The 71,145-nt window shown below is 43.6% G+C and overlaps 1 protein-coding gene and 1 pseudogene across 1 annotated transcript; both read left to right on the plus strand.

The window, feature by feature from the left end:
* Positions 1 to 31,598: 31,598 nt before the first annotated feature.
* On the plus strand, positions 31,599 to 54,953 carry LOC135546674 (cholinesterase-like). Its single transcript, XM_064975287.1, has 9 exons — positions 31,599 to 31,666; positions 34,931 to 35,256; positions 41,204 to 41,462; positions 41,566 to 41,698; positions 41,790 to 42,128; positions 42,249 to 42,559; positions 47,549 to 47,758; positions 48,515 to 48,672; positions 54,497 to 54,953. The coding sequence occupies exons 2-9, from the start codon at positions 34,947 to 34,949 to the stop codon at positions 54,649 to 54,651; spliced, it is 1,875 nt and encodes a 624-aa protein (XP_064831359.1). The 5' UTR covers positions 31,599 to 31,666; positions 34,931 to 34,946; the 3' UTR covers positions 54,652 to 54,953.
* Positions 54,954 to 63,852: 8,899 nt separating this feature from the next.
* Positions 63,853 to 71,145, plus strand: part of LOC135545107 (trichohyalin-like) — a 19,965-nt pseudogene continuing 12,672 nt past the window's right edge.

The following is a 71,145-nucleotide window of genomic DNA, read 5'->3' on the forward strand; positions in this document are numbered from 1 at the left end:
GTTTACACTCTCCCTCCTTCTCCCCATCCCTCTATTTGGACCCCCCTTTGAGCACTACAAGCCATTAAATCAGGGGCGTTATTAGGTCTGGGCTTCTGGGGCTTCGCCCTGGATGGTTTTGACCCAGCCCCGAATCTTTCAATTGTCTCCTTTTTTGGGGGATTTCTGTCTAATATGAGTTTCCTTACCAGATATAACTTGGGCTATGCAGTATTTATAAAATCATTGCGCTAGGCAGTAGCAGGCACTGCAATAAACCCCGGGAGTGACGCGTTGATTGGTCGAGATGACATAACGTAGTAGCCCGATCACGTATCTTGACCCATCCCCCACCCCTACAGCACCGGTTAGATGACAGTAGGTGTTTCTCAATATGCATACTACCGTGTTCCACATTCTCATGCTCCAAGTGCATTCTCCGAGGAGGTTCTCTTGAGTCCATTCTTGTGAGGACAAGAGTGTGGAGAACACATTAAAGCACTCACACCACCCTTACTGTGTTACCTCACACGGCACATCACCATTCACTGAACCTTCTTCCAGCCAGGACAATGACGACAATGGGCCAAACAAGATATACACAAAGCAAACGTTTTACTTCATAATTATCAGCTAGATATATGTGAATCGTTGTAATCTAGCTTGACAGCAAAAATGACCTAAATTGAATGTTATGCAAGGTACAGTAGATGTCAATTCTTTATGAGTAGCTAACTAGCAACACTTCATGGCTAGCTAGCTATCCAGTCAGCCCTATTGACTTACTATGGACATCCCCATTCACTGAACCTTCCTTCTACTATCCAGGACAAAGGCAATAGAGGTGAAACAAGATATACACAAAGCAAATGTTTTACTATCAGTTAGCTATATGTGAATCGTAATAATGTTGCTAACCAGATAGTATAACAGGCATAAATGGCCTAAAACCAATGCTATCCAAGGTAGATGTCAAGCCCTTACTGGTGGTATATTTAGTGAATTGCAATCTAAGAATATTAATAGAAGTCATGATATTAAGAAAAGTGTTTATGTCCAGCTAGTGTATTTGATGGGTTTTGTTTATGTAGTTAGCTTGGCTGGCTAGCCACTTTGGTAGCTACTGGCTTAGATGGCTAGCCACTTTGTAGCTACTAGCTTGGCTGGCTAGCCACTTTGGTAGCTACTAGCTTGGCTGGCGAGCTGAGATTGAAGAGATGAGAGAACATTTTTCTAACCGAAGCAAATACTGTATTTTATGACAGTGACACAGAGCCCCCTGTGGACTGAAGCTGAACATTTTTTTACAACATTATATTTAACCTTATATAAAATGTGCAATACTGATGTGCTGGAACGGACACAATGGAATGAATCATAACCTATTCCATTGTACAGGTGAATATGCTTGTCTCATGTCTATTATTATCAAATGGCTGTGTAACTACTTGTAAAAAAACTTCCCATTATTAAATATATTTCATCGATCTTTAATGTGTATCTTTTTATTCACTTAGCAACATACTTTTTATCTTGTTGCATTGTCGAGAGGGCAACCTGAAGTAAGCATTTCATTGTACATTGTGTATATGACAAATAAACAGACTTGAAATTAAATTTAGAAGGGAAGGGGGAAAGATGGCCAGCTTTGTCGATAGATTGTTGGTGAAGAAAAACATTTAAAATACATAAGCCCTTAAGTTATGTATACCAAAATGTTCTGTAATCTAAATATCTCACATTAGCTTGTTTAACTCTGATCTACCCATCCCGGATCCGGGAGCGTAATCATAGCCTCAAACGAATTAGCATAACGGAACCGACATAACTCTTCCTACAAAATCTTCCTATCCATGAAAATCTCAAATGAAATATATTGAAACACATGCTTAGCCTTTTGTTAATCACACTGTCATCTCAGATTTTCAAAATATGCTATACAGCCAACGCTAGACAAGCATTTGTGTAAGTTTATCATGGCATAATGCTATGCTAGGCTCTGCTGGCAGCAGGCAACATTTTCACGAAAATAAGAAAAGCAATCAAATTAAATCATTTACCTTTGAAGAACTTCGGAGGTTTTCACTCAGGAGACTACCAGTTAGATAGCAAATGTTCCTTTTTTCCAAAAATAGTATTTTTGTAGGCGAAATAGCTCCCGTTTCTTCATCATGCTTGGCTGAGAAATCGACCGGAAAATGCTATCACTACAACGGCAAACTTTTTTCCAAATTAGCTCCATAATATCGACAGAAACACGGCAAACGTTGTTTAGGATCAATCCTCAAGGTGTTTTTAACATATATATTCAATAATATATCCGTCGAGGCAATTGTTTTCTCATAAGAAGCGATTGGAAAAATGGCTACCTCAGTATTTTACGCAAGATTTTCTGCGGGAGACCCCATGTGACCACTTGCTAAATATGGTCCCTTACGGCTATTCTTCAACAGAAATGCGTAAAAAGACGTCACAATGCTGTAGACACATTGGGGAATACGTAGAAAACGTAAGCTTATTCGTAGCTCATTCACAGCCATATAAGGAGTCATTGGCATGAGGCGGTTTCAAAAAATGCGGCACTTCCTAATTGGATGTTAATCTGGGTTTCGCCTGTAACATCAGTTCTGTTGCACTCACAGACAATATCTTTACAGTTTTGGAAACGTCAAAGTGTTTTCTATCCAAAGCTGTCAATTACATGCATAGTCGAGCATCTTTTCGTGACAAAATATCTTGTTTAAAACGGGAACGTTTTTCATCCAAAAATTAAAATATCGCCCCCCCCTAGTCACAAGACATTTTAATTCTGACTAAATGAAGTGAATCATAGAGGTCCTATAGCTTATTTAATTCTACAGGTAAAATTTGAGCTCATGTCTCTTTATATTCATATAGCCTAGGGCTTATGTAGCTTCTTATCTGTCATGTTTGGAGTTGTTTTGTGCTGTTATGAGGATACTTTAATTTGTCTTTACAAGTTATTTGCCCTGATCGTGTCAGTATACAGTAACAGTGAAGAGCAACTGTCCCTAAAAATATACTTATAATTTATTCTCCTGTCAAATCAGGAAGTGCAGTCGCCCCTTAAAACTGACTAAAGACATGTTGCACCTTTACCTTTCAGATTAGCCAAAGAGGAGGACAGATGAGAACAGCAGGCCAGAGGAGAATTTAGAACACCAGGCCAGTGGAGCATTTAGAACACCAGGCCAGTGGAGCATTTAGAACAGCAGGCCAGTGGAGCATTTCGAACACCAGGCCAGTGGAGCATTTACAACAGCAGGCAAGTGGAGCATTTAGAACACCAGGCCAGTGGAGCATTTAGAACAGCAGGCCAGTGGAGCATTTTCAACAGCAGGCCAGTGGAGCATTTAGAACAGCAAGCCAGTGGAGCATTTAGAACACCAGGCCAGTGGAGCATTTAGAACAGCAGGCCAGTGGAGCATTTAGAACAGCAGGCCAGTGGAGCATTTAGAACAGCAGGCCAGTGGAGCATTTAGAACAGCAGGCCAGTGGAGCATTTACAACAGCGGGCCAGTGGAGCATTTACAACAGCAGGCCAGTGGAGCATTTACAACAGCAGGCCAGTGGAGCATTTACAACAGCAGGCCAGTGGAGCATTTAGAACAGCAGGCCAGTGGAGCATTTAGAACAGCAGGCCAGTGGAGCATTTAGAACAGCAGGCCAGTGGAGCATTTAGAACAGCAGGCCAGTGGAGCATTTAGAACAGCAGGCCAGTGGAGCATTTAGAACAGCAGGCCAGTGGAGCATTTAGAACAGCAGGCCAGTGGAGCATTTAGAACAGCAGGCCAGTGGAGCATTTAGAACAGCAGGCCAGTGGAGCATTTAGAACAGCAGGCCAGTGGAGCATTTAGAACAGCAGGCCAGTGGAGCATATACAACAGCAGGCCAGTGGAGCATTTACAACAGCAGGCCAGTGGAGCATTTAGAACAGCAGCAGCCAAGGGAAAATGGTACGGAAGAGGATGATTTAGGTGACCCAGACACACGTTCCCCAGTATCCCCTTGACGGTTTTGGATTGCAAAACTAAAGAGACACACCAGACAAGACACAGTGACAGCAACATAAGAGGAGGTGATGGAGAGAGACACCAGACCAGACACAGAGACAGCAACGGAAGAATAGGATATGATGGAGAGAGACACCAGACAAGACACAGAGACAGCAACGGAAGAATAGGATATGATGGAGAGAGACACCAAAAGAACAGAACAGGCCATCACAGAAGATAATAGACAAAGGAGACAGTAATAGATAAGACACAGAAAAGTGACAGAAGAGGGCAGATGGAGAGAGAACAGGGGTGGATTGAACACACAGTCAACTGTATAACTTCAAGCTGCTCTATAGATTCTAATGAGTTTTATTTGCACAAATTATAAGAGGGGAAATAGATACAGTGAAAAGTAAAACATTGTTTACACAGAATTTGAATGTAACGTGAAAAAGCCTCTGAAATTATTATTAAAACAATTGTTTACTTTTACACTTTTTACAACCAGGACAGGATGAGCGAGGATGGAGGACAGCAACAGAAGAGGGTAGAGAATAGAGACAGCAACAGACGAGGGCAGACAAGAGAGACAGAAACAGAAGAGAGTAGACAAAAGAGACAGCAACAGAAGAGGGTAGAGAATAGAGACAGCAACAGATGAGGGCAGACAAGAGAGACAGAAACAGAAGAGAGTAGACAAGAGAGACAGCAACAGAAGAGAGTAGACAAGAGAGACAGCAACAGAAGAGGGTAGACAAGAGAGACAGCAACAGAAGAGGGCAGAATAGAGAGACAGCAACAGAAGAAGGCAGACAAGAGAGACAGCAACAGAAGAGGGCAGAATAGAGAGGCAGCAACAGAAGAGGGTAGTCAAGAGAGACAGCAACAGCAGAGGGTTGAGAATAGAGACAGCAGCAGTAGAGGGCAAACAAGAGAGACAGCAACAGAAGAGGGTAGACAAGAGAGACAGCAACATATAATACTGAGACAGTGTGTGTGTGTGTGTGTGTGTGTGTGTGTGTGTGTGTGTGTGTGTGTGTGTGTGTGTGTGTGTGTGTGTGTGTGTGTGTGTGTGTGTGTGTGTGTGTGTGTGTTTAACTATAGTCGTGGGGACCAGATGGGGATATTTTGTTAGGGTGAGGAGCTAGTTTTAGGGTTAGGTTTTTGGGTTAAGGGTAGGGTTAAGATTAGGGTTAGGTTTAGAGTACGGGTTAGGTTTTGGTATAGGGTTAGGGGTTGGGGAAAATTGGATTTTTTTAATGAGACTAAATTGTGCTAGTTACAAGACTGTGTGTGTGAGAGAGACAAAGCCATCAGAGAGGATTGTTGGACAGGTCAGAGTATATGTTTAGAGTCGTTGAGTAGTTTTTCGTAATACTAGATGTATTATACATGTTCCAGATTAGAGAGTGTTCCAGAATAGAGAGTGTTCCAGTGTAGAGAGTGTTCCAGAGTAGAGAGTGTTCCAGAGCAGAGAGTATTCCAGAATAGAGAGTGTTCCAGAGCAGAGAGTGTTCCAGGGTAGAGAGTGTTCGAAGAGTAGTGAGTGTTCCAGAGCAGAGAGTGTTCCAGAGTAGAGAGTGTTCCAGAGTAGATAGTGTTCCAGAGTAGAGAGTGTTCCAGAGTAGAGAGTGTTCCAGTGTAAAGAGTAGAGAGCATTCCAGAGTAGAGAGTGTTCCAGAGTAGCGAGTATTCCAGAGTAGAGAGTTTTCCAGAGTAGAGAGTGTTCCAGAGCAGAGAGTGTTCCAGGGTAGAGATTGTTCCAGAGTAGAGAGTGTTCCAGGGTAGAGAGTGTTCCAGAGTAGAGAGTGTTCCAGAGTAGAGACTGTAAGTGTAGAAAGTGTTCCAGAGTAGAGAGTGTTCCAGGGTAGAGAGTGTTCCAGTGCAGAGAGTGTTCCAGGGTAGAGAGTGTACCAGAGTAGAGAGTGTTCCAGAGTAGAGACTGTAAGTGTAGAAAGTGTTCCAGAGTAGAGAGTGTTCCAGAGCAGAGAGTGTTCCAGAGTAGAGAGTGTTCCAGAGCAGAGAGTGTTCCAGGGTAGAGAGTGTTCCAGAGTAGAGAGTGTTAAAGAGTAGAGAGTGTTTCAGAGTAGATAGTGTTCCAGAGTAGAGAGTGTTCCAGAGCAGAGAGTGTTACTGAGCAGAGAGTTTTCCAGAGTAGACAGTGTTCCACAGTAGAGAGTGTTCCAGAGTAGAGAGTGTTCAAGAGTAGAGTGTTCCAGAGTAGAGAGTGTTCCAGAGTAGAGAGTGTTCCAGAGTAGAGAGTGTAACTGAGCAGAGAGTGTTCCAGAGTAGAGAGTGTTCCAGAGTAGAAAGTAAAGTGTGTTCCAGAGTAGAGAGTGTTCCAGGGTAGAGAGTGTTCCAGAGCAGAGAGTGTTCCAGGGTAGAGAGTGTTCCAGATTAGAGAGTGTTCCAGAGTAGAGAGTGTTCCAGAGTAGAGAGAGTTCCAGAGCAGAGAGTGTTCCAGGGTAGAGAGTGTTCCAGAGTAGTGAGTGTTCCAGAACAGTGAGTGTTCCAGAGCAGAGAGTGTTCCAGAATAGAAAGTAAAGTGTGTTCCAGAGTAGAGAGTGTTCCAGGGTAGAGGGTGTTCCAGAGTAGAGAGTGTTCCAGAGCAGAGAGTGTTCCAGGGTAGAGAGTGTTCCAGAGTAGAGAGTATTCCAGAGCAGAGAGTGTTTCAGAGTAGATAATGTTCCAGAGTAGAGAGTGTTCCAGAGCAGAGAGTGTTACTGAGCAGAGAGTGTTCCAGAGTAGAGAGTGTTCCACAGTAGAGAGTGTTCCAGAGTAGAGAGTGTTCCTGAGTAGAGAGTGTTCCAGAGTAGAGAGTGTTCCACAGTAGAGAGTGTTCCAGAGTAGAGAGTGTTCCAGAGCAGAGAGTATTATAGAGTAGAGAGTGTTCCAGAGTAGAGAGTAGAAGTTCCAGAGCAGAGAGTGTTCCAGGGTTGAGAGTGTTCCAGATTAGACAGTGTTCCAGAGCAGAGAGTGTTCCAGAGTAGATAGTGTTCCAGTGTAGAGAGTGTTCCAGAGTAGATAGTGTTCCAGAGTAGAGAGTGTTCCAGAGTAGATAGTGTTCCAGAGTAGAGAGTGTTCCAGAGTAGAGAGTGTTCCAGAGCAGAGAGTATTCCAGGGTAGAGAGTGTTCCAGAGTAGTGAGTGTTCCAGAGCAGAGAGTGTTCCAGAGTAGATAGTGTTCCAGAGTAGAGAGTGTTCCAGAGAAGAGAGTGTTCCAGTGTAAAGAGTAGAGAGCATTCCAGAGTAGAGAGTGTTCCAGAGTAGAGAGTGTTCCAGAGTAGAGAGTGTTCCAGAGTAGTGAGCATTCCAGAGTAGAGATTGTTCCAGAGTAGAGAGTGTTCCAGAGTAGAGAGTGCTCCAGAGCAGAGAGTGTTCCAGGGTAGAGATTGTTCCAGAGTAGAGACTGTAACTGTAGAAAGGGTTCCAGAGTAGAGAGTGTTCCAGGGTAGAGAGTGTTCCAGAGCAGAGAGTGTTCCAGGGTAGAGAGTGTTCCAGAGTAGAGAGTGTTCCAGAGTAGAGAATGTAAGTGTAGAAAGTGTTCCAGAGTAGAGAGTTTTCCAGAGCAGAGAGTGTTCCAGAGTAGAGAGTGTTCCAGAGCAGAGAGTGTTACTGAGCAGAGAGTTTTCCAGAGTAGACAGTGTTCCACAGTAGAGAGTGTTCCAGAGTAGAGAGTGTTCAAGAGTAGAGTGTTCCAGAGTAGAGAGTGTTCCAGAGTAGAGTGTTCCAGAGTAGAGAGTGTAACTGAGCAGAGAGTGTTCCAGAGTAGAAAGTAAAGTGTGTTCCAGAGTAGAGAGTGTTCCAGGGTAGAGAGTGTTCCAGAGCAGAGAGTGTTCCAGAGCAGAGAGTGTTCCAGGGTAGAGAGTGTTCCAGAGTAGTGAGTGTTCCAGAACAGTGAGTGTTCCAGAGAGTAGCAGAGAGTGTTCCAGAATAGAAAGTAAAGTGTGTTCCAGAGTAGAGAGTGTTCCAGGGTAGAGGGTGTTTCCAGAGTAGAGAGTGTTCCAGAGCAGAGAGTGTTCCAGGGTAGAGAGTGTTCCAGAGTAGAGAGTATTCCAGAGCAGAGAGTGTTTCCAGAGTAGATAATGTTCCAGAGTAGAGAGTGTTCCAGAGCAGAGAGTGTTCCACAGAGAGTGAGCAGAGAGTGTTCCAGAGTAGAGAGTGTTCCAGAGCAGTAGAGAGTGTTCCAGAGTAGAGAGTGTTCCAGAGTAGAGAGTGTTCCAGAGTAGAGAGTGTTCCACAGTAGAGAGTGTTCCAGAGTAGAGAGTGTTCCAGAGCAGAGAGTATTCCATAGAGTAGAGAGTGTTCCAGAGTAGAGAGTGTTCCAGAGTAGAGTAGAGAGTGTTCCAGAGTAGAGAGTGTTCCAGAGAGAGTGTTCAGAGAGTATTATAGAGTAGAGAGTGTTCCAGAGTAGAGAGTGTTCCAGAGTAGAGAGTGTTCAGTAGAGAGTGTTCCAGAGTAGAGAGTGTTCCACAGTAGAGAGTGTTCCAGAGTAGAGAGTGTTCCAGAGCAGAGAGTATTATAGAGTAGAGAGTGTTCCAGAGTAGAGAGAGTTCCAGAGTAGATAGTGTTCCAGAGTAGAGAGTGTTCCAGAGTAGAGAGTGTTCCTGAGTAGAGAGTGTTCCAGAGTAGAGAGTGTTCCACAGTAGAGAGTGTTCCAGAGTAGAGAGTGTTCCAGAGCAGAGAGTATTATAGAGTAGAGAGTGTTCCAGAGTAGAGAGTGTTCCAGAGTAGATAGTGTTCCAGAGTAGAGAGTGTTCCAGAGTAGAGAGTGTTCCAGAGCAGAGAGTATTCCAGGGTAGAGAGTGTTCCAGAGTAGTGAGTGTTCCAGAGCAGAGAGTGTTCCAGAGTAGATAGTGTTCCAGAGTAGAGAGTGTTCCAGAGAAGAGAGTGTTCCAGTGTAAAGAGTAGAGAGCATTCCAGAGTAGAGAGTGTTCCAGAGTAGAGAGTGTTCCAGAGTAGAGAGTGTTCCAGAGTAGTGAGCATTCCAGAGTAGAGATTGTTCCAGAGTAGAGAGTGTTCCAGAGTAGAGAGTGCTCCAGAGCAGAGAGTGTTCCAGGGTAGAGATTGTTCCAGAGTAGAGACTGTAACTGTAGAAAGGGTTCCAGAGTAGAGAGTGTTCCAGGGTAGAGAGTGTTCCAGAGCAGAGAGTGTTCCAGGGTAGAGAGTGTTCCAGAGTAGAGAGTGTTCCAGAGTAGAGAATGTAAGTGTAGAAAGTGTTCCAGAGTAGAGAGTTTTCCAGAGCAGAGAGTGTTCCAGAGTAGAGAGTGTTCCAGAGCAGAGAGTGTTACTGAGCAGAGAGTTTTCCAGAGTAGACAGTGTTCCACAGTAGAGAGTGTTCCAGAGTAGAGAGTGTTCAAGAGTAGAGTGTTCCAGAGTAGAGAGTGTTCCAGAGTAGAGTGTTCCAGAGTAGAGAGTGTAACTGAGCAGAGAGTGTTCCAGAGTAGAAAGTAAAGTGTGTTCCAGAGTAGAGAGTGTTCCAGGGTAGAGAGTGTTCCAGAGCAGAGAGTGTTCCAGAGCAGAGAGTGTTCCAGGGTAGAGAGTGTTCCAGAGTAGTGAGTGTTCCAGAACAGTGAGTGTTCCAGAGCAGAGAGTGTTCCAGAATAGAAAGTAAAGTGTGTTCCAGAGTAGAGAGTGTTCCAGGGTAGAGGGTGTTCCAGAGTAGAGAGTGTTCCAGAGCAGAGAGTGTTCCAGGGTAGAGAGTGTTCCAGAGTAGAGAGTATTCCAGAGCAGAGAGTGTTTCAGAGAGTAGATAATGTTCCAGAGTAGAGAGTGTTCCAGAGCAGAGAGTGTTACTGAGCAGAGAGTGTTCCAGAGTAGAGAGTGTTCCACAGTAGAGAGTGTTCCAGAGTAGAGAGTGTTCCTGAGTAGAGAGTGTTCCAGAGTAGAGAGTGTTCCACAGTAGAGAGTGTTCCAGAGTAGAGAGTGTTCCAGAGCAGAGAGTATTATAGAGTAGAGAGTGTTCCAGAGTAGAGAGTGTTCCAGAGTAGAGAGTGTTCCTGAGTAGAGAGTGTTCCAGAGTAGAGAGTGTTCCAGTAGAGAGTGTGTTCCAGAGTAGAGAGTGTTCCAGAGCAGAGAGTATTATAGAGTAGAGAGTGTTCCAGAGTAGAGAGTGTTCCAGAGTAGAGAGTGTTCCTGAGTAGAGAGTGTTCCAGAGTAGAGAGTGTTCCACAGTAGAGAGTGTTCCAGAGTAGAGAGTGTTCCAGAGCAGAGAGTATTATAGAGTAGAGAGTGTTCCAGAGTAGAGAGTGTTCCAGAGCAGAGAGTGTTCCAGGGTAGAGAGTGTTCCAGAGTAGACAGTGTTCCAGAGCAGAGAGTGTTCCAGAGTAGATAGTGTTCCAGTGTAGAGAGTGTTCCAGAGTAGATAGTGTTCCAGAGTAGAGAGTGTTCCAGAGTAGAGAGTGTTCCACAGTAGAGAGTGTTCCAGAGTAGAGAGTGTTCCAGAGCAGAGAGTATTATAGAGTAGAGAGTGTTACAGAGTAGAGAGTGTTCCAGAGTAGAGAGTGTTCCTGAGTAGAGAGTGTTCCAGAGTAGAGAGTGTTCCACAGTAGAGAGTGTTCCAGAGTAGAGAGTGTTCCAGAGCAGAGAGTATTATAGAGTAGAGAGTGTTCCAGAGTAGAGAGTTCCAGAGCAGAGAGTGTTCCAGGGTTGAGAGTGTTCCAGATTAGACAGTGTTCCAGAGCAGAGAGTGTTCCAGAGTAGATAGTGTTCCAGTGTAGAGAGTGTTCCAGAGTAGATAGTGTTCCAGAGTAGAGAGTGTTCCAGAGTAGATAGTGTTCCAGAGTAGAGAGTGTTCCAGAGTAGAGAGTGTTCCAGAGCAGAGAGTATTCCAGAGTAGAGAGTATTCCAGAATAGAGAGTGTTCCAGAGAGAGAGTGTTCCAGAGCAGAGAGTGTTCCAGAGTGTTCCAGAGTAGAGAGTGTTCCAGAGTAGTGAGTGTTCCAGAGCAGAGAGTGTTCCAGAGTAGAGAGTGTTCCAGAGTAGATAGTGTTCCAGAGTAGAGAGTGTTCCAGAGTAGAGAGTGTTCCAGAGTAGAGAGTAGAGAGCATTCCAGAGTAGAGAGTGTTCCAGAGTAGAGAGTGTTCCAGAGTAGAGAGTTTTCCAGAGTAGAGAGTGTTCCAGAGCAGAGAGTGTTCCAGGGTAGAGATTGTTCCAGAGTAGAGAGTGTTCCAGGGTAGAGAGTGTTCCAGAGTAGAGAGTGTTCCAGAGTAGAGACTGTAAGTGTAGAAAGTGTTCCAGAGTAGAGAGTGTTCCAGAGTAGAGAGTGTTCCAGTGCAGAGAGTGTTCCAGGGTAGAGAGTGTACCAGAGTAGAGAGTGTTCCAGAGTAGAGACTGTAAGTGTAGAAAGTGTTCCAGAGTAGAGAGTGTTCCAGAGCAGAGAGTGTTCCAGAGTAGAGAGTGTTCCAGAGCAGAGAGTGTTCCAGGGTAGAGAGTGTTCCAGAGTAGAGAGTGTTAAAGAGTAGAGAGTGTTTCAGAGTAGATAGTGTTCCAGAGTAGAGAGTGTTCCAGAGCAGAGAGTGTTACTGAGCAGAGAGTTTTCCAGAGTAGACAGTGTTCCACAGTAGAGAGTGTTCCAGAGTAGAGAGTGTTCCACAGTAGAGAGTGTTCCAGAGTAGAGAGTGTTCCAGAGCAGAGAGTATTATAGAGTAGAGAGTGTTCCAGAGTAGAGAGAGTTCCAGAGCAGAGAGTGTTCCAGGGTTGAGAGTGTTCCAGATTAGACAGTGTTCCAGAGCAGAGAGTGTTCCAGAGTAGATAGTGTTCCAGTGTAGAGAGTGTTCCAGAGTAGATAGTGTTCCAGAGTAGAGAGTGTTCCAGAGTAGAGAGTGTTCCACAGTAGAGAGTGTTCCAGAGTAGAGAGTGTTCCAGAGCAGAGAGTATTATAGAGTAGAGAGTGTTCCACAGTAGAGAGTGTTCCAGAGTAGAGAGTGTTCCTGAGTAGAGAGTGTTCCAGAGTAGAGAGTGTTCCACAGTAGAGAGTGTTCCAGAGTAGAGAGTGTTCCAGAGCAGAGAGTATTATAGAGTAGAGAGTGTTCCAGAGTAGAGAGAGTTCCAGAGCAGAGAGTGTTCCAGGGTTGAGAGTGTTCCAGATTAGACAGTGTTCCAGAGCAGAGAGTGTTCCAGAGTAGATAGTGTTCCAGTGTAGAGAGTGTTCCAGAGTAGATAGTGTTCCAGAGTAGAGAGTGTTCCAGAGTAGATAGTGTTCCAGAGTAGAGAGTGTTCCAGAGTAGAGAGTGTTCCAGAGCAGAGAGTATTCCAGGGTAGAGAGTATTCCAGAATAGAGAGTGTTCCAGAGCAGAGAGTGTTCCAGGGTAGAGAGTGTTCGAAGAGTAGTGAGTGTTCCAGAGCAGAGAGTGTTCCAGAGTAGAGAGTGTTCCAGAGTAGATAGTGTTCCAGAGTAGAGAGTGTTCCAGAGTAGAGAGTGTTCCAGTGTAAAGAGTAGAGAGCATTCCAGAGTAGAGAGTGTTCCAGAGTAGCGAGTATTCCAGAGTAGAGAGTTTTCCAGAGTAGAGAGTGTTCCAGAGCAGAGAGTGTTCCAGGGTAGAGATTGTTCCAGAGTAGAGAGTGTTCCAGAGAAGAGAGTGTTCCAGAGTAGAGAGTGTTCCAGAGTAGAGACTGTAAGTGTAGAAAGTGTTCCAGAGTAGAGAGTGTTCCAGGGTAGAGAGTGTTCCAGTGCAGAGAGTGTTCCAGGGTAGAGAGTGTACCAGAGTAGAGAGTGTTCCAGAGTAGAGACTGTAAGTGTAGAAAGTGTTCCAGAGTAGAGAGTGTTCCAGAGCAGAGAGTGTTCCAGAGTAGAGAGTGTTCCAGAGCAGAGAGTGTTCCAGGGTAGAGAGTGTTCCAGAGTAGAGAGTGTTAAAGAGTAGAGAGTGTTTCAGAGTAGATAGTGTTCCAGAGTAGAGAGTGTTCCAGAGCAGAGAGTGTTACTGAGCAGAGAGTTTTCCAGAGTAGACAGTGTTCCACAGTAGAGAGTGTTCAAGAGTAGAGTGTTCCAGAGTAGAGAGTGTTCCAGAGTAGAGAGTGTTCCAGAGTAGAGAGTGTTCCAGAGTAGAGAGTGTAACTGAGCAGAGAGTGTTCCAGAGTAGAGAGTGTTCCAGAGTAGAAAGTAAAGTGTGTTCCAGAGTAGAGAGTGTTCCAGAGTAGAGAGAGTTCCAGAGCAGAGAGTGTTCCAGGGTAGAGAGTGTTCCAGATTAGAGAGTGTTTCAGAGTAGAGAGTATTCCAGAGTAGAGAGTGTTCCAGAGCAGAGAGTGTTCCAGGGTAGAGAGTGTTCCAGAGTAGTGAGTGTTCCAGAACAGTCAGTGTTCCAGAGCAGAGAGTGTTCCAGAATAGAAAGTAAAGTGTGTTCCAGAGTAGAGAGTGTTCCAGGGTAGAGGGTGTTCCAGAGTAGAGAGTGTTCCAGAGCAGAGAGTGTTCCAGGGTAGAGAGTGTTCCAGAGTAGAGAGTATTCCAGAGCAGAGAGTGTTTCAGAGTAGATAATGTTCCAGAGTAGAGAGTGTTCCAGAGCAGAGAGTGTTACTGAGCAGAGAGTGTTCCAGAGTAGAGTAGAGAGTGTTCCAGAGTAGAGAGTGTTCCAGAGTAGAGAGTGTTCCAGAGTAGAGAGTGTTCCACAGTAGAGAGTGTTCCAGAGTAGAGAGTGTTCCAGAGCAGAGAGTATTATAGAGTAGAGAGTGTTCCAGAGTAGAGAGAGTTCCAGAGCAGAGAGTGTTCCAGGGTTGAGAGTGTTCCAGATTAGACAGTGTTCCAGAGCAGAGAGTGTTCCAGAGTAGATAGTGTTCCAGTGTAGAGAGTGTTCCAGAGTAGATAGTGTTCCAGAGTAGAGAGTGTTCCAGAGTAGATAGTGTTCCAGAGTAGAGAGTGTTCCAGAGTAGAGAGTGTTCCAGAGCAGAGAGTATTCCAGGTAGAGAGTGTTCCAGAGTAGAGAGTGTTCCAGAGCAGAGAGTGTTCCAGAGTAGATAGTGTTCCAGAGTAGAGAGTGTTCCAGAGAAGAGAGTGTTCCAGTGTAAAGAGTAGAGAGCATTCCAGAGTAGAGAGTGTTCCAGAGTAGAGAGTGTTCCAGAGTAGAGAGTGTTCCAGAGTAGAGAGAATTCCAGAGTAGAGATTGTTCCAGAGTAGAGAGTGTTCCAGAGTAGAGAGTGCTCCAGAGCAGAGAGTGTTCCAGGGTAGAGATTGTTCCAGAGTAGAGACTGTTCCTGTAGAAAGGGTTCCAGAGTAGAGAGTGTTCCAGGGTAGAGAGTGTTCCAGAGCAGAGAGTGTTCCAGGGTAGAGAGTGTTCCAGAGTAGAGAGTGTTCCAGAGTAGAGAATGTAAGTGTAGAAAGTGTTCCAGAGTAGAGAGTTTTCCAGAGCAGAGAGTGTTCCAGAGTAGAGAGTGTTCCAGAGCAGAGAGTGTTACTGAGCAGAGAGTTTTCCAGAGTAGACAGTGTTCCACAGTAGAGAGTGTTCCAGAGTAGAGAGTGTTCAAGAGTAGAGTGTTCCAGAGTAGAGAGTGTTCCAGAGTAGAGTGTTCCAGAGTAGAGAGTGTAACTGAGCAGAGAGTGTTCCAGAGTAGAAAGTAAAGTGTGTTCCAGAGTAGAGAGTGTTCCAGGGTAGAGAGTGTTCCAGAGCAGAGAGTGTTCCAGAGCAGAGAGTGTTCCAGGGTAGAGAGTGTTCCAGAGTAGTGAGTGTTCCAGAACAGTGAGTGTTCCAGAGCAGAGAGTGTTCCAGAATAGAAAGTAAAGTGTGTTCCAGAGTAGAGAGTGTTCCAGGGTAGAGGGTGTTCCAGAGTAGAGAGTGTTCCAGAGCAGAGAGTGTTCCAGGGTAGAGAGTGTTCCAGAGTAGAGAGTATTCCAGAGCAGAGAGTGTTTCAGAGTAGATAATGTTCCAGAGTAGAGAGTGTTCCAGAGCAGAGAGTGTTACTGAGCAGAGAGTGTTCCAGAGTAGAGAGTGTTCCAGAGTAGAGAGTGTTCCAGAGTAGAGAGTGTTCCTGAGTAGAGAGTGTTCCAGAGTAGAGAGTGTTCCACAGTAGAGAGTGTTCCAGAGTAGAGAGTGTTCCAGAGCAGAGAGTATTATAGAGTAGAGAGTGTTCCAGAGTAGAGAGAGTTCCAGAGCAGAGAGTGTTCCAGGGTTGAGAGTGTTCCAGATTAGACAGTGTTCCAGAGCAGAGAGTGTTCCAGAGTAGATAGTGTTCCAGTGTAGAGAGTGTTCCAGAGTAGATAGTGTTCCAGAGTAGAGAGTGTTCCAGAGTAGATAGTGTTCCAGAGTAGAGAGTGTTCCAGAGTAGAGAGTGTTCCAGAGCAGAGAGTATTCCAGGGTAGAGAGTGTTCCAGAGTAGTGAGTGTTCCAGAGCAGAGAGTGTTCCAGAGTAGATAGTGTTCCAGAGTAGAGAGTGTTCCAGAGAAGAGAGTGTTCCAGTGTAAAGAGTAGAGAGCATTCCAGAGTAGAGAGTGTTCCAGAGTAGAGAGTGTTCCAGAGTAGAGAGTGTTCCAGAGTAGTGAGCATTCCAGAGTAGAGATTGTTCCAGAGTAGAGAGTGTTCCAGAGTAGAGAGTGCTCCAGAGCAGAGAGTGTTCCAGGGTAGAGATTGTTCCAGAGTAGAGACTGTAACTGTAGAAAGGGTTCCAGAGTAGAGAGTGTTCCAGGGTAGAGAGTGTTCCAGAGCAGAGAGTGTTCCAGGGTAGAGAGTGTTCCAGAGTAGAGAGTGTTCCAGAGTAGAGAATGTAAGTGTAGAAAGTGTTCCAGAGTAGAGAGTTTTCCAGAGCAGAGAGTGTTCCAGAGTAGAGAGTGTTCCAGAGCAGAGAGTGTTACTGAGCAGAGAGTTTTCCAGAGTAGACAGTGTTCCACAGTAGAGAGTGTTCCAGAGTAGAGAGTGTTCAAGAGTAGAGTGTTCCAGAGTAGAGAGTGTTCCAGAGTAGAGTGTTCCAGAGTAGAGAGTGTAACTGAGCAGAGAGTGTTCCAGAGTAGAAAGTAAAGTGTGTTCCAGAGTAGAGAGTGTTCCAGGGTAGAGAGTGTTCCAGAGCAGAGAGTGTTCCAGAGCAGAGAGTGTTCCAGGGTAGAGAGTGTTCCAGAGTAGTGAGTGTTCCAGAACAGTGAGTGTTCCAGAGCAGAGAGTGTTCCAGAATAGAAAGTAAAGTGTGTTCCAGAGTAGAGAGTGTTCCAGGGTAGAGGGTGTTCCAGAGTAGAGAGTGTTCCAGAGCAGAGAGTGTTCCAGGGTAGAGAGTGTTCCAGAGTAGAGAGTATTCCAGAGCAGAGAGTGTTTCAGAGTAGATAATGTTCCAGAGTAGAGAGTGTTCCAGAGCAGAGAGTGTTACTGAGCAGAGAGTGTTCCAGAGTAGAGAGTGTTCCACAGTAGAGAGTGTTCCAGAGTAGAGAGTGTTCCTGAGTAGAGAGTGTTCCAGAGTAGAGAGTGTTCCACAGTAGAGAGTGTTCCAGAGTAGAGAGTGTTCCAGAGCAGAGAGTATTATAGAGTAGAGAGTGTTCCAGAGTAGAGAGAGTTCCAGAGCAGAGAGTGTTCCAGGGTTGAGAGTGTTCCAGATTAGACAGTGTTCCAGAGCAGAGAGTGTTCCAGAGTAGATAGTGTTCCAGTGTAGAGAGTGTTCCAGAGTAGATAGTGTTCCAGAGTAGAGAGTGTTCCAGAGTAGATAGTGTTCCAGAGTAGAGAGTGTTCCAGAGTAGAGAGTGTTCCAGAGCAGAGAGTATTCCAGGGTAGAGAGTGTTCCAGAGTAGTGAGTGTTCCAGAGCAGAGAGTGTTCCAGAGTAGATAGTGTTCCAGAGTAGAGAGTGTTCCAGAGAAGAGAGTGTTCCAGTGTAAAGAGTAGAGAGCATTCCAGAGTAGAGAGTGTTCCAGAGTAGAGAGTGTTCCAGAGTAGAGAGTGTTCCAGAGTAGTGAGCATTCCAGAGTAGAGATTGTTCCAGAGTAGAGAGTGTTCCAGAGTAGAGAGTGCTCCAGAGCAGAGAGTGTTCCAGGGTAGAGATTGTTCCAGAGTAGAGACTGTAACTGTAGAAAGGGTTCCAGAGTAGAGAGTGTTCCAGGGTAGAGAGTGTTCCAGAGCAGAGAGTGTTCCAGGGTAGAGAGTGTTCCAGAGTAGAGAGTGTTCCAGAGTAGAGAATGTGTTCCAGTGTAGAAAGTGTTCCAGAGTAGAGAGTTTTCCAGAGCAGAGAGTGTTCCAGAGTAGAGAGTGTTCCAGAGTAGAGAGTGTTTCCAGGGTAGAGATTGTTCCAGAGTAGAGAGTGTTCCAGAGTAGAGAGCAGAGAGTGTTCCAGAGTAGATAGTGTTCCAGAGTAGAGAGTGTTCCAGAGTAGAGAGTGTTCCAGAGTAGAGAGTGTTCCAGAGTAGAGGGTGTTCCAGAGCAGAGAGTGTTCCAGAGTAGAGAGTGTTCCAGAGTAGAGAGTGTTACTGAGCAGAGAGTGTTCCAGAGTAGAGAGTGTTCCAGAGTAGAGAGTGTTCCAGAGTAGAGAGTGTTCCAGAGTAGAGAGTGTTCCAGAGAGAGTGTAGAGAGTGTTCCAGAGTAGAGAGTGTTCCAGAGCAGAGAGTGTTCCAGAGTAGAAAGTAAAGTGTGTTCCAGAGTAGAGAGTGTTCCACAGTAGAGAGTGTTCCACAGTAGAGAGTGTTCCAGAGTAGAGAGTGTTCAAGAGTAGAGAGTGTTCCAGAGTAGAGAGTGTTCCACTGAGAGTGTTCAGAGTAGTGTTCCAGAGTAGAGAGTGAGTACTGAGCAGAGAGTGTTCCAGAGTAGAGAGTGTTCCAGAGTAGAGAGTGTTCCAGAGCAGAGAGTGTTACTAGAGAGTGTTCCAGAGCAGAGAGAGTGTTCCAGAGTAGAGAGTGTTCCAGAGCAGAGAGTATTCCAGAGCAGAGAGTGTTCCAGAGTAGAGAGTGTTCCAGAGTAGAGTAAAGTGTGTTACCAGAGTAGAGAGTGTTCTAGGGAGAGAGTGTTACTGAGCCAGAGAGTGTTACTGAGCAGAGAGTGTTCCAGAGTAGAGTGTTCCAGAGAGTTATAGAGTGTTTCCAGAGTAGAGAGTGTTCCAGAGTAGAGAGTGTTCCAGAGCAGAGAGTGTTCCAGAGCAGAGAGTGTTCCAGAGTAGAGAGTGTTCCAGAGCAGAGAGTAGAGTTTCCAGAGCAGAGAGTGTTCCAGAGCAGAGAGTGTTCCAGGGTAGAGAGTGTTCCAGGGTAGAGAGTGTTCCAGAGTAGAGAGTGTTCCAGAGCTGAGAGTGTTCCAGAGTAGAGAGTGTTCCATAGCAGAGAGTGTTCCAGAGTAGACAGTGTTCCAGAGTAGAGAGTGTTCCAGAGTAGAGAGTGTTTCCAGAGTAGATAGTGTTTCCAGAGTTGAGAGTGTTCCAGAGCAGAGAGTGTTACTGTTCCAGAGTAGAGAGTGTTCCAGAGTAGAGAGTGTTCCACAGTAGAGAGTGTTCCAGAGTAGAGAGTGTTCCAGAGTAGAGAGTGTTCCAGAGCAGAGAGTGTTACTGAGCAGAGAGTTTTCCAGAGTAGAGAGTGTTCCACAGTAGAGAGTGTTCCAGAGTAGAGAGTGTTCAAGAGTAGAGTGTTCCAGAGTAGAGAGTGTTCCAGAGTAGAGAGTGTTCCAGAGTAGAGAGTGTAACTGAGCAGAGAGTGTTCCAGAGTAGAGAGTGTTCCAGAGTAGAGAGTGTTCCAGAGTAGAAAGTAAAGTGTGTTCCAGAGTAGAGAGTGTTCCAGGGTAGAGAGTGTTCCAGAGTAGAGAGTGTTCCAGGGTAGAGAGTTTTCCTGAGCAGAGAGTGTTACTGTGCAGACAGTGTTCCAGAGTAGAGAGTGTTCCAGAGTAGAGAGTGTTCCAGAGTAGAGAGTGTTCCTAAATAGAGAGTGTTCCAGAGTAGAGAGTGTTCCAGAGCAGAGAGTGTTCCAGGGTAGTAGAGTGTTCCAGAGTAGTTGTTCCAGAGCAGAGAGTAGAGTAGATTTTCCAGAGTAGAGAGTGTTCCAGAGAGAGTGTTCCAGAGTAGAGAGTGTTCCAGTAGAGAGTGTTCCAGAGTAGAGCAGAGTTCCAGAGTAGAGAGTGTTCCAGGAGATAGAGTGTGTTCCAGAGTAGAGAGTGTTCCAGAGCAGAGAGTAGAGAGTGTTCCAGAGTAGAGAGTTTCCAGAGCAGAGAGTGTTCCAGAGGTAGAGAGTGTTCCAGATTAGAGAGTGTTCCAGAGTAGAGAGTGTTCCAGAGTAGAGAGTAGTTCCAGAGCAGAGAGTGTTCCAGAGTAGAGTGTTCCAGAGTAGTGAGTGTTCCAGAACAGTCAGTGTTCCAGAGTAGAGAGTGTTCCAGAATAGAAAGTAAAGTGTGTTCCAGAGTAGAGAGTGTTCCAGGGTAGAGGTGTTCCAGAGTAGAGAGTGTTCCAGAGCAGAGAGTGTTCCAGGGTAGAGAGTGTTCCAGAGTAGAGAGTATTCCAGAGCAGAGAGTGTTTCAGAGTAGATAATGTTCCAGAGTAGAGAGTGTTCCAGAGCAGAGAGTGTTACTGAGCAGAGAGTGTTCCAGAGTAGAGAGTGTTCCACAGTAGAGAGTGTTCCAGAGTAGAGAGTGTTCCTGAGTAGAGAGTGTTCCAGAGTAGAGAGTGTTCCACAGTAGAGAGTGTTCCAGAGTAGAGATTGTTCCAGAGCAGAGAGTATTATAGAGTAGAGAGTGTTCCAGAGTAGAGAGTGTTCCAGAGCAGAGAGTGTTCCAGAGTTGAGAGTGTTCCAGATTAGACAGTGTTCCAGAGCAGAGAGTGTTCCAGAGTAGAGAGTGTTCCAGAGTAGAGAGTGTTCCAGAGTAGATAGTGTTCCAGAGTAGAGAGTGTTCCAGAGTAGAGAGTGTTCCAGAGCAGAGAGTATTCCAGGGTTCCAGAGAGTGTTCCAGAGTAGTGAGTGTTCCAGAGCAGAGAGTGTTCCAGAGTAGATAGTGTTCCAGAGTAGAGAGTGTTCCAGAGAAGAGAGTGTTCCAGTGTAAAGAGTAGAGAGCATTCCAGAGTAGAGAGTGTTCCAGAGTAGAGAGTGTTCCAGAGTAGAGAGTGTTCCAGAGTAGAGAGCATTCCAGAGTAGAGATTGTTCCAGAGTAGAGAGTGTTCCAGAGTAGAGAGTGCTCCAGAGCAGAGAGTGTTCCAGGGTAGAGATTGTTCCAGAGTAGAGACTGTAACTGTAGAAAGGGTTCCAGAGTAGAGAGTGTTCCAGGGTAGAGAGTGTTCCAGAGCAGAGAGTGTTCCAGGGTAGAGAGTGTTCCAGAGTAGAGAGTGTTCCAGAGTAGAGAATGTAAGTGTAGAAAGTGTTCCAGAGTAGAGAGTTTTCCAGAGCAGAGAGTGTTCCAGAGTAGAGAGTGTTCCAGAGCAGAGAGTTTTCCAGGGTAGAGATTGTTCCAGAGTAGAGAGTGTTCCAGAGTAGAGATTGTTTCAGAGTAGATAGTGTTCCAGAGTAGAGAGTGTTCCAGAGTAGAGAGTGTTCCAGAGTAGAGAGTGTTCCAAAGTAGAGAATGTTACTGAGCAGAGAGTGTTCCAGAGTAGAGAGTGTTCCAGAGTAGAGAGTGTTACTGAGCAGAGAGTTTTCCAGAGTAGAGAGTGTTACTGAGCAGAGAGTGTTCCAGAGTAGAGAGTGTTCCAGAGTAGAGAGTGTTCCAGAGTAGAGAGTGTTCCAGAGCAGAGAGTATTCCAGAGCAGAGAGTGTTCCAGAGTAGAAAGTAAAGTGTGTTCCAGAGTAGAGAGTGTTCCACAGTAGAGAGTGTTCCAGAGTAGAGAGTGTTCAAGAGTAGAGAGTGTTCCAGAGTAGAGAGTGTTCCAGAGTAGAGAGTGTTACTGAGCAGACAGTGTTCCAGAGTAGAGAGTGTACTGAGCAGAGAGTGTTCCAGAGTAGAGAGTGTTCCAGAGTAGAGAGTGTTCCAGAGTAGAGAGTGTTACCAGAGAGTGTTCCAGAGTAGAGAGTGTTCCAGAGCAGAGAGTGTTCCAGAGCAGAGAGTGTTCCAGAGTAGAGAGAGAGTGTTCCAGAGTAGAAAGTAAAGTGTGTTACAGAGTAGAGAGTGTTCCAGAGGAGAGAGAGTGTTACTGAGCAGAGAGTGTTACTGAGCAGAGTGTTCCAGAGTAGAGAGTGTTCCAGAGTAGAGAGTGTTCAGTGTTTCAGATTAGATAGTGTTCCAGAGTAGAGAGTGTTCCAGAGCAGAGAGTGTTACTGAGCAGAGAGTGTTCCAGAGCAGAGAGTGTTCCAGAGTAGAGAGTGTTCCAGAGAAGAGAGTGTTCCAGAGTGTTCCAGAGTAGAGAGTGTTCCAGAGAGTGTTCCAGAGAGTAGTTCCAGAGCAGAAAGTTTTGTTCCAGAGAGAGAGAGTGTTCCAGAGGTAGAGAGTGTTCCAGGGAGAGTAGAGAGAGAGTGTTCCAGAGTAGAGAGTGTTCCAGAGCTGAGAGTGTTCCAGGGTAGAGAGTGTTCCAGAGCAGAGAGTGTTCCAGGGTGTTCCAGAGAGAGAGTGTTCCAGAGTAGAGAATGTAGTGTTCCAGAGTAGAGAGTGTTCCAGATTAGAGAGTGTTTCAGAGTAGATAGTGTTTCCAGAGTTGAGAGTGTTCCAGAGCAGAGAGTGTTCCACTGAGCAGAGAGTGTTCCAGAGTAGAGAGTGTTCCAGAGTAGAGAGTGTTCCAGAGCAGAGAGTGTTCCAGAGCAGAGAGTGTTCCAGGGTAGAGAGTGTTCCAGAGTAGAGAGTGTTCCAGAGTAGAGAATGTTCCAAGTGTAGAAAGTGTTCCAGAGTAGAGAGTGTTCCAGAGTAGAGAGTGTTCCAGAGAGTGTTCCAGAGTAGAGAGTGTTCCAGAGCAGAGAGTGTTCCAGGGTAGAGATTGTTCCAGAGTAGAGAGTGTAACTGTAGAAAGGGTTCCAGAGTAGAGAGTGTTCCAGGGTAGAGAGTGTTCCAGAGCAGAGAGTGTTCCAGGGTAGAGAGTGTTCCAGAGTAGAGAGTGTTCCAGAGTAGAGAATGTAAGTGTAGAAAGTGTTCCAGAGTAGAGAGTGTTTCCAGAGTAGAGAGTGTTCCAGAGTAGAGAGTGTTCCAGAGAGAGAGTTTTCCAGGGTAGAGATTGTTCCAGAGTAGAGAGTGTTTCCAGAGTAGAGAGTTGTTGTTCAGAGTAGATAGAGTGTTCCAGAGTAGAGAGTGTTCCAGAGTAGAGAGTGTTCCAGATTAGAGAGTGTTTCCAGAGTAGATAGTGTTTCAGAGTAGAGAGTGTTCCAGAGTAGAGAGTGTTCCAGAGAGTTCCAGAGTAGAGAGTGTTCCAGAGTAGAGAGTGTTCAGAGAGCATTCCAGAGTAGAGAGTGTTCCAGAGTAGAGAGTGTTCCAGAGTAGAGAGTGTTCCAGAGCAGAGAGTGTTCCAGAGTAGAGAGTGTTCCAGAGTAGAGAGTGTTCCTGTAGAAAGGGTTCCAGAGAGAGAGTGTTCCAGAGGAGAGTGTTCCAGAGAGTGTTCCAGAGTAGAGAGTGTTCCAGAGTAGAGAGAGTAGAGAGTGTTCCAGAGTAGAGAGTTCCAGAGCAGAGAGTGTTCCAGAGTAGAGTGTTCCAGTGTTCCAGAGTAGAGAGTGTTCCAGAGCAGAGAGTGTTCCAGAGTAGAGAGTCCAGAGTAGAGAGTGTTCCAGAGGTAGAGAGAGTGTTCCAGAGTAGAGAGTGTTCCAGAGTAGAGAGTGTTCCAGAGTAGAGAGTGTTCCAGAGTAGAGAGTGTTCCAGAGAGATGTTACTGAGCAGAGAGTGTTCCAGAGTAGAGAGTGTTCCAGAGTAGAGAGTGTTCCTGAGCAGAGAGTGTTCCAGAGTAGAGAGTGTTCCAGCAGAGAGTGTTCCAGAGTAGAGAGTGTTCCAGAGTAGAGAGTGTTCCAGAGTAGAGAGTGTTCCAGAGCAGAGAGTGTTCCAGAGTAGAGAGTGTTCCAGAGTAGAAAGTAAAGTGTGTTCCAGAGTAGAGAGTGTTCCACAGTAGAGAGTGTTCCACAGTAGAGAGTGTTCCAGAGTAGAGAGTGTTCAAGAGTAGAGAGTGTTCCAGAGTAGAGAGTTTTCCAGAGTAGAGAGTGTTACTGAGCAGACAGTGTTCCAGAGTAGAGAGTGTACTGAGCAGAGAGTGTTCCAGAGTAGAGTGTTCCAGAGTAGAGAGTGTTCCAGAGTAGAGAGTGTTCCAGAGCAGAGAGTGTTACTGAGCAGAGAGTGTTCCAGAGTAGAGAGTGTTCCAGAGCAGAGAGTATTCCAGAGCAGAGAGTGTTCCAGAGTAGAGAGTGTTCCAGAGTAGAAAGTAAAGTGTGTTACAGAGTAGAGAGTGTTCTAGGGGAGAGAGTGTTACTGAGCAGAGAGTGTTACTGAGCAGAGAGTGTTCCAGAGTAGAGAGTGTTCCAGAGTAGAGAGTGTTTCAGATTAGATAGTGTTCCAGAGTAGAGAGTGTTCCAGAGCAGAGAGTGTTACTGAGCAGAGAGTGTTCCAGAGTAGAGAGTGTTCCACAGAAGAGAGTGTTCCACAGAAGAGAGTGTTCCAGAGTAGAGAGTGTTCCAGAGCAGAGAGTATTCCAGAGCAGAAAGTTTTCCAGAGCAGAGAGTGTTCCAGGGTAGAGAGTGTTCCAGGGTAGAGAGTGTTCCAGAGTAGAGAGTGTTCCAGAGCTGAGAGTGTTCCAGGGTAGAGAGTGTTCCATAGCAGAGAGTGTTCCAGGGTAGACAGTGTTCCAGAGTAGAGAGTGTTCCAGATTAGAGAGTGTTTCAGAGTAGATAGTGTTTCAGAGTTGAGAGTGTTCCAGAGCAGAGAGTGTTACTGAGCAGAGAGTGTTCCAGAGTAGAGAGTGTTCCAGAGTAGAGAGTGTTCCAGAGCAGAGAGTATTCCAGAGCAGAGAGTGTTCCAGGGTAGAGAGTGTTCCAGAGTAGAGAGTGTTCCAGAGTAGAGAATGTAAGTGTAGAAAGTGTTCCAGAGTAGAGAGTTTTCCAGAGCAGAGAGTGTTCCAGAGTAGAGAGTGTTCCAGAGCAGAGAGTTTTCCAGGGTAGAGATTGTTCCAGAGTAGAGAGTGTAACTGTAGAAAGGGTTCCAGAGTAGAGAGTGTTCCAGGGTAGAGAGTGTTCCAGAGCAGAGAGTGTTCCAGGGTAGAGAGTGTTCCAGAGTAGAGAGTGTTCCAGAGTAGAGAATGTAAGTGTAGAAAGTGTTCCAGAGTAGAGAGTTTTCCAGAGCAGAGAGTGTTCCAGAGTAGAGAGTGTTCCAGAGCAGAGAGTTTTCCAGGGTAGAGATTGTTCCAGAGTAGAGAGTGTTCCAGAGTAGAGATTGTTTCAGAGTAGATAGTGTTCCAGAGTAGAGAGAGTGTTCCAGAGTAGAGAGTGTTCCAGATTAGAGAGTGTTTCAGAGTAGATAGTGTTTCAGAGTTGAGAGTGTTCCAGAGCAGAGAGTGTTACTGAGCAGAGAGTGTTCCAGAGTAGAGAGTGTTCCACAGTAGAGAGTGTTCCAGAGTAGAGAGTGTTCCAGAGTAGAGAGTGTTCCAGAGCAGAGAGTATTCCAGAGCAGAGAGTGTTCCAGAGCAGAGAGTGTTCCAGGGTAGAGAGTGTTCCAGGGTAGAGAGTGTTCCAGAGTAGAGAGTGTTTCAGAGTAGATAGTGTTCCAGAGTAGAGAGTGTTCCAGAGCAGAGAGTGTTACTGAGCAGAGAGTGTTCCAGAGTAGAGAGTGTTCCACAGAAGAGAGTGTTCCACAGAAGAGAGTGTTCCAGAGTAGAGAGTGTTCCAGGGTAGAGAGTGTTCCAGAGTAGAGAGTGTTCCAGAGTAGATAATGTAAGTGTAGAAAGTGTTCCAGAGTAGAGAGTTTTCCAGAGTAGAGAGTGTTACTGAGCAGACAGTGTTCCAGAGTAGAGAGTGTACTGAGCAGAGAGTGTTCCAGAGTAGAGAGTGTTCCAGAGTAGAGAGTGTTCCAGAGCAGAGAGTGTTACTGAGCAGAGAGTGTTCCAGAGTAGAGAGTGTTCCAGAGCAGAGAGTATTCCAGAGCAGAGAGTGTTCCAGAGTAGAGAGTGTTCCAGAGTAGAAAGTAAAGTGTGTTACAGAGTAGAGAGTGTTCTAGGGGAGAGAGTGTTACTGAGCAGAGAGTGTTACTGAGCAGAGAGTGTTCCAGAGTAGAGAGTGTTCCAGAGTAGAGAGTGTTTCAGATTAGATAGTGTTCCAGAGTAGAGAGTGTTCCAGAGCAGAGAGTGTTACTGAGCAGAGAGTGTTCCAGAGTAGAGAGTGTTCCACAGAAGAGAGTGTTCCACAGAAGAGAGTGTTCCAGAGTAGAGAGTGTTCCAGAGCAGAGAGTATTCCAGAGCAGAAAGTTTTACAGAGCAGAGAGTGTTCCAGGGTAGAGAGTGTTCCAGGGTAGAGAGTGTTCCAGAGTAGAGAGTGTTCCAGAGCTGAGAGTGTTCCAGGGTAGAGAGTGTTCCATAGCAGAGAGTGTTCCAGGGTAGACAGTGTTCCAGAGTAGAGAGTGTTCCAGATTAGAGAGTGTTTCAGAGTAGATAGTGTTTCAGAGTTGAGAGTGTTCCAGAGTAGAGAGTGTTCCAGAGTAGAGAATGTAAGTGTAGAAAGTGTTCCAGAGTAGAGAGTTTTCCAGAGCAGAGAGTGTTCCAGAGTAGAGAGTGTTCCAGAGCAGAGAGTTTTCCAGGGTAGAGATTGTTCCAGAGTAGAGAGTGTAACTGTAGAAAGGGTTCCAGAGTAGAGAGTGTTCCAGGGTAGAGAGTGTTCCAGAGCAGAGAGTGTTCCAGGGTAGAGAGTGTTCCAGAGTAGAGAGTGTTCCAGAGTAGAGAATGTAAGTGTAGAAAGTGTTCCAGAGTAGAGAGTTTTCCAGAGCAGAGAGTGTTCCAGAGTAGAGAGTGTTCCAGAGCAGAGAGTTTTCCAGGGTAGAGATTGTTCCAGAGTAGAGAGTGTTCCAGAGTAGAGATTGTTTCAGAGTAGATAGTGTTCCAGAGTAGAGAGTGTTCCAGAGTAGAGAGTGTTCCAGATTAGAGAGTGTTTCAGAGTAGATATTGTTTCAGAGTTGAGAGTGTTCCAGAGCAGAGAGTGTTACTGAGCAGAGAGTGTTCCAGAGTAGAGAGTGTTCCACAGTAGAGAGTGTTCCAGAGTAGAGAGTGTTCCAGAGTAGAGAGTGTTCCAGAGCAGAGAGTATTCCAGAGCAGAGAGTGTTCCAGAGCAGAGAGTGTTCCAGGGTAGAGAGTGTTCCAGGGTAGAGAGTGTTCCAGAGTAGAGAGTGTTTCAGAGTAGATAGTGTTCCAGAGTAGAGAGTGTTCCAGAGCAGAGAGTGTTACTGAGCAGAGAGTGTTCCAGAGTAGAGAGTGTTCCAGAGTAGAGAGTGTTCCAGAGTAGAGAGTGTTCCAGAGCAGAGAGTATTCCAGAGCAGAGAGTGTTCCAGGGTAGAGAGTGTTCCAGAGTAGAGAGTGTTCCAGAGTAGAGAATGTAAGTGTAGAAAGTGTTCCAGAGTAGAGAGTTTTCCAGAGCAGAGAGTGGTCCAGAGTAGAGAGTGTTCCAGAGCAGAGAGTTTTCCATGGTAGAGATTGTTCCAGAGTAGAGAGTGTTCCAGAGTAGAGATTGTTTCAGAGTAGATAGTGTTCCAGAGTAGAGAGTATTCCAGAGCAGAGAGTGTTCCAGAGTAGAAAGTAAAGTGTGTTCCAGAGTAGAGAGTGTTCCACAGTAGAGAGTGTTCCAGAGCAGAGAGTATTCCAGAGCAGAGAGTGTTCCGGAGCAGAGAGTGTTCCAGTGTAGAGAGTGTTCAAGAGTAGAGAGTGTTCCAGAGTAGAGAGTGTTCCAGAGTAGTGAGTAGTGAGCATTCCAAAGTAGAGAGTTTTCCGGAGCAGAGAGTGTTCCAGAGTAGAGATTGTTCCAGAGAAGAGGGTGTTCCAGAGAAGAGTGTTCCAGAGTAGAGAGTAGTGAGCATTCCAGAGTAGAGAGTGTTCCAGGGTAGAGAGTGTTCCAGGGTAGAGATTGTTCCAGAGTAGAGAGTGTTCCAGAGCAGAGAGTATTCCAGAGCAGAGAGTGTTCCAGGTTAGAGAGTGTTCCAGAGTAGAGAGTGTTCCAGAGTAGAGAATGTAAGTGTAGAAAGTGTTCCAGAGTAGAGAGTTTTCCAGAGCAGAGAGTGGTCCAGAGTAGAGAGTGTTCCAGAGCAGAGAGTTTTCCAGGGTAGAGATTGTTCCAGAGTAGAGAGTGTTCCAGAGTAGAGATTGTTCCAGAGCAGAAAGTGTTCCAGAGTAGAGAGTTTTCCAGAGCAGAGAGTGTTCCAGAGTAGAGAGTGTTCCAGAGCAGAGAGTATTCCAGAGCAGAGAGTGTTCCAGAGTAGAGAGTGTTCCAGAGTAGTGAGTAGTGAGCATTCCAAAGTAGAGAGTTTTCCGGAGCAGAGAGTGTTCCAGAGTAGAGATTGTTCCAGAGAAGAGGGTGTTCCAGAGAAGAGTGTTCCAGAGTAGAGAGTAGTGAGCATTCCAGAGTAGAGAGTGTTCCAGGGTAGAGAGTGTTCCAGGGTAGAGATTGTTCCAGAGTAGAGAGTGTTCCAGAGTAGAGAGTGTTCCAGAGTAGAGAGTGTTCAGGGTACAGAGTGTTCCAAAGTAGAGAGTGTTCCAGAGTAGAGAGTGTTCCAGAGTAGAGAGTGTTCCAGAGCAGACAGTGTTCCAGAGTAGAGACTGTTCCAGATTAGAGAGTGTTCCAGAGTAGAGAGTGTTCCAGAGTAGAGAGTGTTCCAGAGTAGAGAGTGTTCCAGAGCAGACAGTGTTCCAGAGTAGAGCTTGTTCCAGAGTAGAGAATGTTCCATAGTAGAGAGTGTTCCAGGGTAGAGAGTGTTCAGGGTAGAGAGTGTTCCAGAGTAGAGAGTGTTCCAGAGTAAGTAGTGTTCCAGAGTCGAGAGTGTTCCAGAGTAGACAGTGTTCCAGAGTAGAGAGTGTTCCAGAGTAGAGAATGTTCCAGAGTAGAGAGTGTTCCAGAGTAGAGAGTGTTCCAGAGCAGAAAATGTTCCAAAGTAGAGAGTGTTCCAGAGTAGAGAGTGTTCCAGGGTAGATATTGTTCCAGAGCAGACAGTGTTCCAGAGTAGAGATTGTTCCAGAGTAGAGAGTGTTCAGGGTAGAGAGTGTCCCAGAGTAGAGAGTGTTCCAGAGTAGAGAGTGTTCCAGAGTAGAGAGTGTTCCAGAGTAGAGAGTGTTCCAGCGTAGAGAGATTTCCAGAGCATAGAGTGTTCCAGAGTAAAGAGTGTTCAGGGTAGAGAGTGTTCAGGGTAGAGAGTGTTCCAGAGTAGAGAGTGTTCCAGGGAAGAGAGACCCAAAGTAGCAACTGTAATTGAATACTGCTAGTGTCTGCTATGGCAAATGGCTGTGCACGTTAGCCAGCCTGGTCTCATAGACTAGACATATCATAGTCAATGTATGTCCTGGACCCTCAAATTAGTGTGATGTGTTATGTTTGGTATGGTTGCATAAAACAAATGACTTAAAGCAAAAACTAAAAAAGAGTAGTTGGTCGGGGGTGTTGCTAGTTCGAATCTCATCAAGGACAACTTAATCCTAAGCCTAACCTTAACTTTTCACCACTACCCCTAGCCTAGCTAACGTTAGCCAGCTAACTTTAGACACCTAGCTAGAATTCGTAACATATCATAGTTTAGAAAATTCGTAATATATATCACATTTATCAAATCCGTAACATATTGTACGTTTCTTAAACTGCTCTAAACAGCCTACCTTACTTCCCAACTTCCTCCATCCCTCCCTTACTACTTCCTGCCTGTATTACTAGTCTTCTCTTTTATTTAAGTGTAAATGAATGAGAGAGAGAGACAGACAGAGAGATCACATTGTTTCAATGACAGAGTGTGTCATGTCAGACAAGCCTGTCTCCTGCCTCAGAACAACATAAAGGGTCTGTACTCTTATTATCCACAGCGCTGACACACATACACACACACGCACACACACATACACACATACACACACACGCACACACACATACACACACACGTACACACGCATACACACACACTCATTCATCCATCCAACTGGTAATGGAATCCCTTAATTCTCCCCAAGCGCTTTCAAATGCTTGCATCACATCACCCATAAAGCTGTGTATCATCAATGCACACCAAACGCTATGACTGACCAAGTTATAGTCTGTCGTCTCCTTTCAGGGGGGAATAAATATACACAGTGAATATGAATAAATAAAGGCATTAAAAGAGATGATTGTGAAATGAGGCAGTTTGAAATACAGTCATTTCACGCATCATCTTGCAATCAGCTGTAAAGGGGCCGGAGTGAGCTGGAGACAGGAAGACACATCACAGCGTGATGAATCACCACTACTGACATGTCAATGTGGATAGAAAGGGGAAGACAGCAAGGAGAGAGAGGAGAGGAAAGGGAGGTAGGAGACACCCTAACCAGTTTACTTATTCAACTTGTTAAGAAACATAATAATACAACCTATAGCTATTAATAACCTGTTAAGGCTCGGGACAATACTTTGGATGAATTGCGTGCCCATAGTAAACTGAAGAAAGCTCTGTCCAAAATTGCTAATATATGCATTTAATAATTATTATTGAATAGAAAACACTCTAAAGCTTCTAAAACCGTTTCAATTATGTCTGTATGTATAGCAGAACTCACAGGGCAGCCAATCTCCCAAACTAGTTTTCTCATTCAGAAAGTTGGGCCAACTTTGACGTCGTCGCCCCCAGCCTTCCCAACCAGCTATGGATCTGGGAACAGTTTCTATATCTTCCGCGAGATGTCCTCTATCAGTGGAGCATGTAATTGTGCAAATCCCGCGAGTTTTGACCCTTTGGCAGGCAAAATTGTGAGTGCCGCGAGAAAATAGATGCGCAGTCATTCCTCCATTCCAGATTGTCTGAGAATAATTGCTTTTGTCTGTTTGAATCACCAATTGTTTTGTACGTTAATAACATCCTAAAGCTTGATTCTGCACTTAGTTTGACCAGTTTAGTCGACATACAATATGTAATTTTGAAGTTTTGATGCGCAACTGTTCGGGACCAGAAGTCATTTTGGATGCATTTCAGCTGGAACTTGAAGCATATGCTCATACAAAGACACACGACTTGAAACCAAACGATGTTTTGGGTAAGTATGACTCCTTCCACTACATTCTGATCGAAGACCATCAAAGGAAAGGGAATATTTATGTTGTAATTTTGTGTTTCTGTTGACACCAACATAGCGGAGAAATATTGCTTATGTCTGAGCGCCGTCTCAGATTATTGAATAGTGAACGATTTCTGTAACGCTAAAAAGAAATGTGACAAACTATTGCATTAATGTCTATTCCAGGATAGGCACAATTTAGATTTTAGTCACCAGATGACAGCAGTGTATGTGCAAAGTTTTAGAATTTACATTTAGATTTCTGTTCAAGATGTTGTATCAAGATTGCCCAAATGTGCAGAATTTGTTTATTAATACATTTTCAAGTTCATAACTGTGCACTCTTCTCAAACAATAGCATGGTATTTTTTCACTGTAATAGCTACTGTAAATTGGACAGTGCAGATAGATTAATATGAATGTATGCTTCCTGCCCATATGAGATATGTCTATGTCCTGAGAAATTGTATTTTTACTTACAAACTCATGCTAATCTCATTAGCCTTTATTAGTTCAACATTCCACGAGGGTGGAGGGGGGTCATAGCTTTCACTCGGAGTCACCTGGTCAGTCTATGTCATAGAAAGAGGAGGTGTCCTTAATGATTTGTATACTCAGTGTATATAGCCATCTTTAATCATTGTGCTATTATTCCTTGTGCTATTATTCCTTGTGCTATTATTCCTTGTGCATATTCCTTGTGCTATTATAAGTATTACTTGTGTTATTATTTGTCTATTTATTTGATTTTATAATTCTTTCTGCTAATCATCTAGTTTTTTTTATCTGCATTGTTGGGAAGGGCATATATAAGTAAACCTTTCACCCGTTCTTCACAAAGCATTGTGAGAAATACAATTTGATTTGAAGCTGATAGTATTTCATCCTCACAAAACAATCTGAACTGAAATCTTATCAGAACCATATTGGGTTGTTTTCACAGCTTACTATTTCCTTACAACAGGTCAAACTGATGTCATGTGGATATTTTTGCACATCATCTTTTTGTTTTGTAATTGCATTTTCTCCCCGTTACGCAAATGTCTTTCCTCCGCAAAAGAAGTGAAGATGACAGAAAACTTAACCAATGCCCACCGTCCTCTTAAACCACTTCCACTCTCACCATTTTCTGTCTGCACTCCAGCTCCCTCTGACCACATACACACCCACAACATGGTCAATACACGTTCAAACATAACCAAGAACACACAAACCTTGTAGAAACACAGATATTTCTCACAAAAAAACAAACAGACTTTCATGAGTAGACTAAAACAACTGACACACAACACACAACAAGGAGAGGAAGGTCATGTTTTCCGGGACGTTCTTCCACAGAGTCTTCATACACAACACTGCATCTTGGCAGCCCCTACACACACACACACACACACACACACACACACACAAAAACAAACCATTTCTTTATTTTAAAATATTTTAATAAAGTCAATTTGTTATTCTGTTTCCTGAAAAAAAAAGAGATAATAAAAATCCAGTCATTTTTCATTTTTGAAAAACCCCAGCAAAAACAAAATACGGACCATTTTCACTTTTCTGACGTTACTGTTTTACATTGGAAAACCATTGGCCACGATATACACCACGACCGCCTCAAATATCTCTCAGCAGGATCACTGAAGAGAGAAGAAATCAGAGAGGGTGAGTGTTGGTTTGTGCCGTGTAGCCTTCATTGTGTTGTTTTTAGTAACCTATGCTAAGTGTGTGTCTCTTGTACTTTTCAATTGGCCAAGTGTCCCTTTCAATCCACAAGTCCTCTGTCCTGCTACAGAGCCTTGCTGCATAGGAATGCATGTTTTGCCAACTTGCCAGATGAGAAGGTGCTTCTTATGAATAAGATGTATGCATGCAGCGCACAGATGCTTTTAATATCGCCGATTGTGTTAATATGCTTCAAGTGAAGTATTATTATAAGAGGCATAAAAGAGTGAAGTTAATAGGGAAGGAGACCAACAAACGGTGTGTTTTTATTGTGAAACAATGAATGGCTTGTCAGGGAGCTTTTGTTTGCTTTAAATCCAATCCCCATCTCTCTCAAACACCCCAAGGACCTCTTGTTCATTTTTTAAATAGTTCAAAGAGGGACTGACCAAACACTTTCTCAACAACAAAATTCTTACCACCGTTTTCTGCCTGTTGTTGTAACCTCTAGTGAGGTTGTCTTCCGTTCAACCAGTGGAGGTGTCAGTTGGACACAGCAGCACGAGGGAGAATCTCCGCCCACCATTTCTTGTGTTGTATCTTTCTCCTCAAACCACAGCACAGATAGGTTCTTCAAATGTCATTATTCACTGTAACAATGTGGCAGAATACCCCTGGGGTGTGTCTGACATTTAGCTAGATAGCTTGTTACATAGACTGTTTGTGTGTGTGTGTGTGTGTGTGTGTGTGTGTGCGTGAGTGAAAATTATAATTTGGGGGTTTCTTATATTTGCCTGTTACACACATGTGTGTAATGGAAGTGTTTATTGCATATTCCAACTCCCACCGAGGTACCAGCAGGCCAATTAGGGTTATGTGCTTTGCTCAAGGGCAAAGCGGCAGATTTTTCTCCTTGTCGGCTCCGGTATTCAAACCAGTGACCTTTTGGTTACTGTCCCAACACTCTAACCTCAGAGCTATGTGTGTGTGTGTGTGTGTGTGTGTGTGTGTGTGTGTGTGTGTGTGTGTGTGTGTGTGTGTGTGTGTGTGTGTGTGTGTGTGTGTGTGTGTGTGTGTGTGTGTGTGTGTGTGTGTGTGTGTGTGTGTGTGTGTGTGTGTGTGTGTGTGTGTGTGCGTGCGTGAGTGTGTGCAGCCTATGTGAGCGTGCCTGTCTGCTTGCATATGTCTATTTCTCTGTGTGCTACTTGGTAATGGTGAGATTTGGTCTCATGCATTAGCTATGATTGGCTGTTGTTGCAACCCATTCTTTCACCAGACACCGTCAGAAGTGTTTTGTCTTGATTTAGACAAGGGAAAGTGGTTGAATACTAGTGTGCTTTTTCAGGTGGGTGTATGCCTGTGTGTGTGTGTGTGTGTGTGTGTGTGTGTGTGTGTAGGCCTGGCTCGCAGTCAGCGGTCCAATTATTGTAAAGGTGTTCGATGAGGGGTCAGGGCTCTGTGCAGGCCAGTCAAGTTCTTCCTCACCGAACTCGACAAACAATTTCTCTATGGACCTCACTTTGTGCCTTGGGGCATTGTCATGCTGAAACAGGAAAGGACCCTCCCCAAACTGTTGATACGAAGTTGGAAGCACAGGATTGTCTAGAATGTCATTGTATGCTGGAACTAAAGATCTCAGCCCGGACCATGAAAAACTGTCCACAATCATTATTCCTCATCCAGCAAACTTTACAGTTGGCTCTATGCATTGGGGAAGGTACCGTTCTCCTGGCATCCACCAAACACATATTTGTCCGTCTGACTGGCAGATGGTGAAGCATGATTCATCACTCCAGAGAACGCGTTGCCACTGCTCCAGAGTCCAATGGCGGCGAGCTTTACACCACTCCAGCCGACACTTGACGTTGCGCATGATGATCTCAGGCTTGTGTGCAGCTGCTCGGCCATGGAAACCCATATCAGCTCCCGACAAAGAGATATTGTGCTGACCTTGCTTCCAGAGGCAGTTTGGAACCCGGTAGTGAGTGTTGCAACCAAGGACAGATCAATTAATGCACTACGCACTTCAGCACTCTGCGGTCCTGTTCTGTGAGCTTGTGTGTCCTACCACTTCGTGGCTGAGCCATTGTTGCTCCTAGATGTTTCCACTTCACAATAAAAGCACCTACAGTTGAAGCTCTAAAAGGGCAGAAATTTGACAAACTGACTTGTTGGAAAGGTGGCATTCTATGGCGGTGCCACATTGAAAGTCACTGGGCTTTTCAGTAAGGCCATGCAACTGCCAATGTTTGTCAACGGAGATTGCATATCTGTGAACTTGATTTTATACACCTGTCAGCAACTTGTGTGGCTGAAATAGCCAAATCCACTAATTTGAAGGGGTGTCCACATACTTTGTGTATGTATAGTGTATTTAAATTGCACAGGTAAGCTATTTCCACAGATTCAGCAGCCACCTAGGTCGTGTTTTATTTAAAGTCCATGAGGAGAGGTAGATGTGGTATAGATATCCTTCCTGCCAGTTCCATTCATTCAGCCTCTAAGGTCATGTTAGACTTCTGTAACAATCTGTCTGGTCAGTGTAGACCTGATTAATCCAGGTTTTATCCACTATCACAACAAGCAATCACCCTTTCTAATTTTAGACATTAATATGTTTCGCCCTTTCAGCTGAGTAATCTGTTGTAAGAGAAGAGGAAGGCAAATGTGGTGGGTGTGTGTGCACGGCTGTCTAGTGTTGAATGAGTCAGAGGGACATGTTTGATCGTCGTCCCCCTCTCACTGTGCACGTCCTCACACACTCTTATCCTGATATCAGCTGAATTCATGGTGTCATTAATAGCTGTTGGCCTCCCTCACTCCCTCCCTCCTTCTCTCTCCACTCCCTCTGCCCTAGTTGTTCAGTGCTTGTTGAAGCCATTGACTATCTTTGGAAAATCTTGAATGCTTCAACAATCTAATGGATATGCAACTATATCACTCATCTCCTGTTATTACTAAGTGACAGTGTGTGTTTGTGTGTTTGTGTGACTGTGTATATATCTGTTGTGACTGTGTATTTCCGTTGTGACTGTGTATATTTCTGTTGTGACTGTGTATTTCGGTTGTGACTGTGTATATTTCTGTTGTGACTGTGTATTTCGGTTGTGACTGTGTATATTTCTGTTGTGACTGTGTATTTTTGTTGTGACTGTGTATATTTCTGTTGTGACTGTGTATTTCCGTTGTGACTGTGTATTTCCATTGTGACTGTGTATATGTCTGTTGACCTCCACATTCTTCTGTCTGTTTTCACCTCTCCAGACCTGAATGTGTTACCATGGTGACCACTCACACACACATCACCCTGTCACTCCTGCTGTTCCACATTGTCCCGGCCACAACGACTCAGGTTGATGACCTCATCGATGACGTCATTGTCGCCACGGACCGCGGCAGAGTCCGGGGCACTCGGCTTCCCGTGCCAGGTGGTGGATATGTCAGGGCATTCCTGGGAGTTCCCTATGGGAAACCCCCCGTTGGGGAACTGCGTTTTCACCCTCCTCAGCCTGCAGATGGGTGGACAGGGGTACAACACGCCACACGCTACCCCAACTCCTGCCTCCAACCCCAGGATACATTATTTCCTGGTAGGGATTTGATATCAAAATGATTACCTAGGCCTGTATAGTAAACTGGCATAGATTACAAAACCTACATGAATGTACAATATATGTTTGTGCGCCTTTAAACCTGTTGATGTTAGTGACAGTGTACAGTCAGTGAGCACGTTTACATGCACGCAATAATTGGATTATTTTGTTATCTTTGGGAAACATGTTTGATTCTAAGTTCAGTCATATAAAATTTGTATGCGAAAACTACTTCTAAGATGGGTACATACAGTTGTTCCGTACTCACTTCACTCACGCTAAAGAGGGAGGCTCTCGGCTAGTGCTGGCCCATGCACAGATCAAACACACAGCTGGAATGCCGATTAAGTTGTTTACATGTCCTAATAATTGGAAGATTGCTGAGAAAACCAGGTGTTTTTATCAGCATATGCTTTCTTACATTTTGACCTTATGCCGATTTAAGATAACTAGAGTAACGTGTTTACATGACTATTGCATAATCTGGCTACTGCCATAATCAGGTTAATATAAAATTATTACTATGCATGTTGTCGTGGATATTATAAAATTAGGATCTGAGTCAAACCAATATTATTTTTTTCTGAGCTCAGAGTGAATTACAGGACGTTATAATCAGGCAGTTTCACACAGTTTCACCAGGTTAGTCACATACTATGTGGACACATACAATTAAAAAGTACCATTATACTTCTCCCTTTTTCGTAAATCCCTGAACTATTTTTTAATACATTTTAAATGTAGCAAGCTTTCTAAAGGCATAATATCCCATAGTCCACCAATTCCTCCTTGTGTCATCGGTTGTGAGACTGAGTTTAAAACCTCCAACCCCTCGCAAATCATATACAATTCTAACTTGCCAGTATATGCAAATGATTAGATACAATCATTTCAAGAAGGGATTCTTCTCCCAGAGCTGAAGGGTCAGGGGTTGGAGCCCAACTGGACGCTGGGTAAATGTCAGACATCACTGTCTTTAGCAGAAAAGTGTAGCTCAGCTAATCCTTTACAACTTGCATTCTGGCCCTGCGTCATGGCAACATTTAACATTACATTTGGTATTGGATTCGTTACCAGTTTCAAACACATACTGCAGCAACATTTTAGCATGAGAACAAGAAACAGAGTCAGTACAGTGACTAAAACAATGGCTAGACACAGTTGCATGATCCACCTTCCAAACGAGGAGACTATGGACTGTCAGGCAGTTTTTCCCACACATCCTTTACCTATAATACACCAGGTGGCCACAAGAACACCCACAGTAGGGATAGGGAGAAACATCACAGAGTTTGGGGGCTTCAAAATGTCATGTCGTCTGGTCTCTTTTGGGGATAGATGATAAAGGGCAGGAATGACATCACACTTAGGGTGTGATTCACTCCCAGTGTGACCCCATACATGAAACTCCCTTGTTTACCCCTTGAGGAGCAAACCCACAGACCCAACATGACCTTTCACCAACTGTTGCTTGAGCCACCAAGTTGGCTCTACTCAGAAAGACATTTGGCTGTTGTTGGGCTGAGGGGGGGGGGTGTCCTTCAATGCCCTCCTCTGCTGCTTCTACCTTCTGGGCCTATACTCCACGTCTGCATCGGTTCCTTAGGCTCGGGACCTTCTTCTACGATGGCCATCTACTTCTGGGCCACTATTCCGGGCAGGCGTCGGTCCCTTTGGCTCAAGACCTTGTCATGGAAATTCAAACCGTAAAGAGAAGAGAGACTATAGATTCTTCAAACAACAACTTTATTATAAGATTTGCAAAAATGGAGCGGCTAACAATCGCTGGAGTCCAACGAAGAGGTTTGACTCTCAGCTTTCATGAGAAACTACAACCTCGTTTTTTACGTGGCAGTTAGCAGATGTGTGGAAACAGGGGCGGAACATAGCGTAAAAGGTGATCTGTTCCTTCCTGCAAGTTTCCACACAGCTAAATTCCTGCAGATTTTGAGAACAGGATGTCACATGCTGCAGTTGCACCCAAACGGCTCCTATCTATATGCCAAGACTTATGACTAAGTCACACAAGACAGGTTTGTATCAGTAAAAAAACACGAACAAATAACAAGACAATTCTCTAATGTGTAGTTTTCCCCGCAACCTTTTTCCATCACTAGGCTCTCTTGCAGAGTCTTTCTCAATTCATCATCATCGGTTTGTGGAGTGTGTTCTTCTGACACCTGACCAATAGAGAAGCTGAGAGTCATTGCTGCTATGACACACAGACACAGACAGACAAGAAAACGGTGCAACGCAGTCCCGGGACCATCTTCCCGTCTGGGGTTGGAACTCTCCTAAAGTGGGACCCGTGGATTCAGGTGTCTCTCTCTGCTACTTTCACCACAACCGAGGTGGTCAGCAAAACCTGGTATGGTCCTCTCCAATGAGGATCCTTCCCGCTCTTCCTTCAGTAGTCTTTTACTACCACAAAGTCTCCAGAGTGCAGACAATTTGCACATAACACATTCCATCTCACCCATAATACATTAATTACTTCAGCTAAGCCACTTAAATAGTTATAAACATACTAAAACGTGCTCAATTCAATCTGTCAGATTCCAACAGTCCCTCATCTGGAATATAAACAGTTGAAGTCGGAAGTTTACATACACATAGGTTGGATTCATTAAAACTCGTTTTTCAACCCCTCCACAAATTTCTTGTTAATTAACAAACTATAGTTTTGGCAAGTCGGTTAGGACATCTGCTTTGTGAATGACACAAGTAATTTTCCCAACAATTGTTTACAGACAGACTATTTAACTTATAATTCACCGCATCACAATTCCAGTGGGTCAGAAATGTACATACACAATGTTGACTGTGCCTTTAAACAGCTTGCAAAATTCAACAAATGATGTCATGGCTTTAGATGCTTCTGATAGGTTAATTGACATAATTTGTGTCAAATGGAGGTGTACCTGTGGATGTATTTCAAGGACTACCTTCAAAGTCAGTGCCTCTTTGCTTGACATCATGGGAAAATCATTAGAAATCAGCCAAAACCTCAGAATAGAATTGTAGACTTCCACAAGTCTGGTTCATCCTTGGGGCAATTTCCAAACACGAAAAGTGCAAATCAATCGCATAACAACAGCAAAGGATCTTGTGAAGATTCTGGAAGAAAACAGGTACAAAATGATCTATTTCGACAGTAAAACGTTTTTTACAATGACTGCCTACCCGGCCAAACCCTTCCCTAACCTGGACGACGCTGGAACTCCTGATCACGACTAGTTGTGATACAGCCCGGGACCAAACCAGGGTCTGTAGTGACACACCTTAAACTGCTGTGCCACTTGGGAGCCCTCACATGATCACCTACATGTTTCACACGACCAAGAAACCCTGTTGACTTTCACAGGGAAAATAGAGAACACAGTTTCACACCAATCTTGATAAGAATGGTAATGAGATTGGGCGAGGACCACAAAGCCCCTACTCTCAACATCCCAATAATGGATAGCCCAAGCTACAATCCAATGGGATTTCTGATGACCTCCCTATCGGAATACACGAAAAGATAAGGTTTCCCTGGGAGGAACCCTACCTAGACTCACTGGATTGGAACACATATTGAATTAGTTTCAGAAGCCACCTGCAGGATGAGCAGTGTACCCTCCCCTCACATTGTGGTCTACTCACAGTTTAGGGGCAGCTCTCTGTCTCTCCTTCTCTACTTTCCGGATCATAATTTGACCTGTTGATAAATTATCCAACCCAAATTTAGAATGACAGTCCTTAGTGCCTCACGTTGGTTCTATCGCATCAATATAAGACTCTCAACTTAGCACACACCAATACTGGCAGAGTGTGCATTTATATTGATATACAGTATATTCATCTTATATTTCTAGCATTACATTTTCTCATCACGGCCACCATTTGTGCTAATGACAGATTGGTACTCAATGCACTCTTTAGTCTAAATTACTGTAAACCTCACAGGGTTCATACCTCCACAATCAACGTGATACACCAAATAAACCATTTTAGACACGCCTAAATAAAGTAAGGGTACAGTTTGCCACTCCCTCACGGTACTCATTCTTCTGGCGTGTCTTCACTTTATCTTCTTCAGACAACTTTACAGTTCGCCTTCCCAATGGCATCAATGTTCAAAGTGGATGGCCCTTCATAATGTCCCATTTTCACAAGCACACGAATCTCTCACCTGAGCCGCCTCTGCCCTTTACGGTCCCATTATGTCTTGTCCATCCTCCTACCAGTACACCAGCAGCATGAGAGAAGTTTGTGAGAGATCTCTCTCCATGCTCACTGTACGACGACTCATGTCGCACTCCTGAGAGAGGCTTTTGAGAAAAGGCAGTTGATAGCTTCAACTGGATGATGTGTACAGGTTGCTGGTTCGGACTCGGGTGTCATGGTAGAAGTGGACCATAATGAACACATTTTTATCCATTACTTCAGGCGGTCAGATGGGGGTGAAGTTCACACTGTTCACACTGTTCCTGCTGAATTATCCCTTCCATGCATCTAGATACCATCTGTGGACACCTTCGCCATAACCTTGAGAGAGGACAGAGCAGAATAACGTTTAGTGTAGGGCATTTCTGATTCCAGAAACCCAGACAAATTATAAATGATTCAACATTGTTAATATAGATTTCTAAGACAAATGTTAAAAAGAATAACAACACACCATTTAATAAACCATTTTTGCAAATGTGCTTATCATATTGGCGACCTCACCGCAGAGTTAAAGGGTCAGGGAGTTAGAGGGCTAATCTTTGGGAGAAATACCAACCATCCAGCCGACAGATTTGGTATTGAGATTTGTTTTTGAAGCAAGACAAAAACAAAGAAAATAAACAAAACAATGATAACAAAACAAAATAACAACAGCAATACACACCCATCACTCCAGGTGGGTAAAACCATGTCAACCATTACCAACATATCTTTTTCCTTTTAACAGGCAGCCATGTGAGGAAAATCAATTAGAATCTTTACCAACGGGCCCCAGGGGACTGGTAATTGAAGTAACTGTCAACTATTACCAACATACCAAATCAATTTGCATATTTACCAAAGCGCCCTAGGGGACTAGTAATTCCCCCTTTGGACACTACTCACATCATGATTAATGCTTCCCAAAAAAACATGTTAAATAAAAATAACAAATAAAAATAGAATTACGACCTTTGATAACTCCAGTTTAACCAATCTACATTGGATATTCACTGTTTGCTTCACACACATTTTATTGGTTATTAATCTTATAATTTACATTTACATTCCTGTCAAAAGGGTTAGTCATTCACCCTTCTTCTCTCATGCATGTTCAACACCCCACTGTTCACTATTCAACTTTCACTTCTCTATTTTCACTACCCGCAGCTCTCAGGCTACATAGACATTTATCGTATGACTAGTAGTGTCAACGGGGCTCTCACTAGCCCTGCCATGTCCACTCTCTGGGATTTAGGATCCTTGTCACCACTTTTACTTTCACTACTAATTAATTTAAATTGACTTGCTGAAATTTAGTGGGTTGTAAATGGACTTACTGAAATTCAGTGTGTTGTCGTGTTCAGATTGGTGAATGTGTGTTTCCCCAGGCAGTCATCAGTGTAGGTCTGGTCAGGGTGGGTCCGTGTCATCTTTGGTTGGTCAGGAATTTCTCTCACACAAACAGTGACACCGGTGTCTCCTTCGCATACCGTCACTGATGCTCTCCCCATACGCAATCACACATCCAAGTTTGTGACCCCATTTACAATTGGTCCACAAGCATCACACTATGAGTATGCTACACTTCTAGGAATGCACAATTCCTCTTCATTCCTCTTCACTTAGCGCAAAATGATTGACCCACATCGACAATTAAAAATGTGCATTACAACGTAAACATACTCAATGTTGTTTTGTAATTAAGTCATTATGAACTACATGTACTTGACTCTGACTTCCTTACTCCCAGGGTTCCGTGGAGCTGAGATGTGGAACACCAACACCAAGATGAGTGAAGACTGTCTCTACCTCAACATATGGACTCCTCCCCCTTTGTTTAAGACACACCCTAAACGTTCCAAGAGCTCCTCCCCTGGTTCTTCATTAGCTCCTGTCATGGTGTGGATATACGGAGGCGGGTTCACTACAGGCACCGCCTCCCTAGACCTGTATGACGGACAATTCCTTAGCCAATCAGAAGGCGTCGTGGTGGTGTCTATGAACTACAGGTTGTCCTGGCACAATATAATTAAACGAAAGAACCTATTTGAGCTTCATGTTTTCATGTTTTAAAAATACACCGATAATAACGTTTGTTTTGATTGGACACAGGCTCGGTCCATTGGGTTTCCTGTCTCTTCCTGAGAGCGAGGGTATCCGTGGTAACGCTGGAATGCTGGACCAACGCTTGGCTCTGTACTGGGTAGCCAATAACATTGCTGCCTTCGGCGGAGACCCTTCTAAGGTTGCTCAGCTTTTTTCCTTTTACTCTTTTTGTTGTTGTTATTCTTTGTTTTACCATGTTTAGTTATTCTCTGTTTGTATGTTGTTGTCAGGTGACGTTGTTTGGGGAAAGTGCTGGCTCTGCGTCTGTGGGTCTCCATCTCCTCTCCCCTGGCAGCCATGGTCTGTTCAACAGGGCAATACTACAGAGTGGTTCCCCTAACACTCCATGGGCTGTCATGACTCAACAGCAGGCCTGGAACAGGTCCCTGTCCCTGGGTAGGCTGTTGGGTTGTCCCCTGGCACCTCTGGCTGTCCTGGAGCAGTGTCTACAGAGAGCCCATCCAGAGGATATCATCAAGCAGCAGTACAACGTCCTCTCTCTCCCCACAATCCTAGCATTACCATTCACCCCCTCTGTCGACCATAACTTCCTACCAGACATGCCAGAGGTGTGTATGAATTTATGGTTGCTTGTTTTGGGCCCAAAGGCACTGAAAAAACAAGCATTTGAATCCCGTATATATTTCCAATGGCATAATGTCATAATGTCTCTTTATCTCGTCTTTTAGGTTCTGCTCCGGACGGGACACTTCCTGAAGACAGAGGTGCTGATTGGTTTGAACCAAGATGAGGGGACCTACTTCCTGGTTTACGGGGCGCCAGGATATGACATCACTAGCCAGAGCCTGATCAGCAGGGAGAACTTCCTGAAAGGGGTGGACCTAGTGTTGCCGGGATTCAGTTATTTCACGAGGGAGACAGCCATCTTCCAGTACACTGATTGGACGGATGAGAATAGTGGGATGAAGAATCGTGATTTGCTTGGGCGAATGTTGGGAGACCATGATTTTAACTGCCCTGTGCTGGAGTTTGCCCAGAGGTAAGGAAAACATATTAAAGAATTCCACAGAGCTCTAATGCAGGGCTGTTCAATCATGTTCCTTGAGAGCTACCCACTTGTACGTTTTTAATCCAACCCCAGTTGTAACTAACCTGCTTCAGTTCATCAACCAGGTAATTATTAGAATCAAGTGCATTAGATTAGGGTTCGCATGAAACGTACAGGATGTTAACTTCTTTGCGCACCCATCACCGTTAGCGGGATCATTATCGTCAACATCCGCTGAATTGCAGAGCACCAAATTCAAATTAAATTACTATTTTTTTTTAATTTTCATGAAATCACAAGTGCAATATAGCAAAACACAGTTTAGCTTGTTGTTAATCCACCTGCGTGTCAGATTTCAAAAAAGCTTTACAGCAAAAGCTATCCAAGCGTTTATGTTAGGACATCTCTCTCAGCAGACAAAACATTACGAACAGCTAGCAGCAAAGTAGATTGGTCACGAAAGTCAGAAAAGCAATAAAATTAATCGCTTACCTTTGATAATCTTTGGATGTTTGCTCTCACAAGACTCGTAGTTACATAATAAATGTTCCTTTTGTTCCATAAAGATGGTTTTATATCCAAAATACCTCCATTTGGTTGGCACGTTTTGTTCAGAAATCCACAGGCTCGTGTAGGTCATGACGGGCAGACTAAAATTCCAAATAGTATCCTTAAATTTCGTAGAAACATGTCAAACATTTTTTTAATCAATCCTCATGTTGTTTTTTCAATAAATAATCAAGAATATTTCAACCGGACCATAGCTTTTTCAATAGGAGAGAGATAAAATGTCTGCTCCAAACTGTTGCGCATGCAAACCTCTGCTGGCTCCCAGCCATCCACTGACGCGATGTGATCGTTATCGGTAATTTTTCAGAATAAAAGCCTGAAACTATGTCTAAAGACTGTTCACACCATGTGGAAGCCATAGGGAAAGGAATCTGGTTGATATCCGACAGAAACAAACACCTTTCTGGTAAGAAGAGGGGCAGGGGCATATGCCTTATGGCTAACGAGACATGGTGTGATAAAAGAAACATACAGGAACTCAAATCCTTCTGTTCACTTGATTTAGAATTCCTCACAATCAAATGTAGACCGCATTATCTACCAAGAGAATTCTCTTCGATTTTAATCACAGCCGTATATTTCCCCCCCGATCAGACACATCGATGGCTCTGAACAAACTTTATTTAACTCTTTGCAAACTGGAAACAATTTATCCGGAGGCTGCATTCATTGTAGCTGGGGATTTTAACAAGGCTAATCTGAAAACAAGACTCCCTAAATTTTATCAACATATCGATTGCGCAACCAGGGGTGGAAAAACCTTGGATCATTGTTACTCTAACTTCCGCGACGCATATAAGGCCCTGCCCCGCCCCCCTTTCGGAAAAGCTGACCACGACTCCATTTTGCTGATCCCTGCCTACAGACAGAAGCTAAAACTAGAGGCTCCCACGCTGAGGTCTGTCCAACGCTGGTCCAACCAAGCTGACTCCACACTCCAAGACTGCTTCCATCACGTGGACTGGGACATGTTTCGTATTGCGTCAGATAACAACATTCACGAATACGCTGATTCGGTGTGCGAGTTCATTAGAACTTGCGTTGAAGATGTCGTTCCCATAGAAACGATTAAAACATTCCCTAAACAGAAACCGTGGATTGATGGCAGCATTCGTGTGAAACTGAAAGCGCGAACCACTGCTTTTAATCAGGGCAAGGTGTCTGGTAACATGACCGAATACAAACAGTGCAGCTATTCCCTCCGCAAGGCTATCAAACAAGCTAAGCGTCAGTACAGAGACAAAGTAGAATCTCAATTCAACGGCTCAGACACAAGAGGCATGTGGCAGGGTCTACAGTCAATCACGGACTACAGGAAGAAATCCAGCCCAGTCACGGACCAGGATGTCTTGTTCCTGTTCCCATGAAAGCTAAGGTAACTGAGCTAAACGACTACCGCCCCGTAGCACTCACTTCCGTCATCATGAAGTGCTTTGAGAGACTAGTCAAGGACCATATCACCTCCACCCTACCTGACACCCTAGACCCACTCCAATTTGCTTACCGCCCAAATAGGTCCACAGACGATGCAATCTCAACCACACTGCACACTGCCCTAACCCATCTGGACAAGAGGAATACCTATGTGAGAATGCTGTTCATCGACTACAGCTCGGCATTCAACACCATAGTACCCTCCAAGCTCGTCATCAAGCTCGAGACCCTGGGTCTCGACCCCGCCCTGTGCAACTGGGTACTGGACTTCCTGACGGGCCGCCCCCAGGTGGTGAGGGTAGGTAACAACACCCCCCCGCTGATCCTCAACACTGGGGCCCCACAAGGGTGCGTTCTGAGCCCTCTCCTGTACTCCCTGTTCACCCACGACTGCGTGGCCACGCATGCCTCCAACTCAATCATCAAGTTTGCGGACGACACAACAGTGGTAGGCTTGATTACCAACAACGACGAGACGGCCTACTGAGAGGAGGTGAGGGCCCTCGGAGTGGGGTGTCAGGAAAATAACCTCACACTCAACGTCAACAAAACTAAGGAGATGATTGTGGACTTCAGGAAACAGCAGAGGGAACACCCCCCTATCCACATCGATGGAACAGTAGTGGAGAGGGTAGCAAGTTTTAATTTCCTCGGCATACTCATCACAGACAAACTGAATTGGTCCACTCACACAGACAGCATCGTGAAGAAGGCGCTGCAGCGCCTCTTCAACCTCAGGAGGCTGAAGAAATACGGCTTGTTACCAAAAGCACTCACAAACTTCTACAGATGCACAATCGAGAGCATCCTGGCGGGCTGTATCACCGCCTGGTACGGCAACTGCTCCGCCCTCAACCGTAAGGCTCTCCAGAGGGTAGTGAGGTCTGCACAACGCATCACCGGGGGCAAACTACCTGCCCTCCAGGACACCTACACCACCTGATGTTACAGGAAGGCCATAAAGATCATCAAGGACATCAAACACCCGAGCCACTGCCTGTTCACCCCGCTATCATCCAGAAGGCGAGGTCAGTACAGCTGCATCAAAGCTGGGACCGAGAGACTGAAAAACAGCTTTTATCTCAAGGCCATCAGACTGTTAAACAGCCACCACTAACATTGAGTGGCTGCTGCCAATACACTGACACTGACTCAACTCCAGCCACTTTAATAATGGGAATTGATGGGAAATGATGTAAATATATCACTAGCCACTTTAAACAATGCTACCTTATATAATGTTACTTACAGTACATTATTCATCTCATATGCATACGTATATACTGTACTCTATATCATCGACTGCATCCTTATGTAATACATGTATCTCTAGCCACTTTAACTATGCCACTTTGTTTACATACTCATCTCATATGTATATACTGTACTCGATACCATATACTGTATCTTGCCTATGCTGCTCTGTACCATCACTCATTCATATATCCTTATGTACATTCTTTATCCCCTTACACTGTGTATAAGACAGTAGTTTAGGAATTGTTAGTTAGATTACTTGTTGGTTATTACTGCATTGTCAGAACTAGAAGCACAAGCATTTCGCTACACTCGCATTTTAACATCTGCTAACCATGTGTATGTGACAAATAAAATTTGATTTGATTTGATTTAAATGGAGGGAAGGCATGCAATGGAACAGGGAGATTTGTTTCTCTTAGGCACTTCCTTGTTGGATTTTCCTCAGGTTTTCGCCTGCAATATAAGTTTTGTTATACACACAGACTATATTTTGACAGTTTTGGAAAGTTTTCTATCCTAATCTGATAATTATATGCATATTCTAGATTATGGGCCTGAGAAATAGGCAGTTTCATTTGGGTACGTTTTTCATCCAAACATCAAAATACTGCTTGAATTTGGCGCTCTGCAATTCAGCAGATGTTGATGAAAATGATCCCGCTAACGGGATGGGTGCGCAAAGAAGTTAAACTTCTTGTTAATCCAACCGCTGTGTCAGATTTCAAAAAGGCTTCACGGCGAAAGCAAACCATGTGATTATCTGAGAACAGCGCCCAGCAGACAAATCATTACAAACAGTAACCAGCCAAGTAGAGGAGTAACAAAAGTCAGAAATATCGATAAAATGCATCACTTACTTTTGGTGATCTTTATATGGTTGCACTCCTAAGACTCCATGTTACACAATAAATGTTAATTTTGTTCAATAAATTCCCTCTTTATTTCCAAAAACCTCTGTTTTGCTGTTGCGTTTGGTTCAGTAATCCATTGGAACAAAGCGTGGTCACAGCAGGCAGACAAAAAATCAAAAAAGTACCATACGTTTGTAGAAACATGTCAAACGATGTTTATAATCAATCCTCAGGTTGTTGTTGTCATAACTAATCGATCATATTTCAACCGGACAATAGCTTCGTCACTAGAAAAGGAAAGACATGAAAGGTGCACTCACTCGCAGGAGTCAGGTCTGGAAATTTCCACTGTCCTCTCATTGAAAGTGGTGTGTCTCTCTCATTTTTCAGAATAAAAGCCTGAGACAATGCCTAAAGACTGGCCATATGTAGTGGAAGCCATAGGGATCATGAACTGCATCATAAGTCGTTGTATGGTGGATAGGCGTTCAATGGAAAACAGCCAATTCAAAATAAAAATAATAATAATTTTCCTCAGGTGCCTCAGGTGCCATATAAGTTCCGCTATACTCACAGACATTATTTTAACAGTTTTTGAAACTTTAGAGTGTGTTCTATCCAAATCTACCAATTCTATGCATTTCCTAGCTTGTAGACCTGAGTAGCAGGCAGTTTACTTTGGGCACGCTTTCATCCAAAATTCTGAATGCTGCCCCCTATCCCAAAACAAGTGAACACTCTAGGAACATGGTTGGAGAGACCAGCTCTAATGTTTGCACAAATACGTACATGCAATGTTGAGAAATGTAGTTAGTATCTGGCCCCTTCTGCTCAGTTCACCAATTATTACCATAACTGCCCCCAGGTACACAGAACATGGAGGTAAGGCCCACCTCTTCCTGTTCAATCACCACTCCTCCACCAATCCCTGGCCAGCATGGATGGGCGTGATGCATGGCTATGAGATTGAGTTTGTCTTTGGAATGCCGCTGAACAGAACCCTGGGATACCTGGAGGAGGAAGTGGTCATGAGCAGGAGGATGATGAAGTACTGGGCCAACATGGCTAGGACCGGGTGAGATTTATTTGACCTTTATTTAACTAGGCAAGTCAGTTAATTAAGAACAAATTATTATTTACAATGACAGCCGAGGAACAGTAGGTTAAATGCCTTGTTCAGGGGCAGAACAACAGATTTGATCTTGCAACCTTCCGGTTACTATTCCAACGCTCTAACCACTAGGCTACCTGCTTCCCCAAAGAGATAGACCTCATATATGAGATAGACCTCATATAGACATGGCTAGGACCTGGTGAGAATTCATATAGATATTCTATAGAGAAGGCTGGGACCAGGTGAGAATTCATATAGATATTATATAGAGAAGGCTGGGACCAGGTGAGAATTCATATAGATATTAAATAGAGAAGGCAGGGACCAGGTGAGAATTCATATAGATATTATATAGAGAAGGCTGGGACCAGGTGAGAATTCATATGGATATTATATAGAGAAGGCTGGGACCAGGTGAGAATTCATATAGATATTATATAGAGAAGGCAGGGACCAGGTGAGAATTCATATGGATATTATATAGAGAAGGCTGGGACCAGGTGAGAATTCATATAGATATTATATAGAGAAGGCTAGGACCTGGTGAGAATTCATACGGATATTATATATAGAAGGCTGGGACCAGGTGAGACGTCAAAGCGAGCATGCATATAAGATCATATTATTTTAAGTCAAACAAGGTTTAAGTCAGTTTAAAATGACTCTCATGGTTTACTTACATACATAATTGGTTTGTTGTTGTGTTTTCCCTGGCAGGAACCCAAGCATAGAGGAAGGGGATTGGCCACTTTTCACCGTGGACCAACAGGAATACATCACCCTAAACTCATCCCCTCCACACACACAAAAGAGGCTTGCAGCTCATCAATGCCAGTTCTGGAACAACTTCCTCCCCAAACTGCAGGACGTCACTGGTGAGAACACAAACAGGCACAAACTTGTGCAAGTGTGACGGCCGTGTCAGACTGCACCTCAATAAATATTCTTTCTTCTATTGCATTTACATTACATTTACATTTAAGTCATTTAGCAGACGCTCTTATCCAGAGCGACTTACAAATTGGTGAATTCACCTTCTGACATCAGTGGAACAGCCACTTTACAATAGTGCATCTAAATCATTTAAGGGGGGGGGGGGTGAGAAGGATTGCTTTATCCTATCCTAGGTATTCCTTGAAGAGTTGGGGTTTCAGGTGTCTCCGGAAGGTGGTGATTGACTCCGCTGTCCTGGCGTCGTGAGGGAGTTTGTTCCACCATTGGGGGGCCAGAGCAGCGAACAGTTTTGACTGGGCTGAGCGGGAACTATTGCACATCAAACTTGCACAAAGCGGTCCAAGGACTGAGTGATGCTGCATCAGGTCCCTCCAGGTGTCTCTGGTGCCCTAACTAGCCTGTGGAGGTGCACCATGGCTGGGTTGGCCCAGGCTCCAGCTCCCCCTCCTCTCCAAAAATGCTGGAGGCCTGAGTGCGAGTCGGTTCAGTCTCCATTTCAGAGAGCTCCAACTGTGGAGGGTGAATAACACCGTCTCTCCACTGCACTTCATTTATTAGACACACACATCGGGCTCACTATGCTAACATCATCCGTGGCCTCCCCGGTTTGAAACTCATGATGTGGGTGTGCATGTGTATGAGGTGCAACCCATGAGGGAATTTTCAGATCAAGATCATTTTGTTATTAAACTACTTAGTGAAAGATAACTCATCGGAATTGTTTTATTTCGGAAGCCTTTTAGATTCACTTGCCTTATTTTATTGTTTAGGCTTTTTGAAAGACTACAGTATTGTGTAGATATGAGGTTGTTTTCTAAATGGAAGGCATTTGCAGTGAGGCAGAGTTTTCTAAATGTGTGTTTGTTTGGTGAGTTCAATGCAAAATACTATTTACTTTTAGTTGGTTAGGTTTTCTTTCATCCTGAGAGATAAATGCTGATAGCTTAACAGTGTTTTGGAATGTGTGTGTGTGTGTGTGTGTGTGTGTGTGTGTGTGTGTGTGTGTGTGTGTGTGTGTGTGTGTGTGTGTGTGTGTGTGTGTGTGTGTGTGTGTGTGTGTGTGTGTGTGTGTGTGTGTGTGTGTGTGTGTGGTTTGTCTCTGCACAGCACAAAGCTGACAAACATACAAACACACATTGAGATACAAAGATATGTATAGATCCCTTCTACAAGGTTGAGGACTCCTGTGTGTGTGTGTGTGTGTGTGTGTGTGTGTGTGTGTGTGTGTGTGTGTGTGTGTGTGTGTGTGTGTGTGTGTGTGTGTGTGTGTGTGTGTGTGTATTTGATTGGAGCAGGACATTGGAGACCCTGGCCTTTGTGATTTGGGAAAGCGTGATTGATTTTGACGCTGAGATTGAGTCTAATTCCTGTGCACAGATTCCACCATTTGTTTTGCTTCGTTGCACAGAATGGCACAAAAAAACGTTTTCTCTGTCATAATTGGTTGACACACACACACACACACACACACACACACACACACACACACACACACACACACACACACCTCCTGATGTTCAGAGGTGGTTGATGCCAAAACAATGTGGTTGCCATTGTCATTTGCAATGTTATTTACGGTTGGCTTTGTCCTAAGTCTATTAGTTGTGAAGGTTGGCTTTGTCCTAAGTCTGTTAGTTGTGAAGGTTGGCTTTGTCCTAAGTCTATTAGTTGTGAAGGTTGGCTTTGTCCTAAGTCTATTAGTTGGGAAGGTTGGCTTTGTCCTAAGTCTATTAGTTGTGAAGGTTGGATTTGTCCTAAGTCTATTAGTTGTGAAGGTTGGCTTTGTCCTAAGTCTATTAGTTGTGAAGGTTGGCTTTGTCCTAAGTCTATTAGTTGTGAAGGTTGGCTTTGTCCTAAGTCTATTAGTTGTGAAGTTTGGCTTCGTCCTAAGTCTGTTAGTTGTGAAGGTTGGCTTTGTCCTAAGTCTATTAGTTGGGAAGGTTGGCTTTGTCCTAAGTCTATTAGTTGTGACGGTTGGCTTTGTCCTAAGTCTGTTAGTTTTGAAGGTTGGCTTTGTCCTAAGTCTGTTAGTTGTGAAGGTTGGCTTTGTCCTAAGTCTATTAGTTGTGAAGGTTGGCTTTGTCCTATGTATATTAGTTGTGAAGGTTGGCTTTGTCCTATGTATATTAGTTGGGGATGGGCATTGCATTCAAAAGATATAGCAAAGCCTGAACAAAGTGGAACAGAGTGAACAATGTGATTGACAAAGAACTTTGGAAATGACCGCATATTGGGAAAAGCAAGAATCAAATATTTTTGCAAAGGTCAAAGGCAAAAACACAATTTTGGCATTAATATGTGTTTTATTGGAATAATGTGTATGGAGTCGATTCCTAATCATCAACTTTCCTCATTAGCTGTCCCTTTACTAACAAAAAAAATTCTCCCAACTCTCGCTCTCGCTTGTTCTCTCGGTCTCCCTCTCACTCTTTCTCTCTCTAGGTTGCTCGGTGATGAGTGTTCTTTAGGTCTGGTAACGTGACATGGTGAGTGTTCTTTAACAAGATTCTAGTTGTTCTTTAATTAGAACAACTAGAATCACAGGGATCAGTCCGTTTCCATGGCAGTACAATCACAGGGATCAGTCTGTTTCCATCGCAGTTGTAAGGGTTTTGACTTGAGGTTATTGTTTCTAGGGGTGGCAGGTAGGTGGTGCCTACCAGAGTTCATATTGATTCCTCCTTTTGGTTTGTGGGGGAATGAGTCCTGTCTGGTCCGTCAAGTCTACACCAATACAAAGGACTCAAGTAAAAGTCAGGATGTACATACACTTTTCATAAACCCTTGAAACATTGGAAAAAACTTCAAAACAAATGTGTTATTATGCGTTGTATTATATTAGCACCATAAATGATCACAGACACATAATAACAAACAATGAGCTCTGGTTCCTCCAGAAATGTCCTGAACCTCGGCCCGAAAAGAGTCCAGCCCGGTAAAGGAGTTCGGGGGAACTCAAGTGACCTAAGTCACGCAATGTTTGTCCGTTCATAAAAGTGTCATGTAAACGCAGTCTCAATCATACAATCAAAATATCAATGTATTTTACCACACAACCATGAATATTATCAAATATCAATACGTCTTCAACTAAAAATGACCACATAAATCATCACGGTACACATCACACTAAAACAAATGAAATACCGTATGCAAAAAAGTTGTTGTCAGTCGGTCAGTCAGACAATCGAATCCGCCAACAGAGGAGAAAGGCCATGAAGAACCAGCGGAGAACAACTGAGATGTGCAGTTCAAAGGAAGCAATGAGTGGATCCGATCCTGGTTAAACTGGAGACAAGGCTACAAAGCACACTTTTAAATACAACAAAACAAATGGAGTAAAGACACTTCGGAACTGAGGGTTGAACACATCCTTATTCATGTCTCCATCACAACCCCACTTTTGCGCAGCTGATGCAGGCTATTTAATTGGGAATTAAAGGGGAAGCGCCCTATTGGAAGGAGAACCACTGAGACGGTTCAGACAAATTCAGGGCCGTCACACAGTACAGTCACAAGGATCAATCCGTTTCCATGACAGTAGAATCACAAGGATCAGTCTGTTTCCATGACAGTAGAATCACAAGGATCAGTCTGTTTCCATGACAGTAGAATCACAGGGATCAGTCTGTTTCCATGACAGTAGAATCACAAGGATCAGTCTGTTTCCATGGCAGTAGAATCACAGGGATCAGTCTGTTTCCATGTGTTAGGTTCTTAACGAAGGGAGTAAAACTCACGGACAACGATAAAAAGTTCAAACCAGGTTTATTTACCCTCTGGGTCATACAGCTGCAAAGACAAAGGACATATTTACACAAGCATATATGTGTATACCCTCCTACCAAGCGGAGTCAACCAGACTGTTGACCTATGCCCCCATCCATACGAGCCATGAGATATAAAAATAACATGTTTTGACAGATTGTTAACTTTCTGTACTTTCCATACACCTAGTTCTTATCCACCCTCCATTGACCCCAACATCTACAGTTGAAGTCGGAAGTTTACATACACTTGGAATCATTAAAACCAGTTATTCAACCACTCCACACATTTCTTGTTAACAAACTATAGTTTTGGCAAGTCAGTTAGGACATCTACTTTGTGCATGACACAAGTCATTTTTCCAACAATTGTTTACAGACAGATTATTTCACTTAAAATTCACTGTATCACTGTATCAAGGAAGCTTGTGGAAGGCTCCCTGAAACTTTTGACCCATATTAAACAATTAAAAGGCAATGCAACCAAATACTAATTGAGTGAATGTAAACTTCTGTCCCACTGGGAATGTGATGAAAGAAATTAAAGCTTAAATCAATAATTCTCTCTACTATCATTCTGACGTTTCACATTCTTAAAATAAAGCGGTGATCCTAACTGACCGAAGACCAGGACTTTTTACTTGGATTAAATGTCAGGAATTGTGAAAAAACTGGGTTTAAAAAATTGATTTGGCTAAAGTGTATGTAAACTTCCAACTTCAAGTGTATATTCCTTATATACCTGTAAAGCAATCCATAAGTTCTAGTATGGTAACATGAATAAGTATATTTCAAACTAGAACCATAACAGTCCATCCTTTTTTAATAGTAATTCCTGTTCAACATTATATACACTTTGAAATGACTTATACATGAACAGAAAAAACATGATTAATATTTTCTGTTGATTTATATGTTTTAAACCGCTGAGACATAAGGCCTCTGACCTATAATCACACTATGCACACTCTTATTCACCTTCCTTGTACTGATAACCGATAATGAATTGTGTCAGGAATTGTGAAAAACTGAGTTTTACGTGTATTTGGCTAAGGTGTATGTAAACTTCCGACTTCAACTGTACAATGTATCTCTGTGTCTGAGTCCAGGGCCTTGGCTACTCCTCCACACATCTCCTGGTCTTCTTATCAGTAGGGAATATACGTCCTTGCACCTGGCCTCAGTCTATTGTTAATTATCCGGACTCATACACAAAGAGCTATCTGAGAATAATCCACCCATTCATACTCAAGTGAATATCATGAAGCAAAACATAGAGAGAGACAAATATTATGATATAAAACACTGTTGTAGGGCAATAGTTCACAATCTGTGGTAATAGCTCTATTATAGAGACAGGCCCCTTTGTACTTTGCCTCCGACCGTCAATACATTTTCACATAGCTCACTCCATCTAACCCAAAACACGTTTTAATCACTACTGCTGGGCCACTTATATAGTTATAAACATAATAAAACATGCTCAAATGAGTTTGTCCTTTTCTAACAGATCCTCATCTGGAGCAAATTCTACAACATAGAACATAGTAAAAATAAAGACAAACTGTTGAATGAGTAGTTGTGTCCAAACTTTTGACTGGTACTATATATGTTGGGGTGATTTTAAGGAATACAACACGTGTTCAGTATGGGACCAGTCCGTTCTCAAGGCAGTAGAATCACATGGATCAGTCTGTTCTCATGGCAGTAGAATCACATGGGATCAGCTATAGCTGAAGTATAGAGGGATCGTAGGAGTAGATATCTGAAGGGAAGTTTGATTTTGAGGATGAGCTGAATGTCAAGTCTCATTTCTCACTCGAATTCTGAGATTTTCAGTTATGCTGAGTTGGAAAGCGTTTGAATGTTGGAAACACTTAACTTCACAGCCCCTTCTCAGCAAATCTAAATCATGCTCACCTCTCTGTTTCTCTCTCTATATTGCCCTTCCCTCCTTCTCTCTCTGTCTCTCTTTCAGTGAGCGTAGATGAGTTAGAACAACGATGGAGAAATCACTTCCATCGTTGGATGTCGTACATGTTGGAGTGGGAGAATTACTACTCTGACCACAGCCTGAGCAGCCCAGAGGGTCAGAAGCAGCAGGACTGTGACCGGAGGCCCTTGGAGCACTAGACCTTTGACTGAACCCCTCAACCCATCAAGACTAACTTAAAAATGATACTTTGCTTTTCAATGAGACAATACATTTTGTCTCGCAAAGAAACGTTCACAACCACCACTCTCCTGTTACTTTACCCCACCAATCATATCTACTGTTACTTTACCCCACCAATCATCTCTCCTGTTACTTTACCCCACCAATCATATCTCCTGTTACTTTACCCCACCAATCATCTCTCCTGTTACTTTACCCCACCAATCATCTCTCCTGTTACTTTACCCCACCAATCATCTCTCCTGTTACTTTACCCCACCAAGCACACAGAAACATGTCACCCATTACCCCACCAAAGGTCGTCCCCGCCCCCAGCTAACATGAATTCCCCAGGGAGGTACACGTACTCAAAAGGTCGTCCCCGCCCCCAGCTAACATGAATTCCCCAGGGAGGTACACGGACTCAAAAGGTCGTCCCGCCCCCAGCTAACATGAATTCCCCAGGGAGGTACACGGACTCAAAAGGTCGTCCCGCCCCCAGCTAACATGAATTCCCCAGGGAGGTACACGTACTCAAAAGGTCGTCCCCGCCCCCAGCTAACATGAATTCCCCAGGGAGGTACACGTACTATGAATTCCCCAGGGAGGTTCCCCCCCCCAGCTAACATGAATTCCCCAGGGAGGTACACATATTCCCCCACCTGAGAAGTCATAAAATGCCAGGGAATAAATGCCATAGCAACGTGTGAGCTGATGTGCGCTACGCTGTCATCGGGGATAAAGTGACGCATCATTTCAATGAGACAGGCAAATTATAGGGAAAAGGATTGAACGATAGAGAGAGAAAATTAAACGCAGCCTCTGAAAGTGTGAAGGGATTTCTTGACATTGAACAACAGAGGGGAGAAATGTTGAAAGCTTATGATGGAGAAAAGTGGAAAGTATAATATCATTATTTGAGGAAGACAAGTTTTGTAACAACTCTCCAAGCTCATGTTTTTATGCATACAATGTAGTTTAGCGATGGCTGGGCCGATACTTGTTTAAAGTGACAAATGTTACTCTTCTTTCTCTCTCTCTCCTCTCGCTCTCACTCTTGCTCCATCTATCTTTCTCTTTCTTGCTCCATCTCTCTCTCTCTCTCTCTCTCTCTTGCTCCATCTATCTTTCTCTCTCTTGCTCCATCAATCTCTCTCTCTTGCTCCATCTATCTCTCTCTCTCTCTTGTTCCATCTCTCTCTCACTCTCATAATTACTACTACTACCACTACTATCATCATTACTACTACTACCACTACTATCATCATTACTACTACTACCACTACAATCATCATTACTACCACTACAACTACTATCATAATTACTACCACTACCACTACTATCATCATTACTACTACTACCACTACTATCATCATTACTACAACTATCTATCATCATTACTACTACTACTACTACTATCATCATTACTATCATCATTACTACGACTTCTATCATCATTACCACCACTACGACTACTATCATCATTACTTCCACTAATATCATCAGTACTACCACTATTAGCATCATTACTACCACTACTATCATCATTACTACCACTACTATCATCATTACTGCCACTACTATCATCATTACTACTACTACCACTACTATCATCATTACTACCACTGCCACTACTATCATCATTACTACCACTACTATCATCATTACTACCACTACTATCATCATTACTACCACTACCACTACTATCATCATTACTACCACTACCACTACTATCATACTATTACTACTACTACTACTATCATCATTACTACCACTACCACACTACCACTACTATCATCATTACTACCACTACTATCATCATTACTACCACTACTATCATCATTACTACCACTACTCATCATCATTTACTACCACCACTACTATCATCATTACTATCATACTATCATTACTTACTATCACCATTACTACCACTACTATCATCATTACTACGACTACTCATCATTACTTACTACCACTACTATCATCATTACTACTACTACCACTACTATCATCATTACTACCACTACTATCATCATATCATCATTACTACCACTACCACTACTATCATAATTACTACCACTACCATCATCATTACTACTACTACTACTATCATCATTACTACCACTACTATCATCATTACTTCCACTACATCATTACTACGACTTCTATCATCATTACCACCACTACCACTACTATCATCATTACTCATCATTACTACCACTATTAGCATCATTACTACCACTACTATCATCATTACTACCACTATTATCATCATTACTGCCACTACTATCATCATTACTACACTACCACTACTATCATCATTACTACCACTACCAACTACTATTACCATCATTACTACCACTACTATCATCATTACTATCTACTATCATCATTACTACCACTACCACTACTATTATCATACTACCACTACTATCATCATTACTTACTACTACTATCAGAATTACTACCACTACTATCATCATTACTACCACTACTATCATCATTACTACCACTCACTACTATCATCATTACTGCCACTACTATCATCATACTACCACTACTATCATCATTACTACCACTACTATCATCATTACTACCACTACCACTATTCTCATCATTACAACTACTAACACTACTATCATTACTACCACTATTACCACTACTATCATCATTAATACCACTACCAATACTATCATCATTACTACCACTAGCACTACTATCATAATTGCTCATCATTACACATTACTGCTACTACTATCATCATTACTACCACTATCATCATTACACTACTACTATCATCATTACTTCCACTACTATAATCATTACTACCACTACCACTACGGTCATCATTACCACCACTACTATCATCATTACTACCACTACTATCATCACTACTACCACCACCACTACTATCATCATTACCACCACTACAATCATCATTACTACTACTACCACTACTATCATCATTACCACCACTACTATTGTAATTACTATTACTACCACTGCTATCATCATTACTATAACAACACTACCATCACCCCTACTACCATTACACTAGTTCTTTTACTATCAACTCTACGACCCTTACAACAACAATCTGGAAAAAAATCATGGCTCTGGTAATAATACTAATAAGAAGTGTTGCTGCTAATTATTCAGATGTAATTATTCAGTGTTCTGCAGGCTTTTTCAGGCAATTACATGTTTTGCTGCAAGAGGAGCCGTTTCTCCTTCAACCATGAGTGTATATAGTTTTTTCCTCTGGGGTTAATCATTTAAAATATGGAATACATTTTGTAATTTATTTATTTGTTGAATTGAATAAAATAAAAAATGTTGAATTGACCCCAACCCTGTCTCTTACTAAGGACATGTTTTAAATCTATGCCTCTACCTCCCTTGTTGTGCAGTGACCACATACAAGCTCCTCTTTCGGTAGCCATGTCTTTTTATGTCTCCCTTTTTCTATCGCCAACTGGTGGTCGCTGAGCCTGTATTTGGTCAGGATCTGTTTTTGTTTTTGTATCTCTAACAGAGTAGAGATAATCTACCAATTTAAACTATATTTTTTGTGCCAAATAGCAATTCAATATTTTCTGTGTTTTTGTCAAATTTCCCCAATTTGTCAAAAATTCGTTTTTCAATTATGAAACAACCGGAATTATTTCCCTGTGTGTTTGGATAATGGGCTTGTTTAGTGTTTTTAACAGCTGACACAGGGGACTCTGTTCAGGGTTTAGCACTTGGGTTCCCAGTGCTTTGAATTCTAAAGATGTAGTAGGGCTTGATCATAAATGTTACCACATGTATTGTGTCCTTTTTCTTGCTATTTACAACTAGAGGGAATCTACCGAGTTCTGCTCTGCTAGCATTATTTGGTACATATACTGTATATTTAGGATCATTCTGCAGAATCCTGTATGAAGATTATCTATTGGGTTTTTCTCCCAATGTCTAAGAGCGTAATTACAGGTTGGACCCTAAAATTCACTGCCATGTAGTTGTGTAATTGGTCAAATTAAACTATTGAATATTTTGCTGCAGATTTGGATTTGAATATCTATTTTTAAACATGATCTTTTTATAGAGTAAAATGCTTTGCAGGTCTTTTCTTTTGGTACATTCACTGCCAGACCGAAGCCACCAGAGGCAATGATTTTTTTAGTCACATGTTGTTATGCCGTTGGGCATTTTCAACCGTGGTTTTTCATAATTTGAAGGAGTATTTTGTTGCTTTGATTCGTGGCCTTTCTCGCGCCACTTGCCTTCTGCACACAAAATCACTTGGCGGAGACTCTCTTTTCTCCTTCCATGATGTCCTCTCCACCTACCCCGCTATCTTTTGCTTCGTGGTGTATTTACAGCTTTATTGGAGCTCTGCTGTCTCTTTGACGTGAGATTTTAAGCCAGCTACACCGTGAGTTTCACTCGCTCTGAAAGCTAAAGGATAGGATGGATTGGGCTGAATCTCAATTGATTTATTACAGCAGAGTTGAGTGTCAGGGAAGGTGTTTGTGCATGTGAGCGGATGTGTGTTGGTGTTTGTGAGAGAGAGGTGATTTATCCAAGAGAGTCAGAATATCCCTTTGTAGATCCACTGCCAGCTCCTACAGAGAAACTGTGTATGGAAGATAGAGATACAACACATTTGACCAGAGTCTTTTTCAATCTAAACACTAGTGACACGTGCATACACACATACCATTTTTTTGTCCCCTACCCCATTGTACCATATCATGGAGATAAGGATTCTGTGAGTCATATTCAGGAGTCTGAAGGGCAAGGCTGTCTCGCTCTTATGACATCAGCAGATTATATCTGACTCACCAGGACCCCAGGACCTCCTCTCAGGCCTTCTTAACTGTGCAGAAGAAGAGAGAGAGAAAGAGAGAGAGTGAGAGAGAGAGAGAGAGAGAGAGAGAGAGAGGGGTGACATGAGAGTAGGCTTCGTTAATGGCTCACAGAACTGAAATGGGTTTGCTTTATATAATTTCATTAGTGAAAGTAGACCATGTACTAAGACCTACAGCCCCAGAGGCCTGTGTGACTATCTTCAGGACAAACTCTCCTATTATGTCCATCATCTGAAAGACGAAGAGTGGTGAGGACATGAAGATGGGAGGGTAACCTCCAAATGAGCACATTAATCAAAATGCACAGATGGAAAATTTGAATAAGATTAGTTTGACTCATAACAACAAGATAGCAAATGAAAAATATATTGTGTGTGTAAAATGTACGTAGGTTCAGAACTTTTGTGAAACAGCACAGTTAAAAATATTTGGCAAATAGAAATCAAACAGGATGGAAAGAGAAAATAAGAGAAGTTGGGGGTAGAGGAAGGACAGGACTAAAAACAAACAAAATGTAACTATTGTATCCATAAAATGTATATAGTATGTATAAGCTATAATAAATGTGTGGTTTTCAGTTTGCATAAAGTCCGGTGAAGTTCTTTGAGGGCCATCGTGGTATTGGCTTGAGGGAGAATATACATGGCTATGACTATATCCGAAGGTAATTCTCTTGGGAGGTAATACGGTCTGCATTTGACTGGTATTCTAGGTCAAGTGAACAAAAGGACTTGAGTTTCTGTATGTTATCACAATCCCACCACAATCACACCATTCTTCCCGGAGAGATATTTCTTCCTGTCTGCGCGATGAACTGAGAACCCAACTGGCTGTACGGACTCAGACAGTATATCCAGAGTTAGCCATGTTTCCGTGAAACGGCATATGTTACAATCCCTGATGTCTCTCTGGAAGGAGATCCTCGCCCTGAGCTCATCAACGTTATTAGGGAGAGACCGAACATTAGCGAGCAATATACTCAGAAGTCCACTCCGAGATACATATTTTCACTATTCTAGATTGCAGCAAGAAGTGCTGTGATGTGTGTGGACCCAAGAAGGACAGGAAGACACAGTAAACATGAATCAAATGCAAGAAATACATTTGTAACACTCTGTCCCTCATGTGGTGTGTAAGAACAATCTTCATTTGGGTTCAATGGGGCTCATTTATCATTTCCGTAAAATACTGTATGTAAAATGTGTCCTTACAATTTGTTCAGTTCAAAGCAATGAACATCAGTGGTGATGAATACCTTGTTAACTTATATTTCATCTAGATAAACATATTTTTTTTGACACGTCTTTATTATAATAGATTTTTGTTTTAAAAAAATCACATTTTATAAAAATAAAAATTAATAGCACATTGATTGATAAATGTGATCAAACAGGTTAACCATGTATGTTTAATATTGAAGTCAACATCTAAGTATTAAGTATTTTTACATACATTGTTATGGCTGTACTGTTTTAAAAACCCAATAATTTGGGTCCATCAGATACAGGGAACATTGGGTGAATAACAAAAACATGATTACCACACAAGGGATAACTGTTATGATCCAAATGGCAGTAAGAATGTGATATTTGGAATAACGCCGGAGGGGATAGCTGATGTTTTAACGTCTCCTGACCAATTGTGCTATTTTGTGTATTTTTTTCGCATTGTTGGTAACTTTTTTTGTACATAATGTTTGTGGTACCGTCTCTTATGACCAAAAAGAGCTTCTGGATATCAGAACGGCGATTATTCACCTCAAACTGGACAAGCTGTTTTCTTTAATGAGTCTGACGCAAAGGATATACTGCTGCTCCCGGACCAGGCAGAAATCCCTGTCATTCACATGAAGAGAAGACGGAGATACAGAGTCTGCAGATCCGGGTGACTTGTAGGAATTTGTCGGCGAATGATTAACCCGCCTCTACCATCGGTCCTATTAGCTAACGTGCAATCATTAGAGAATAACCTGGACAAGCTCCGTTCAAGACTATCCTACCAACGGGACATTAGAAACTGTTATATCTTATGTTTCACTGAGCGACAACATGGATAATATACAGTTGGCTGAGTTTTCCGTATATCGGCAAGACAGAATAGCTACCTCCGGTAAGACAAGGGGTGGTAATCTGTGTCTATTTGTCAATCATAGCTGGTGCAAGCTCTAATATTAAGGAAGTCTCAAGGTTTTTCTCGCCTGAGATAGATGAGTTTTCATCTATATTTTCCATAGCTATCTATTTACCATCACAAACTGATTCTGACACTAAGACTGCACTAAACAAACTGTATAAGCCCATAGGCAAACAAGAAAATGTTGACCCAGAAGGGACGCACCTGGAGGCTGGGGATTTTAATGCAGTAAAACTTACATCTGTACTAACATCATGCCAAATTTGCAACCAGAAAAAAAAACTCTAGACCACATTTACTTAACACACGGAGAGGCGTACAAAGCTCTCACTCACCCTCTATTTGACAAATCTGACCGTGATTCTATCCTCCTGATTCATGCTTACAAGCAGAAACTAAATGTTCTGTTTTGGACAGTTTTGCTAGCATTTGAGAGTTTTGCAACTGGAATGTGATCTGATAGCATTGAGGAGTACACCACATCAGTCACCAGCTTCATCAATTAGTGCATTGATGAAGTTGTCGCAACAGTGACCGTACATACATATCCCAACCAGAAGCCATGTATTACAGACAACATCAGCACTGAGCGAAAGGCTACAGCTGAGGCTTTCAAGGAGCGGGACACTAATCCAGACACTTATAAGAAATCCTGCTATACCCTCAGATGAACCATCAAACAGGCAAATCATCAATACAGGACTAAGATGGCATCCTACAACGCCATCTCTGATGCTTGTCAGATGGGGCAGGGCTTGCAAACTATTAAGGATTACAAAGGGACACCCAGCCGCAAGCTGCTCAGTGACACGAGCCTACCAGACAAGCTAAATGCTTTCTATGATTGCTTCGAGTCAAGCAAACTGAAGAATCCATGAGAGCATCAGCTGTTCAGGACGACTGTGTGATCACGCTCTCCGTCGTCCATGTGAGTAAGACCTTTAAGCAGGTCAGCATTCACAAGGCCGCTGGGCCAGATGGATTACATGGATGTGTACTCAGAGCAAGCGTGGACCAACGGGCAAGTGTCTGTTAATGGAATTTTTATCTATAATGACTAATTATGTATACATTTCAATCAGGGTGTACTAATCAGAATACAATTATGGTACTGTATATGTACTAATTAAAATACTAAATGTTACTGTATAGGTATGAATTGTCTTATCTGATCCCAGTACTGAAGTGAATGTGGTCAAGAGTTTAGTAACAATGAATGAACTATCTCCAGATGGCAGGGACGGACTATCTCCAGATTGTCTAGAATGCTGATTTACACTGACTGACCTTGGCTTCAGGCAAGGAGGGAAGGCTCGAGAACTATAGGGCCTCTCTACTAGTGTCATGAAGAGATAGAACATTTAGAAAACGCTGATGTCATTTTCAGTTTATAACCTGTGAAAAAATGTGTATGTAACCAGTACTCTCTTGAATTAAACGCTGTTACCTGACTTTTAAGACCGGGGTTCTGTCCATTCTTATAAAGTATTAGGGTCTTTAAAACCCTTTGAATGCATTGACAGAGTATTCAATTCTGATTGGGAAATAATACAGAGGAATTTAGAATTCCTTTATCAGTGTCTTCAGTGACATTTTCAATATCTCGCTGACAGAGTCTGTAAAACCTACTTGTTTTAAGCAGACCACCATAGTCTCTGAGCCCAATAACGCCAAAGTTACATGTCTAAATGACTACTCACGTCTGAAGCCATGAAGTGTTTTGAAAGGCTGGTCTTGGCTCACATCAACGCCATCATACCAGAAATCCTAGACATACTCCAATTTGGATACCACCCCAACAGATCCATAGATGACACAATCTCAATTGCACTCCACACTGCCCTTTCCCACCTGGACAAAAGGAACACCTGTGTGAGAATGCTGTTCATTGACCACAGCTTAGCATTCAACACCATAGTGCCCTCAAATCTCATCACTAAGCTAATAACCATTGGACTATACATCTGCCTCCGCAATTGGATCCTGGACTTCCTGACTGGCCGCCCCCAGGTGGTAAGGGTAGGCAACAACACATCTGCCACTTTGATCTTCAACACGGGGTCCCTTAGGGGTGTGTGCTCAGTCCCCCCTTTACTCCCTGTTCACCCACGACTGCGTGGCTAAGCATAACTCCAACAGCATTGTTAAGTTTGACGACGACACACCGGTCGTAGGCCTTGATCACCGACAACGATGAGACAGACTATAAGGAGGAGGTCAGAGACATGCCAGGATAACAACCTCAACATGAGCAAGACAAAGGAGCTGATCGTGGATGACGGGAAAATGAGGGCCGAGCACGCTCCCATTCACGTCAACGGGGCAGTCCACATCACCAACAAACTATCATGGTCCAAACACAGGAGGTAGGTGGCACCTTAATTTGGGAGGACGTGCTCTTTCTAATGGCTGGAGTGGAATGGGTGGAATGCTATTAAATACATGTTTTCCATGTGTTTGATGACATTCCATTGACGCTGTTTCAGCCATTACTATGAGCCGTCCTCCCCTCAGCAGCCTCCACTGGGTCAATACACACCGAGACGGTTGTGAAGAGGGCACAACAACGCCCATTCCCCCTCAGGAGCTGGAAAAGATTTGGCATGGGTCCTCAGATCCTCAAAAACTTCTACAGCTGCACCATCAAGAGCATCCTGACTGTTTGCATCACCGGCTGGTATGGCAACTGCTCGGCCTCCGACCGCAAGACACTACAGAGGGTAAGTGCATACGGCCCAGTACATCACTGAGGCCAAGCTTCCTGCCATCCAGGACCTCTATACCAGGTAGTGTCAGAGGAAGGCCCTAAAAATGGTCAAAGACTCCAGCCACCCAAGTTATAAACTGTTCTCCCTGCTACCGCATGGCAAGCGGAAGCAGATGGCCAAGTCTAGGTCCACGAGGCTTCTAAACATCTTCTATACCCAAACCATACGACTGCTGAACAACAAATAGCTATCTGGACTATTTGCATTGACCCCCTTTTTTTTACGCTTCTGCTACTGTTTGTTATCTATGCATAGTTTACCCCTACCTACATGTGCATATTACCTCACCTAACCTGTACCCCTGCACATTGACTCTGTACCGGTACCCCCTGTTAATAACCTCATTATTGTTATTTTATTGTGTTACTTTTAAAAAACGTATTTAAATCTCTTATTTTCTTACAACTGCATTGTTGGTTAAAGGGCTTGTAAGTAAGCATAAGTCAGAGATGACTTCTCATGATTGGTCCTGATTATACAGCATGTTTTGAAGTCAGTCACCACTCAGCCTATTGACACTTGCTCCCTACTGTCTTGGCCCTGAGAGAGAGAGAGTTGTCTGAGAGAGAGTTGTTTGAGAGAGAGTTGTCTGAGAGAGAGTTGTATGAGTAATGTTTTTTTTTTTTTACCCCTTTTTCTCCTCAATTTCATGGTGTCCAATTGTTTTTAGTAGCTACTATCTTGTCTCATCGGTACAACTCCCGTACGGGCTCGGGAGAGACGAAGGTTGTAAGTCATGCGTCCTCCGATACACAACCTAACCAAGCCGCACTGCTTCTTAACACAGCGTGCATCCAACCCGTAAGCCAGCCACACCAATGTGCCGGAGGAAACACCGTGCACCTGGCAACCTGGTTAGAACGCACTGCGCCCGGCCCGCCACAGGAGTCGCTGGTGCGCGATGAGACAAGGATATCCCTACCGGCCAAGCCCTCCCTAACCCGGACGACGCTGGGCCAATTGTGCGTCGCCCCACGGCCCTCCCGGACGCGGCCGGTTACGACAGAGCCTGGGCGCAAACCCAGACTCTGATGGCACAGCTGGTGCTGCAGTACAGCACCCTTAACCACTGCGCCCAGCCCGGGAGGCCATATGTGTAAATATCTACCTTATCTATACACTTTTGTATATTTTCTACCTGCAATATTAACACATGTTTCCCAATGCCAATAAAGCCCCTTGAATTGAATTGAATTGAGAGAGAGAGAGAGAGAGAGAGAGAGAGAGAGAGAGAGAGGAAAGAGAGAGATTGAGAGATGGAGAAAGGGAGGGAAGAGAGAGGGAGAGAGGGATGAGAGAAAAGAGGGAGGGAAGAGAGAGGGATGAGATATAGGAGAGAAAATAAAAGTGTGATCAAAGCGTGTCTTGGCTCAGAGCCTGAGCTCTCCTCTCCTTATCCCCAGAACTGGGCTATCAGCTGAGCCAGTGTCCCCAGCAAGCAGTTGCTCGCTGTCAATAACACACACACACGCTCACACATGTACGCGCACACATGTACACACAAACATACACTTACACAAACACATGCACATTCACCCATATGCACACACACATATTCACAAACACTAATAGCAGCACTGAAACATGCACACACACAAACGCATGCACATTCACCCATATGCACACACACATATTCACACACACTAATAGCAGCACTGAAACATGCACACACACAAACACATGCACATTCACCCATATGCACACACACATATTCACACACACTAATAGCAGCACTGAAACATGCACACACACAAACACATGCACATTCACCCATATGCACACACACACACCTCCTTCTCAGTGTCCTTTCATTGTGGTTTGATGCCGTTTCTGATTCTTAATACCCACCACTCCAGATCCCCAGGCATTGAGAGTGAACCGCAGAGGGCAATTCAGTAGATTTAACTTTATTTCTCTCTCTCACTTTCCCCTCTTCTCTTTGCAAACCTTCGCTCAGGGAAACTAAATCTATAACCAGCTTAGGCGTGTTGATGCATCAGACATTTTTAATTAGCAGTATTGAAAAGAGAGAGCAGCTCAGTTAAGAACGTTCGCAGAGTGGAGGTGTGGAGAGGGAGAAAGGGAGAGAGAGAGAGAGAAAGAAAGAGAGGAGAAGCAATGGACTAGCGTACCCTCATGTGTCTAGTTCTTTATTCATTTCTCCTCTCAGATGGGATGGATGGGTGCTCTTTGAGAGAACATGAACGCTGAGACACCATTCTAATGTTCTCCTCTCTTTCTCCCTTCTTTCTCCTCTCTTTCTCCCTTCTTTCTCCTCTCTTTCTCCCTTCTTTCTCCTCTCTTTCTCCCTTCTTTCTCCTTTCTTTCTCCTCTCTTTCTCCCTTCTTTCTCCCTCTCTTTCTCCTCTCTTTCTCCTCTCTTTCTCCCTTATTTCTCCTCTCTTTCTCCTCTCTTTCTCCCTTCTTTCTCCTCTCTTTCTCCTTTCTTTCTCCTCTCTTTCTCCTCACTTTCTCCCTTATTTCTCCTCTCTTTCTTCTCTCTTTCTCCCTTCTTTCTCCCTTCTTTCTCCTCTCTTTCTCCTCTCTTTCTCCTCTCTTTCTCCCTTCTTTCTCCTCTTTCTCCTCTCTTTCTCCTCTCTTTCTCTTTCTCCTCTCTTTCTCCTCTCTTTCTCCCGTCTTTCTCCCTTCTTTCTCCTCTCTTTCTCCCTTCTTTCTCCTCTCTTTCTCCTCTCTTTCTCCCTACTTTCTCCTCTTTCTCCTCTCTTTCTCCTCTCTTTCTCCTCTCTTTCTCCTCTTTCTCCCTTCTTTCTACTCTCTTTCTCCTTTCTTTCTCCTCTCTTTCTCCCTTATTTCTCCTCTCTTTCTTCTCTCTTTCTCCCTTATTTCTCCTCTCTTTCTCCTCTCTTTCTCCTCTCTTTCTCACTTATTTCTCCTCTCTTTCTCCTCTCTTTCTCCTCTCTTTCTCGCTTCTTTCTCCTCTCTTTCTCCCTTCTTTCTCCCTTCTTTCTCCTCACTTTCTACTCTCTTTCTCCTCTCTTTCTCCTCTCTTTCTCCCTTCTTTCTCCTCACTTTCTACTCTCTTTCTCCTCTCTTTCTCCTCTCTTTCTCCCTTCTTTCTCCTCTCTTTCTCCCTTCTTTCTCCCTTCTTTCTCCTCTCTTTCTACTCTCTTTCTCCTCTCTTTCTCCTCTCTTTCTCCCTTCTTTCTCCTCTCTTTCTCCTCTCATTCTCCTCTCTTTCTCCCTTCTTTATCCTCTCTTTTTCCTCTCTTTCTCTCTTCTTTCTCCCTTCTTTCTCCTCTCTTTTTCCTCTCTTTCTCTCTTCTTTCTCCCTTCTTTCTCATCTCTTTCCTTTGAATCCTGTCTTAAACAGTACCAACAAAAGACACATTGTCTTTAGAAATTAATAATGAATGATAAAAGGATTTACAAATAATCTGAACCTCCTGGTCTACTGCATATGGACCTGAACCTTCTAGTCTAGTGGGTATTGACCTGAACCTTCTAGTCTAGTGGGTATTGACCTGAACTTTCTAGTCTAGTGGGTATTGACCTGAACTTTCTAGTCTAGTGGGTATTGACCTGAACTTTCTAGTCTAGTGGGTATTGACCTGAACCTTCTAGTCTAGTGGGTATTGACCTGAACCTTCTAGTCTAGTGGGTATTGACCTGAACCTTCTAGTCTAGTGGGTATTGACCTGAACCTTCTAGTCTAGTGGGTATTGACCTGAACCTTCTAGTTTAGTGGGTTGGGGTTTGACCTGAAAATTCTAGTTTAGTGGGATCAAAAGCAACAATACAAAAACAAGATCCCACAAACAACAGGTGGGAAAAAGGCTACCTAAATATGATCCTCAATCAGAGACAACAATAGACAGCTGCCTCTGATTGGGAACCATACCAGGCCAACATAGAACAACAAAAACTAGACTACACATAGAAATAATAAACTAGAACACCTACCAGTCACGCCCTGACCTTCTCCACTATAGAAAATAAAGGCTTTCTATGGTCAGGACGTAACAGGCATAGAGAGAGGAGAGTGGATAGGCAATGTTTCCTTCTCCCCCTTAGCTACATTAATGTAATGTATTCTTATATACAGTATATTTACTAACAGTAGACACATTCTAATCACATCCTTGTTGGGATAAATTGGATTAAGGAATTCTGGGAAGGTCCGAGTGTGTTTATCCAAAGAGGGAGGACAGTAGTCTACAGTGTGTGTAATGGGCCTAATCAACACTGTGTGAGTGTGTGTGTGTGCGTGTGTGTGTGTGTGTGTGTGTGTGCATTCTCTGACCTGGTCACTCCACTGTGTTGATGTTGGGGTGATACTGTAATGACCAACCAGATCTCACAGTCTCACAACAGAATTAGACGTTCATCCATGTTTCTCAAATTTCAAAATTTCAAAGTTGTTCCAAACGTTGCATTTCAAAGTGTTTAAGTTTAAGCTCAGATACTAACTCTGTATGGTTAAGGTAAGGGTTAAGGTTTGGGATAGGCTTTAAACAAAAATATAAAAAAACAACTTTCTATCACTGGACACATGGAATCAGAGGCAGATGGAATCAGAGTCAGATGGAATCAGAGGCGGATGGAATTAGAGGAAGATGGAATCAGATGCAGATGGAATCAGAGGTAGATGGAATCAGAGGCAGATGCAATCAGAGGTAGATGGAATCAGAGGCAGATGGAATCAGAGGCAGATGGAATCAGAGGAAGATGGAATCAGAGGAAGATGGAATCAGAGGTAGATGGAATCAGAGGCAGATGCTTACGTCCATCCGCCATCCCTATTCACAACACACTACAAAAAAACAAAACCTACTTCAAAGTAACAACAAGCGCTCACTGTTGCCCCCTAGTGGCCCGTTTCCACCTCATCTCCCAATGTCCTCAGACATGGATGGACGTCGAATACTGACTTGTGGGGTGGGACCTGTCAGGGAATGAGAGCCTTCATAAGATCTCAGGCTGAATAGGCCTGGTTGGTTCCCCTGCTCTGCCTGTCATATCATAACATGCTTGGCATATACAGCATACTAAAACGTTTATTTGTGAATTAATGTCTTATTGAATGTAAAATACCTCAAAAGAGTGTCTTTGATCACTATTGATGAGATTTGATCTAAGCTCTTAATAAATAATCCTCTGTGTAGGTCAGGCTGTTAAATGTGGCATGCTGGGTAATGAGTGCGGGGATCTATCTATCTATCAGGTCCAGGGTGGAGTGATGCTCCATGGGTAGTTTTTCGTTTTCCTCCACCTCGTTAATAATTTAAAAGAACTCAGCAATCAAACCAAACTCTATTTAATTACCTTGTACAGTAGCTCATCCATATGCATGAGCCCAAGCCTATGTAGACGGGAGAGATACTGTCACGCTACACGGCACTCTGAGAAATGGAATCCAAAATCCCTCTTTCCCTCTCACCATCCTATTCACATTTTTCAATCTCGGATATTTTTTTTGCTGTCTTACTTTCTCCCTCCATATCTTTCTCTGTCTGTCTGTCTGTCTGTCTGTCTGTCTGTCTGTCTGTCTGTCTGTCTGTCTGTCTGTCTGTCTGTCTGTCTGTCTGTCTGTCTGTCTGTCTTTGTCTGTCTGTCTTGTCTGTCTGTCTGTCTGTGTCTGTGTCTGTGTCTGTCTGTCTGTCTGTCTGTCTGTCTGTCTGTCTGTCTGTCTGTCTGTCTGTCTGCCTGCCTGCCTGCCTGCCTGCCTGCCTGCCTGCCTGCCTGCCTGCCTGCCTGCCTGACTGCCTGCCTGTCCGTCCGTCCGTCCGTCCGTCCATCCGTCCGCCTCTGTGTGTACACATGCACACTTGTGTGTTGTGAATGTATAAGAGATTGCAAGTGTGAATTGAGCTTGAGAGGTAGAGAAAGTGACAAAACAGTATGTTGTATGGGGAAGGAGACTATTATGTGTTTACCTTAATTTATATAGGCAAGTCAGCTAAGATCAACTTCTTATTTACAAGCAGTTATCACTGCTCACACAATGATTTTCCAGTCAACACAGTCACACTCAACACAGTCACAGTCAACACTGTCACAGTCAACACTGTCACAGTCAACACAGCACAGTCAACCCAGTTACCGCTGCTTACACAGTAATATCTCAGTCAGTCAACACAGTCACAGTCAACACAGTCACACTCAACACAGTCACACTCAACACAGTTACCACTGCTTACACAATGATATCTCAGTCAACACTGTCACAGTCAACACAGTCACAGTCAACACAGTCACACTCAACACAGTCACACTCAACACAGTCACGCTCAACACAGTTACCACTGCTTACACAATGATATCTCAGTCAACACTGTCACACTCAACACAGTCACAGTCAACACAGTCACACTCAACACAGTCACACTCAACACAGTCACACTCAACACAGTTACCACTGCTTACACAATGATATCTCAGTCAACACTGTCACACTCAACACAGTTACCACTGCTTACACAATGATATCACAGTCAACACTGTAACAGTCAACACTGTAACAGTCAACACTTCAACAAAACTCCTGTAGGCTCTACACTCAACAGTGAAACATACACAGGAGCATGCACGCACACACAATTTGTGAACTGATATCAACGTTTGTAAATGGTTGTGTGTGCATACATGCATGTGTTTGTTTGTGTGTCTGTCTGTGTGTGTGTGTGTGTGTGTGTGTGTGTGTGTGTGCGTGTGTGTGTACACAACCTCCTCATCCCACATCCCTGCCCTGAAAAACAAAA

This window comes from Oncorhynchus masou, chromosome 9 (assembly GCF_036934945.1).
Source record: "Oncorhynchus masou masou isolate Uvic2021 chromosome 9, UVic_Omas_1.1, whole genome shotgun sequence".
Lineage (NCBI taxonomy): Eukaryota > Metazoa > Chordata > Actinopteri > Salmoniformes > Salmonidae > Oncorhynchus > Oncorhynchus masou.

What these genes read in the sequence shown, in the direction of transcription:
- LOC135546674 (XM_064975287.1), top strand. Translation starts at nt 34,947, where the DNA reads ATGGTGACCACTCACACACACATCACCCTGTCACTCCTGCTGTTCCAC. An exon ending in CCAGGATACATTATTTCCTG is followed by an intron (nt 35,257 to 41,203) that starts GTAGGGATTTGA and finishes CCTTACTCCCAG; the next exon opens with GGTTCCGTGGAGCTGAGATG. An exon ending in GTGCTGGAGTTTGCCCAGAG is followed by an intron (nt 42,560 to 47,548) that starts GTAAGGAAAACA and finishes AACTGCCCCCAG; the next exon opens with GTACACAGAACATGGAGGTA.